The sequence below is a fragment of the Gallinula chloropus genome (assembly GCF_964237585.1).
Source record: "Gallinula chloropus genome assembly, chromosome: 1".
NCBI lineage: Eukaryota > Metazoa > Chordata > Aves > Gruiformes > Rallidae > Gallinula > Gallinula chloropus.
In genome coordinates this window covers 101,312,619-101,384,707 of record NC_140085.1, presented here as the reverse complement: position 1 = coordinate 101,384,707, position 72,089 = coordinate 101,312,619, and the positions used below count along the sequence as shown (strand labels likewise).

Genomic DNA, 72,089 nt, shown 5'->3' with positions numbered 1-72,089 from the left:
GCTAACAAACCCTAGCTTAATAAAATAGATATTTATTAATGGGTTCTGATTTTGCAGTCCTTCCATGCACATAACCCAACCTGACTAAAGCTTAAGTGCTTCATGAAATCTGACTGGTTTTGAGCATGTGCTTAAATGACATGTTGACATGGGTCTTGGGGATGTCTAAATAGGACTTATTGTCCAATGACACATTTATTTAGCATCTGCTGAAGAAGAATTTCTGTCATGGAACATGCTGTATTATACAGGAGAGGCTTTGGATGGTGCACGGCTTGTTTTCCTCCCATTCACATCACTGCTGGATTTCCATTTTATTAAGTTTTCACATTAAAACAATTCCCTAATCCAGTTTAAAGTGATGTAGTGCCAACGGACGGCAAGCCAGTAACTGAAGTATCAAGTGAGGTGGGTAAGGAAAGCTGAGCATCTGTGCAGGATTTAACTGCACCACAACAGACTCATTTTTAGCTAGTCTTTATATTCTATAATTATTCCTTACACCATCATTCTAATTACCCAGATAGATGTCCTCTGTTGACAAGCACCTATAATTATACAGCTTAATTAAAACATAACTTAAATACCCGCAGTGATAAAAATACCTCTAGGAGAAAAAAGAAAAAAAAAAAGAAAATACAAGGCTTGAGTAGAAAGGAAACTCACTTCACATTTGCTACTAGACCCTGTGTCTTCCTTCTCACACCCCTGTAGCAGACTTTGCCTTGGTGCTCTGCAAGATAAGCACATATTTGTGCCCAGCCACCATAAGGAATCTGGAATAATATGGCCATTGTTTGATTAGCAAATAAAACCTTTCTTCAGATGTTACCAACATTTTATTTACACATATACATGTGTGCAAAAATCAGCCAACAACTGGTAAGACCAAGCAATTCAGAGTGTGATACTTCAGAGGTGCTTTGCAAAAGGTACATACCGATAATCCAAGGAGGACACTGTGGAGAAACTGGCCTAGGGCTGCCCAGAGTACTCAAGCTGATAAACAACTTTATGCCAGGGCTGCCCTTTCAGAAAACAGGCTATGTTCTAAGAGCAGTTAACACCTGTCAGGACAAAATAATAAATAGTAAAACTCAAAAGCAACCTTTCTATCTTCCTGAAGTGACATCCCAGGTAGTTTGGACTACCATGAAAGAACACAGGGAGGTGATGCTTCCCCTCAGCCCTGGTGAAAGAACATCTGGAGTACTGTGTCCAGCTCTGTGCTCCCCAGTACGTGACAGGGGCATACTGGAGCAAGTCCAGCAAAGGGCCAAAAAGATGACTAAGCGACTTGGAGCATCTCTCGTACAAAGAGATGCTGAGAGACCTGGGATTATTTAGCCTGGAGAAAGCTCTAGGAAGATTTTACCAATATCCATAAATAGGAGGGCATTTAAAATGATGGAGGCAGACACTTCTTGGTGGTGCCTGGTGAAAGGACAAAAGACAACTGGCACACACTGAATTACAGAAAATCCCATTCAGACATAAGAAAAATATCCTTTTCTTTATTGTGAGGGTGGTAGCACACAGTGTAGCCTCAAGCAGTCTCTCTCAGAGTAGTTAATCAAAGCTAGATGTCTACGCTGCACAGCATTCATCCCTTCAAAAACAGTTAGTAATTCCTTTAAACTCTACATTGCCCTCTCTTTACTTGTGACTTTATCTTTCTTTTCTCTATGTCCAGGCAGGTCTTATTTCCAACACCTTCTCAGTAATGTCTCATTCTGAAAGTCTCATTAGTGATTCAGATATAGAAGCTATTTGCTTCTATATTATTTGAATTTAAGGCATCATTTTTATCAGTTGATGGTGTTTTCTACTGATCTTGAAGAGTCACCTTAAAGTTACAAAACTATCAAAGCTTGCTATAAAGTTGAGAAAAGAGAAAGGCAATTTCCCAAAGTTAGCACAGTGTAGTTTTCATCCAATTTAGCCTGTTCCATCAATTTTCAAACTGCTTTTTAGCTCTTCACGACTGTATGCATCTGTTAAACTGAGATGATCACATGCAGCACCTTTTCTACTTAAATTATTCAAATTCAGTCTTGAATTATAAACCCTTTGAAAATCAAGAGTCATTTAATACACTAGCAGGCACATTACAGGTTAAATTTATGAATATGTATCCTCATAATTTGTTTCATTGCACACGTAGGCGTGCACAGGTTTTAAATACTGTTATAAGGCATTAGGAGTTTAAATGAAATATTCATTAGAAAGACATGACTAGATTTAGCAGCGGAGAGACCCGGACAGCAGTTTGCTTGCGAGTCGCTGCTCAGGCAGAAGAGAAAAGGAGACCGATAGTGCCATCTGTTGGTCAATTTACAATGGCCAGCATTCCACGGGGGTTTGTCGCCTGCGGTGCTGTCATCTATGACGTTGAATGTAACATCAGCCGGGTATTATTTGACTTGTATGGTCACCCGTATAGCCTTAATAGCGAGCCATGCTGTGCTCAGCACACAGTGGTGTGTGTGGAGCGTGGTGGGGCCGCAACACCCCATCACAGCGACGGGGAATCAAAGTTCTGCTCAAACGGGCACAGCTGACCTCAAGAAACTTTTAAAAGTGTTTTTTTTTGGATTGACACACCACATACAGCAGGCATCAGAAGGCAAGCTTTTCAAAGCAGAGCTTCTTTACTGTTTTAGGCCACCTGAAGGAAATCCCCTGACCCTCCCCGCTAGCCACACACAGGTTCAGCTGGCTGAACAGAGCACGGATAGCTGTGGGCCAGGTCAGTGCACCAGATCTGGGAGCTAACAGGGTGAAAAGCGTATGAACTAATGAGCAGGCCATACAACCACAAAGGCCTCCAGCATGTTCTCAGCTTGCAGGGTGCAACAGACTGCTCTCAAACTGCTGAGAGCTCATACCACTTCCCAAAGTACTTATTATGCCATGTAAAAAAGTCAGGTGGCACCTAGGTCATCACATCATGGCCTCTGATGTGCCATAGCAGCGCATTTCAAACACAGAAAGGGGTTCCTAAAATGGCAACTGACCGTGCTCCAGCTCTGGTGCCAGCTCACAGGAGACAGCATTTACTGTGCCCCCATGCCTTAAATTACTGCATGCACTCCTGTTTTCCTCACATCACAAGGATTATGTGGTCCTCCAGTACCAAACGCATTGCCCAGGCCCACAACTTCCTTCAACGTGACGACAGATGAAGCTTTGGACAAGGATTTCCAGACTGTTATTGACCACTGGACAACAGAACATCTAGGACGGAGAGAATAATTTGGGAGGGGAGAGGGTGGTATGCATTTCAGAATAGCTGTCAAAGCCTCAGAAGGAAGAAGCATTTTGCCAGGCAACACTTCTGTTTGCCCAGTGACAAGACTCAGCATCAGAAGGGACCTGAGTAGTAGGTGCCATGGTGCCACTTTTCAGGATGCAGGGACAGAAGCATGGCAAGATCACAAGCAGGAACAGAACTAAAACTTGGTTTATATGGGCACACAACTCACAAGCACATATATGCTTACAGACAGACATTATTTCTCTATGAATCCTCACACAGGAATTAAAAGATTAAATAGCTAATGAATATGCTGGCAGCAAGTAGAAGCAGTAATAAGCTTAGACAGGATGCTGAGCAACAGCATGATACGAAGACACAGCGAAAGTCTTTCACAGATTTAATGTCAAGGACATCACTTTTGAAATACATTTACATATTTAGATTTACCTTTGGTTCTGGCCCTTTTTTCCACTGACAGCTAATTTTTGCTGCTAAGCCACTGACCAAGGGGGTGGGGGGTAGCTGGGGAATGGAAATCCATAGTCTGTTAATGGCTGTTTATGTCCACTCACAAAAAAGCAAATTTATGCTAAAGAACAATGACTGTGACTATCAGCAAGCCTGTCCATATATAATTAAATCATTCTGGGGAGAGGGGGAGGAAAACACTCTATAAAACTTTCTTGACCGCATGTACTTTGGGTTGAGAATTAAAACCACTGTCCTACCTCAGAATTGTTTACTCCATAGTACTGATGACCTCTTGCACATGAAATTGTCATGTAGCCTATTGTGACTAAGTATTTATTCCAGCAGCACATTACACTCCCTAACAGCTTTTGGTCAGATCAAAGGATATAAATTACTGTAAAAACTGTTTGCACAGTTTCATTGAATTCAGTTCACTTTTAATAAGAATCTGACCTTTTATGTTTGTCGTAGCAAAGACGTGATCTCTTACTAAATATTTATTTCACTTTTTAATGTATTTAAATAAGGAGTAGCATAATGAGGGGGGGAGGTAGGGGCAGGTGCTTTGGGCAATTGGCTTTTCCAAACTGTTTGCAGATATAATTGCAAAATGTATTGAAAATTCTGCCAATCACCTTAATAGATGCAAAGATTTTATATACTTCTAGGGAGATGGAGATGCTCCTGAGGGACAGCAGGAGAGAGCTACACTGTATTAGATAAGAAGTTTCCACTGGAAAGGAATTTCAGAGTACACCACATTTTCATTAATACTCCATGTCTTCTCCCAACCTACTGTATCTGCTAATTATTATAGAAGAAACTTTTCAGGAAAACATTAAACACAAGCCCCCTCTAAATTAAAGCTATAAGAATTTTGCAGTGTGAAAACTTCCCAGAGTTAGAGACAAACAAGCAAAAAAAAAGTAAATAGTGAATAGACATACCTGTTTTATTTCACTACTTTACAAATTTTCTCTCAGCTTTGCAGTGTAAGGCTGTTTCAAGTCTTTGACAATCACTTCTCCAGTGCCTACAAGACACTGTCACCAACTACAGAAGCACCCCTACCTTTTCTTGCATCTCTGCATATACTTACGAGAGTCAAATGATGGTACAGAAATTATTGCAGCACTTTGTATCGACTAAGAATCCTGGTGGTTTTTTCCTTTTAAACTTTACTAAGAAAAAAACCCCACAAAGCTTGTATTTAAAAAAACCTGTTACGTACCTACAAGAAAGGATCGAGCAATCAATCTTTGGCAGATTCACTGCTTTTTCCACACAGTTTGCCTCCACTTGCCATTTGGAATTCACCAGCTGATATCTCTGGATTCGTCTTTTCTGGCTAAGTACCAAAGAGAAGAAATAAACACCACAAAGCAACAGACCTTCCACCACCATTATGGGTTTTCTGAAAAAAATACTACTACAGAAAACAGGGAAGGAAATTAATAATTTGTTGATTGCATCCAGCTCAAACAGTAGGAGTTGAATTCAGTAAAATGGCAATGTAGAACCCTGCATAGAATAACTGCTAATTTTCAGAAGGGCAACCAGCTCACCAGGTATATAGATTAGTCCCGACTTAAGAGAGTTCTCTCTAAGCCCTGCTGACAGTCCGAGCTGCATTCATCAGTAAAAGCAAGCTGTGGCACATACTGCTCTTTATTCAGCTTCTGTAATCCTGCCTCAAGCCTTTGGTGACCATCAAGAAGAGGGGCGCATTTGTATGCCAGACTGACATATCGTACAGTAAAACACAGCCACGAGCTGCCATTCTTCATACCAAAAAAAAAAAAGAAGAAACACAAGATTTACTACTGACATCCTCAGTGAACTAGAGCAGCAATCACAGCAGCGGGTGGTTAACTGTCTTGACTTAGCTAATAAACTCACAGAAAAAATCATTTTGCATATCTAAGTCTTCATTACAATGGCACTGAGTATAACTGCAGACCAAAACAGGGGTCAAGCCCTTGAGAGCTGAAAAAACCTGGCCAGAGACATTACCAAGATCATGCAAACCTGAAGCAAGTAACAGGCTGAGAATGTGATTTCTGACAACAGCAGACAGACATATTTTTGAGCTCAGACAGAAGCTGCACAGCTACAAACGAACAAAAAGGCAAATACACATATATAGAGAGAGACCCGTAGAATGTAATCTTCCCTCTCCAAAGGCAGTTTGAACACCATCAGCTGAGTTTAAATTTTAATTAGATTTTACTGTAACAAATGCCATGGCTTGTGCTACAGCATGCATACATGAGTACTGCTGCCAAGACTGCTAATAAAATATTATGTCTCTTGACAATTTAGATAATCACAAATCTGCCCTTTTCTTTCAGCCAAAAACCATTCTTAAAATTCAGAATGATAGGTTGGTTTAGGTTGATGAAATAGTTAAGATTATTGCAGAAACAGCTCATTTCTCTCACAGATGAAAAAGAAAAAAGATACAACCACCACCCCTCAACCACAAAATCCAATCTATTGTCTCTTTGAACATTTGCACAACTTCTGGAATGCAGCTTTATGACGCTATATTTTTTTTTGACTGTGCCATTATATCCTCTTTCACACAGTGTTTTGAAACACGTGCATGTTAGATAATTTTGTGCTCCACATAGAATATTTATGGAAGATTTTAAACCACAAGTCATAAATTAATTAATAATGGTAGACTGTAATACCAAGAGCCAAAAAAACAGCCCCCACAAAATACTACCTTCTCAAATAAGTTAATGTGGTGGTTTTACCCTTGCTGGAGGCCGGATGCTCACCAAAGCCGCTCTATCACTCCTCAGCTGGACAAGGGAAAAATATATATTGAGAGGTTTAGGAGTCAAAATAAGGACAGGAAGAGATCATTCTGCAATTTGCATCACTGACACAACAGACTTAACATGGAATTTAAAAAAAAAAAAAATCTTATTTATTGCACTACACACAATGAGAACAGAATAGGATGAGGAGAAGTAAAATCAGATCTTAAAATCCCCACCCCTCTCTTCTTTGCAGGCTCAACTTTATCCATTGTTTCTCTCCCTCCCTCCACTTTGGGTGGCATGGGATGGGGGTTTCAGTCAGTTCATCATGAGTTGTTTTCCTTCTTAGCAGGGTTGGTGGCTTTCCTCACACCCTTCGCTTGATGCAGGGTGCAGTCCCACCCATGGGAGACAGTCCTCCAGAAACTTTCCCAACACAAGTCCTATCCCGTGGGGCTTCAGCCCTTCACCAACTGCCTCAGCATGGGTCACTTCTCTGGGGTGCAGTCATAGAATGTCTCTCAGTTCCAGACTGCTCCAGCCTGGTCCCCCATACAGTCACAAGTCCTCCAGTAAACCTGCTCTGATGTAGGCCCACAGGCTGCAGGTCCTGCCAGAGGCTTACTCCAAGGCAGGTCACAGCGTCTTCCATATCTCTCCACCTGCTCCAGCATGGGGCCTCTCCACTGGCTGCAGATGGGGTCTCTGCTCCCCGTCATCATCCATGGCCTGCAGGGGAATCTTTCTCTCTGGCACGTGAAGCACCTTCTCCTCACCCTTCTTCACTGACCTTGGGGTCTGCACAGTTTCCTACATCTTCTCACTCCTGTCTCTGGTGGCAAAAAGCGATGGCTTGTGGGTTTTTTCTCCTAAATGTGATTCCCAGAGGTGCTGTGACCGTCACTGATGGGCTTGGCTTTGGTCAGTGGCGGGTCTGGCCTTGAGCCGGCTGGTGTTTGCTCTCTGGGGCCTGCAGAGAGCTTCTGGCTGCTTCTTGCAGAAGCCACCCCTGCAGCTCCCCCCTTCTCCACCAGAACCCAGCCAAACAAAACTACAAGTAGCATCACTAATGGTTGCTAAATGGTATAGTATTTCAGGAAAACTCTGGAAAACTCTTCTTCCTCTCTCACCTTCTAGAAGAAAGTTGTATCTTTTCCACTTATTCATGGAAGTTTTCATTAATAAGAAGAAATAACAATAAGAAATAACCTTCTTGGATTTCATAACCAGAACAGTTAATGACATCACTTTATAGAGGACACCAGCCTATTAGTGATTATATTGTATTTTGAATATGTTATCCAAAATATTGTTGAGAATATCTATGGGGGTTTTTTATACATTCAGCCTTCTCAATGCAATGATACACTCTGTACAGGATAGTTGAGTTTTAAAAAAAAAAAGCAATTAAATTGGAGATGTTACCCATAAATCTGGACCTCATGTCTTTGTTTATGGCAAGGAGAAACTTTTTCAATGCAGACATATGAATACAAACCATAGCATTATTTTGCAGATTTTCTGAAGTTCGCATTCTTCAAATGCCATGAAGATCCTTCATATAAGGTCAATGCTTTACAGAGAATATTGGCTATTTTTATGTCTCTACTTCAAAGTAAACATTATTGTTGTCCACTAAATGTTACAGAGATTTAATCTTCTTTCAGATAATTATTTAAGAAAATTTCCATCTAGGTGCATGGTGTCATCTAGTAAACTGCTTGATGCAACTTACCAAAATGTCAAGGATATTTTGTACACTAATGAGATGGGTTGTAAAGGGGTGACGACATCACAATACAAACCACTAACTGGTTACATTTCAAATTATTTAAATTTAATTACTAGTATTTGTTCATATATAAAAGCCTGATTTAGTTAATTGAACAAATATAGCAAAAGATTTGGCTTGTTTGGGGTTTTTTTCATCATACCAAAAATTTCCTGGAGCTGAGTTAATATTTCAAAAGTGAGGTAAAACTTAAAAGTTATTCTTAGATTTTCCTGACCAAAAGACAAAACAAAAGGAAGTTGAAAGTTGAAGACTTATTACCTTCCTACAAGTTGTTGAGCAGGAGCCACCAGTAAAACCATCCTATGACACCTGTGAGCTAAACACAAGATGACAGTAGTACCTGAACTGAAGCAGTATTGAAAGAAATGGCCTTTCACGTCCCAAAAGGCCTTGAATCAGAAGAATACATATATATTGACCTGAACAGACACTTCTGCAATTAATAATTCAGGGCCAATCATAAAATGAAGTTTCTAGAAGCATAAGAGAATTATTTATTTTAAGCAAGTTGAAGCTCTATTAAGACTTAAAATACTAACACATTGTCCCAGCACAGACCATTCAGTCCATTTCACGGAAGAGATAGGTGAATTGACCTTGTTAGAGACCAATAAATAGTGGAATTGATTTTAAATGCAAGCATGTTAATACCAGTTGGTTGGGAGGTTCAGGATGAGACCCCGAGGAGCTGTTTTTAAGCAACAAAATTTAAATACTTTCGTTGGGTTTTCAGGGTGTAATTAAGACTGTTACCTTTTCCCACTGGTGTATTTTATTACTGATAAAAGTGGATTCACTAACTTTTGAATAGAAACTCCTTTGCCAACTCCTAAGGTGATTTAGTTACCCTTCATCTACTTCTACAGATAAGAGTACAGTTTAGCCTTATTTTACCTTAGTGAGAGTATTCTCTCAAATACACACTTTTTGCACTGATAGGAACAGGAACACTTTAGCATTTGTCATCTACGCTTTGCTGAAATGATTAATAACTTTCAGAACCACGCTTGGGGCTGACAGATTGCTACACAGATCCGCTTTTCTTTAGTGGGACAGAAAAAACCCTAATAATTACCCACTAAAAAGCTTAGGAGCATTGACTAGATAAAACCAGAAGACTGCGAGCAAGTAAGAATAATCAGACAAGAACATAAAACTCAAATGTCATAAAAATACCTTCTTGTGACCATATTTAACTAAAGCTCAACATGAGCCAGCAGCGTGTGCTAGCAAGCTCAAAAGGCTGACCATGTCCTCCTGGGCTGCATCAAAACCAGCATGGCCAGCAGGCTGAGGGAGGTGATTGTGCCCCTCTATTCTGCTCTCCTGAGACCCCACCTGGAGTACTGTGTCCAGTTCTGGGGTGCCCCATACAGGAAAGACGTAGAGCTGTTGGAGTGAGTCCAGAGGAGGGTCTGAAGATGATTGGGGGCACTGAAGCACCTCTCCTCTGAAGACAGCCTGCAAGAGTTGGGCTTGTTCAGCCTGGAGAAGGCTCCAGGGTTAACCTAATTGCACCCTAGTGATACTTAAAGGGGTCATACAGGAAACAGGAAAAGGGACTGTTCACCAGGGAGTGTAGTGATAGGACAAGGGGCAACGGCTTCAAGCGGAAAGAAGACAGGTTTAGGTTAGACATTAGGAAGAAATTCTTTACTATGGGGGTGGTGTGGCCCTGGCACAGGTTGCCCAGAGATGTTGTTGAAGCTCCCTTGGAAGCATTTAAGGCCAGGTTAGATGGGGCTTTGGGCAACCAGGTCTAGAGAAGGTGTCTCTGCCAATGGCAGGGGGGCTGGAACTAGATGACCTTTGAGGTCCCTTTCAACCAAAAGCATTCTATGAAAAGAGTACCAAGAATCCTCCATTTTTTTCCTGTAAGAGTTCCCATTAATCCTGTCCCCATGTTAATGCTCCTTTAGGAGTAGCAATAACTTATCTCAAAGCCTAAATCCAAAAAGACAAGTTTTAAAAAGTGATATTCAGTTTTTCAATTGCCTATAGAACTTCAAGACAAATGAAATTTAGGATTTTTTTTCATTTACAGAAGTGGTTGGGTTTTTTTAATAAAACATTCACAAAAGAAGCTTTCACCATTTTCCAGATCTACTCATTATAGAGGATTCACAAAGTAACCAGAGGACAAAATTATCTTCCAACTTCCACCAATCTAAATCAGGACAGCTGACATTAACCTGAATGACAGCACTGCAACAATGGTGTAAAATGACAAAAGGGTGTTAATTTTATCGCCTACAGCTTTAAAAAAAAAAACTGTAGAGGGTACAAGAAAAATAAATGTGTGAAAAGCCTTACATAATCCTTCATTTTCCCCACCAGCCAAGGATGCAACCTCAGCAGTGCTCTGAAGGGTGTGAGCTGTCCATCATCTATTACTCTTTTACACTTTAGAAAACACTGCAGGTTTCAAGATCTATGTGTCTCTGATGCTAGTGATTAAAACACAGGATTCTTCTCTCCACATTTCAGCAGGCATTAAAATGTGCATTTGTCCAGGGCGGATAAGTCTAGGCAAATAACTCTCTCTCAAGCTGGGTGAAGGTAGCACAAGGGTTAAGAAAAAGTTTAACTGCCATGTTATATTGGAGCAATCATTGTAATGCCAGTGCTCTGGGCAATGACAATCTGTTAGCTCTTTTCTAAACCCGGTACAAGCATTTGTAATGCAAATGTTAGCGCACTGAATATATGGCACTGTTTCTACCCTCATTCATACAGGGAGGGAAAGGATCATGTGATATGGCCCCATCCTCCCATGCAGCAGATTGCTCCCTTTACCTCTTGTTTACTTCCCTGTGTTTTCTCTAATCTAGTTTTAAAAGTCATTAAGCACAGGGATTGTTGTTCAGGACTAGTTATAGTATTTCTTAACCTTGTCTCTCCTTCCTAGCATGTAACAGATTGATGTACACTGTGAACAGGTTCGGTCCCCCTTTCATATGATTTTTTAATGCGGTTTTGTTGAGGAGCACTAGTGGCACCCTGAGTTTAGGGCTCTGTAAACCATCTACCTTTTTAGAAAATGGCAACAGGAATAGTGGCCAAGTGTTTTGAGAAATCTATAGCTTGATTTCCTTGAAATCTGTATCCTTGGTAAAGTCCTCTGAAAAACTGGGAAACTAAGTCCCCAACTGAGAAAGGTTTAAGTTTAAAGAACAATGTTAGGAGTGAAAATTATCCCTGTCTGATACTGCCATTCATTTAGCTGCAGAAATTATACAGATAAACAATATGCATACAGCTTTTTGTGTGCAACACCACCATATAGCACTGGTATGCAACTGGCTTTTGTTCAGAAGCCACAATAAGAATTTTACTATGGAAGTGTGAATACCTGCAAAAAAACAACTGAGGCCCACTGCAGAGTTTTGGGGGTTTTTTTGACTGGCTTGTCACAGACCTGTTAGAAAAAGGCCTTAAATTTGCTGAGGGCCCAGTAGAATAAGTTGCAAACTGTTAATTAAGCCTATTCTCAGTTTTGCTTACAAAAATCACTCCACTGACAGCTCACCACACAGGTGAGCAAAAGGATTTTTCTTCCACTTTCCTATTGCCCTTGATTAAAATAAAACAAAGAAACCTGCCAGGAATAAAAGAAGCAAAGCTGGCTACTTATCTTGGAAGAAATTAGCAGAGAGAAATATTTGACAGGCTGAGAGCACCTTGGCTGCATTCAACAGTTTAAACAAGATCTGACAGCCAAACACACAAATGAAAACCTGCATTTTCAATTTATTTTTCACTCCATTCAAATGCATACATGAAAACTAGAAACTCACTAAATGCTCAAGGAGACAGCTATGTTCTGTCAAGGTAGACACTTCCATCAGAGCAGTAGGTGCAAACCAGAATTTGGAAGTGTTGAGATGCAGTGGAGTTCGTGGCTTCTCACCTCTAGATCTCCAGAGGAAAGCAGATAGTGATAACTGATGTGACTTAAAAATTACACTAGAACACCTGCCATGACACAGAGGGTCACTGAAGGACACATGTGAAAAAGGTGCTAAACAGTCTGCACAGAGCTTGAACTTTCCTACAGTTGAGATACCTACATGCAGGGAGGTGTAGGCAATACAATATAGGCAAGTAAGGGGTAAACTGCTTATGCCCAATCCCAACATTAAGTAGCAGAAGAAATTCCCACGTGTATTTCTTTATGCATAAAGCAGTAGGAACTCACAGTCTCACCGAATAAGTATGCTTAAAAAGCAAAACAGCAATACTACTACTACATACCTGATACACTAACTTACTCTGCTACAGAATTTCATTCTGTTTTATTTCTATTCGCATTTATTTACTTGTTCGATAAATCACTGCTTCTAAACGTGAAGACAAAGTATGAAGACACACCATAGAAACACGTTTAACAGAATCTAGCACTAGAGCTACTGACAAAATCCAAAGTATTTAACAGTTAAACTGATAGAATCTTCTAACACTGGCGTAATTAAGACAACAAAAAAGTGTCCATTTTCTCTTCAAAACAGGAATTAGCAAGTAACTAAAAATCACATCATAGGACTAAGCAGCTGTGTTGACACAGTAAAGGAACAACTTGAATGCAGAGACATCTTGTGTGACTGAGTATCACCTGTCCCAATAGACTTACGCCCCTATATCAAAAGGATAACTTTGAAAATCCAACATTTCACATAAAGGCACTCAACAATTAAACAAAGTACTATTTCTCAAGTCCTCTCATTTACCCACAGAACTGGTTTGTCCAAACTCAGCATGCTAGTAATGAAGAATTGGTACCCTTCACCCACGTGGCTATAGGAGAGAGATCCTGAAAACAAGATCAAAATAGTGAACTGCCATTCTAGAACACAGGCAGAAGGTGATATTTAACTTCGTACTTTATAAAGTAGCTGAACTGTCAAAAATTACTTCAGAGGAAAAGCCATTATAGAATTGATGTCACACAGCAACTTCCCTTATTGCACTCCTAAATGTATAAAACAATTCTATTTGGAATGCAATGTTATTAATATTTAAACCCAACAAAGTTCGTATTTTTTCCCCACAGTTAGAGACTTCATCGTGTTGTATTCGGGGGGGGGGAGAAGAAGATACAATTGTATTTTGCATATCAATGAAATCAGAAGGGAAGTCCTATTGAAGGACTAACTCTCCTTAATGCCCTTATTCTCCCTTCATTATGCCATTGGTGTCCCATGACAACAACATTAATTTGACATGGATGAGTTATGACCCACTGTTTCTTGCACAACTCTCAAGAAGCCTAAGGCAGGGTTTTCTGCTTTGAGTATTGGGGCCAAAAAGACCACGCATAAAACCACTGCAGTAGAAGGAGCAATTAAGCCACAGGTTGTTTTGCTGTAAGCGGTTAACCAGCTGTGCCTAATAAATTATTTGATTATACAACATCCTATAGTTTTGACGTTGATTGTAACCATGCATAAAACTGACATTCAGTGATTCTGTGTATTTGCTTGTGCGATTATAACATTAATTCCTCCTGGCACTCACTAGGTCACCTGGCAAACCGGCACTATTGGGTTTTCCCTACGAACAGCCAGCATGCTCACAGCACCTCAAAGCCACAGACTAATAGAAACACAACAATCCTGAGAAGGAAGCATGAAACATTTGCTATTCCTGCTTGCTGATGAGACACAGACCTGTGCAGGGCCACTCACACAGAGCAGAAATGAATAAGAGGGAAGCTGAGGCACGGATGTATTATGTGTGTGTATATACACACACAGCAGACATACACGCAGGGCTACAAGGGTGATTGGGGACTAGAACATCTCTCTTATGAAGAGAGGCTGAGGGACTCAGGACTTTTTAGCCTATAGAAGACCTAGGGGGGAACTTACCAATGCTTTTAAATACTTCAGGGGGTGAGTGTCAGGAGGACAGGGTCAGTCTTTATTCAGTGGTGCCCAGCGACAGGACAAGAGGTAACAGGTACAAACTTGAATATAGGCAGTTCCACCTAAGCACGAGGAGGAACTTTACTGTGAGGGTGACAGAGCACTGGCACAGGCTGCCTAGAGAGGCTGTGGAGTCTCCACCTCTGGAGACATTCAGATCCTACCTGGACACTGTCCTATGCAGCCTGCTCTAGGTGATCCTGCTTCAGCAGGGAGGGTTGGACTAGATGATCTCCAGAGGTCCCTTCAAACCCCTACCATTCTGTGATTCTGCATGTAGTACAGAAACACACACAAGACATAATTCAGTAGAGATATCCAATAAATTCCTAAACTAGAAAGCTAATATATATGAGTAGAATACCATGCTAATATGCACACCATTTCAGGCACCTGTACTACACTTGGCTCAGCAGCTCTCCATCACCTCTACGTACACTGTTTCACTCTTGGGAGCTATAGCTGTGATCATCGTATTTCTCAGTCCCACACTGACTCTGTATTACCCCCACTTTCTCACAAAAGAAATGAGAATTTTCTCTGACAAGAAAGCCAAATTACATCATCTTGCACAAATCTGAACTCAAAACCCACTTTTAAACAGATTTTACAACCACTGCTAGTCTCCCTTGACCATGTCCATTTCCGAAAAGCAGCTGGCATGCAAGTCCTCTTTGTAGACGACTATAGCCATCTTCTCAGGTTGACCACAAAGAATCACAGATGTCTGTAACTATCCAGTAAAGGCCCAGAAACCATGAAGATGGCTCAGAGGACCATCATATACAACATGTAATGAAACAGCGCAGTAAGCGCGTCTCCAAAATATTCAGAGAGCAGTTCATAAACTATTAAGTGGAAGATTATGAATAACAAATAGATGAATGTAAATTCAGTGCTCCATGGATAATACATGTAAAAAATGCAAATTCTTCAGGCTAAATTATTCACACTGAACGAGTCAATCAGCCCTATTCCCTCACAGACCACTATTTCCGGGAGCTATTTATAAGTGAGAAAGAAATGGCATGCTTATATCATCTATTTCTGTACAAGAGGAGAGCTCACTGTAATCCTCTATTTCCTTTATTGAGGCATTTCGTGAATATCAATGGCAACAACTATCACAAGAATCAGCTGCAATTGATACTGCAGTGAGAGTTAAATTGCCACTTGGTGGATTAGACTAACATCACAAATTTCAGTAGTTCTGATCAGGTACTTAATAAATGAGATCCCTTTTTTATGAAGGGATGGAGCCAGCAGAGCACTGAACAAAACAGCCTGCTTCAGGATTCTGTCACCATCACATGACATATCCTGTGTGCAGGGGCTATTCCTAAACTTAAAATGTCTGTAATTTCCAGAAGCAGCTACAATCAGAAACCACTACTGCAAAAAAAAGAAAGGCACATCACACAGAGCTGCTCTTCCACGACTCCCCAGCCAGCTGTATCTCCCCCATCCACAGGACCCCCTCCTACTTGGCAGGGGGGGGGACAACTTAGCTCTCCTAGGCATCAGAAAAATGGAGTTGAGTTTCTTTTCCCTCTGCTACTCAGAGCATGATTTCTTCCTGCTGCAGTTTGCTATGCATTATACAAAACACCAAAAACCTGAGGGAGTCACCAGTACTTTGTTCTCAGCAGAATAGCTGTGTCTAATTCCTTTCCCAAACTGGAGCAGGTCCTGATAAAAGGCCTTTTCCTGCTGCGAGCAGGATCACACACTTGCATACAGGCAAGCTGTTCAGAAGAAAGTGGCTGAACTGGGACATCAAAACCACCTGTGGTTCATGCTCTCCCTCTTAACATTGGACAGAGACCTCTAATTGTCACATACAGATTTTTGGCAACCACAGATATCTCAGAATCAAGGAGTAAGTTAACTATTTTACAAGCAAAGAGTTGCTAAATTAATAACTTCAAGAACTTGATACAAGCTGAGGAAAAGAAAGAGCCACAGTAGAGACACATTTTCTCAGATTCAACTTAAAGGTTAAGCCAGAGGAGTCTCTCGAATAGGGATCTAATTAGATCCAAAGGCTCAGCCTTTGTTGTAGGAGCAAAGGAACTGCTCAACATTGTTTCCATCAGTGACAGCCAAGCCTCCCAAAAGGCTACAGACACTTGCACGTGGATCCTGGCTAACTCATTTACCAGTGAGACATCCCAATTAACTTCTAAAGGGATTATCCATACAAATTCTCACTGAAATTAATGTGGACAAATGTTTTTCCTGCCTTTGTAGAACTGAATCCTCATCTACATGTGGCTGAGGTCTCCCTCCTTGCCCCATCCCTGGAAAAGGCACGTTTTAACCTAGAGGTATGAAGTGATGATGGCATTAAAGGGTTAAGAAAGAAATTGTTAAGCATGAGGTAAAAACAGAGTTTGGACTAATCTAAGATAAACTGAATGCCTTTTTAAACAGTGAGAAAGACGTTGGTCTAATTTTTTCAACACTGACTCACAGAGAGACAACAAAGAGAACACAGATTCAACTACAAATCAAATGAGATTCAAAATGGTTTCCAGAGTTGGTGCTGAAAATAAAGCATGCACATGGGTCTACTACACTGCACTCCTGCAAGGTATAAACAGGGTCTGCAATAAACTGCTTGATGCTGTCTTGCTGGTCATAAAGCTGTGGAAAAGAGAGGGATGTGCCATTTTTTATAACACTTTAGGGCCCAATGCAATATAAAATATATCTGGCTTTCTGGCAGTATATGCTTTGGCAGCAGGTTCTAGTGACTTTGAGTTTTATATACACCTTTGCAACACAGGAACTGAACATATTTTTTGTTGTATTGGACCTTAGGTAGCTATAGCTATTCTCAAAGGATAGAGCAAGTGACAAGCATTCTGAACCCCAGTGAAAACATAAATCATTAAAAAAAGATCAAGATGTCAAATGAAGGATTTCTCATTTCCAATGTTAAGAATATTTTTTTTTATTCCTTTTAAATATAAAAGAAACATTAACTTTTCTAAAAATATAAAGATTACTTCATCTTCATGTGGAAGCAAGAATATTATCACAACTCCACTAAATAAACATTTGCTTCTTCTCACAGCTATCAAAAGACTGAATAATGCATTTTAATATATTGCAAAATCGGAATTAAAAAAATATCTTGCATTCATGTATGGAGAATATAGAATTTATTTAGAATAAAATTTAATATTATGTACTTCCACTTCAGCAACCTTCTAGAAAATATCCCCTGCATAATCACAAAAGTGCTAAACAAACCCCAAACACACACATATATTAAGACCACATCCTTTCATTTTTCTGAGGCCCTGTCCTTGGTTTCCTTTCTCTCTACTGTGTTTCCTGAAGAATCTCATGGATTAGTACAAAACCTCCACTATCCCAATTATTCTGATTACTCAGAGCTCCCTCCTCCAGACTTCTTTCTATATGAATTGAAATACCAGTTTCTTTGTCCATTGTTAGCTTGTAGATATTCAGCTCCATAGCGTGCCGTTTCCAAACATTCAGGCACCCAGTGCTTCCAACCTTCTCCCTTCCCTCATCCATACACTCACCAGCACCTCCATTACTGAGGCAGGTCAGCTGAGCATCATCTGCAGATGCTCATGGGTTTGCTGTATAAAAGACACTTCCTCTTGCAGGGCAGTTCTGCTAGACCAGCCTTTCCTATTGAGTCAGAAAGCTGACGCTTTAGACCACATACTCCTTACTGTAGCGCAAGATGAGTGTGACAAATTTCCTCATGCCCCTGGTGAATCCAACACAGAGATACTTCTGCTTTGCAGGAGCCCATCCCCTTAGCAACTTTACTTGGAAGGAGGCAATGAAAACAGCAGTGTGATCCAAGTGGTTCCTCCAGTTATTCTCCCCTAAGCCTCTACTCAAGACCTTCCCTGTCCTGTCTCAATCTCTGCGCCACCTCACCTTCACAGTCCACACCGACTCCTTCATTCAGCTCTCATTAACATTAGCTTATAGCAACCAGCTATTAATTTTGCTTCTGGCAACCGTCTTTTGTCTTCTCCTTACCTACTCATTGCTGCTGGAAGGACTTCTTTACAAACTGACATAAAAGTCCTTTTTCAAATGCTTAACATCTTTTTACCTCGATGCCTATGCTTAAACAGCAGGTGAGGAAACCTCTGGTTTCTCTGCACTGTCCAGTCATTTGATGTCCACATAGTATTTCTTATTACGCCAGGACAATATATTATCTGGGGGATGGAAAGGTTTTATTTCACCTTTACAGCAGTCCTAGACAAAAGCAGTCATGTTCTGGAAAAATATCTTAATGCATTACAAACCTAGGAAATTCAGTTTATTTCAGAACAGCTACTAGTAGTGTGTTTTGCTTGGGAAAACAAACAAACAAAGTTACACATTATCAAATCCAAACCTATTTAAACACAGGTCTTGATGTGTTAAATCTTGATGTATAGTGAATTCCAGGCTAAGTGAAATATAAAAACTTTACAGTGTTTTGCCTGCACAACATACACTAAGTTTTATCCAAGACACACAAACAAGAACATCATTACCAAAAAGACTGTCTTCTTAGGATCAACAGATTTGGGTTAAAGGCAAATTATTTGAAAACAAGTTACAGAGGCAATATTCAATCAAAATGACTACTATCAGACACAAACATACGGGACTAACTACCCAGGGTAATAAGTCTTGTATATTATTGCTGGGAATTCTTTCAAAGCCCAAATCATTTTTAGTTTGCAGAGCTCTCTAATTTATTTTCCATGGTTGGGAGGAATCTGCTGCTAAACTAAAAATACAGTTTTACCCCCCATTATCTCTGCACATAAAGAGTCACAGAGCTTCGGGCTAGAATTAACATGAGATAGGCTATTATGACTGTAAGAACATTTAGCAGTCCCTGTTGACTTTGCGGTTTGTAATAATAAATATCCTCCCCATAATCTCTCCCTCTTTTTTTCTAAACTTGATGCCTTGAGGAGTTCTTGAAGCTTGTGATAAAATGCTAACAGTATTTACCTATTTTGTTGCTAGCCTGGTTTTCCTTTTCTCCTTGGGCAAAGTCATTTAAAGATACGGTATTTGCAAGCAAATGCTTTTAAAAATATAAACCCTGATTTCATGAATGCCCTACAGAAATATGATGTCCTACTGTACTTGATTACTGAAGCAAAACTAAATCTGCTTGTACCAAGTAATGGCACTATTTTATAATGAAGTGTTCGCTCTTTCACCAAGGAAGAACCTTGCAATCAGATGTGAAGGTTATAAAAGATGCAGTCTGCAACTCAAAAGTACCTTATTATCACCAATCAAAGTAATAATTAAAACCAGGTTTCCATAAGTAGGGGTTGAACATTCCAAGGGGTTTTACAAAGTACTAAACTTCACACATATACTAAATGGTTCAAAGTACTTGCAAGAAAATACTGAAAGTGACTGAAACTAAGTTGTAATCTTGCATATCAAAGTAAGATGTTTATGTATGTAACTTCCACACAACAAAAAAAATCCTAAACTTACATAATTACACATATTAAGGATGGTTGGGTCTGTGCCACAGTTTTTGTTGTGTTTCCCTCACCCCTACCCCGAATTGTTCACAAGTATATCCAGCAATAAAAAATAAAGATGAAAACAGCATACTTTTACTGTTCAGAATTCCAGTTCACTAAAAATTCTTCAGAAAACATTTTACATTTATGATACTTCATTTTTTCTTCAACTCATTCTTACTGGGTTGGTTTGGGTTTGTTTGTTTTGTTTTTACTTACTCAGAAGTCTGACAAGTGAATTGAGTGGATTATCAGGCAAAACACGTGCATCACAAAGCCCTTTTCACATAAAAAGACAATTTCAGTTTTCATAGATGTCTCTCAGTCCTCAGAAGAATTAAATCAAACCACGCTTCCACACCTAAAAGTGTATTTCCCTCTATCTTGTAAACCTTGTATGCTGTAAAGCACAGATGAGTAGCTGTCTATTGGCAATTGACCTTTTTTAGACACAGAAGGCAAGAAACAATTAAGTTATAAGGCCAACAATACACTCTCTGCTTCACATAAATGCCCCATTCAACTTAAATTGTAAACAGATGGAAAGCAAGACATTCACTCCTATTTCATGTTTACCTCATTCCTCAATATTTCCTAATTTGGTGAAAAATATCTTTTTTAAAAATTAAGATCTTTAGCCTTACAAACTATTTCCAAATAGATGGTCCACTGACTGATCTTAGCTTATGGACTTCATTCCCATTGCAAGCTCATTTATTTTGGCATTATTCTTACTCGAGACCAATTCACTACTGCTATATTTGTAGGCAGTTAAGTTTTCCCTTATGAAATCCATCTCATAATTTTGCTTGCAGTATCTCTAAGGGTTATTTCATACCTGTGTATTTGCTAGATGTGACTCTCCCTTCCTCCTGTCAATGAGGTATTTTTCAGTTCTCACCTGCTTTCCACAAAAGCTGCTGGAAAGGTCTCTAACCTGCAAGGTGTGGAGGAAATACGCTGTATAAACCACTTTTTTATACTCGCAGACACAAATAAGTGATTTTATTTTGAACAAAGCAGAGAAAATGAACCACAGTACTGAAGGGAACATCCAGCATCTCACAACTACACAGCTTCCACTGCTCTCCTTCATCCTCTTTATCCTCACCTCTAGGGTCTTCACTTATTTCTATTGTTTCTACCTCTTCATTCTTCTTCACAATTCCACACCTTTTCTCTGTCCCTTTCTGCTTCCCCTTCTCCCAGCACCTCAAATCCTGTGCCCACAGAGTGCATTTGTCGTCACGTCTCCACCCTGCAGCGCGCACTCTCATTTCCAACTACCATTACTAAAGAATGCAATTAGAGAGAACATCATGGCACACACGCAGACTTCAGCAGAGCCATATGTTTAAACACAGCCATAACCATCAGCTTGTGCCACAGCAGACTCTTACTCAGGAATGAATTTCAGGCATTGCAACGAACTGCACCCCAAGCTTCTACAGAGTCTGTGACAGTCCCTGCCCCTGCCCAACTCAGCCTATTGTCATAGGACAAGGTGTAAGGTCACATAGCTCATACTGCACAGTCTCACAACCCTTACACACGTAAGTGCTGTGTCATCTGGTTTGAGTGGGGCTCCTCTGGGATAAAGTGTTAGTGAGTCCTTAGAGAAGACGAGCAGTTGCTGAGGCCCCAGAAGCACATCTCCTCATAACCTTATTTCACGCATCAAGTGGATGCGTATTTCATGTAACAGTAAATTTATACCAGTCTTTGATCCTTTATCTCACACAAACTCCTCTAACTTTCAACTTACCCACTTCGTTCTTCACTGCACGTGGCCTCATTTCATTTCCTTGTATCTACAGATGAGAAATTAGACAGGCCCAGAAAAGATCACTGTACTGAATTTAGGTCACTAGCCACAAAGCATCCCAAGACGGCCTGCTTAGCTTGTCAGCTAAAGCTCACTTATGTTTCCCTCACCCTAGAAAGGGAGATGAGGAAGACTGATAACTTTCCTTAGATCAGCTGATGTCATCAGAAAGCTTAAAGAAACTTAAAGCATAACCTTGAGACTTTCTTCAAGACTCATCCCTGAAAACTCACCTCTCTTTCTCCTGGGAACACATCAAAAAAGTATTTTTGCAAGTCAACCACCATCCCAATCAGTAGCCAAAAGAACTGATTTGCAATAGCCTCTTTACAGCAGCCATTTCATCTGCACACCTGAACACATTTAACTTAAAGCAGACCAAACCTGGCCACCTGGTTTAAATTAACAGCATGCTTAAATGCGCCAATGGCCCAACCCACGAGTAGGTTATACATGTCTCTCAAAACAAGCACCACTGTTTTCTAAGTACAGCTCTGGAACACAGACCAGCTTTCCTATAGCTAATCTGCCTTTCTTATCCAAATTCATTTTTCATGCTTTGATTTGAAGGTGCTGATACAGGATATCATACCATTCTTCTGAGCCAGCTTTTGTGTCCTGCTTTACTCAGTATCTAGCAGAGTCCTTGCTTTTGTTTGCTACTAATATTTACCCATAGTCATTATGGAAAGGTTATTTATTCTGCCTCGTTGATTTTTAAAGTTTGGCTATAGCATAAAGGATCAAGATATTATTTATACATTTTGATTTGCAAATTAATCCTGAAACAGGACACAGAGGATCTAAAAGAAGCACTGAAGTTTAATCATTATTCTTGTGGAAGATAAATTCAAGGGCTTCTCTTACCCTGTCACTGCTGCCAAAAAGATGCAAATGAAGCGTATGAGCATCCCAGCATTTAGGCTTATAGCACAAGGAAGTAAGTCTTGTCAAGCAATAGCTCAGGCATAGTTTATTGCAATCACGAAGCCCATTACAGACATCTTTGCTTACCTCAGCACAAGTAAACAGTCACGAAGAAATAATTGTGGAAAAAATGCTATTCTGCTCTTGTAGCTAATTAGTGCAATTTAAGAGTACCCCACAGTTAAGCTAACCCACCCCTCTTTCAAATGAAGTGGAGAACTGAATCTAAATTACAGGCACTCTCCTCCCCTTCATCTGTGCATTTTCAAAGCCAGGATTTCAGTTTTGCTTACCAACTCATCTCTGACTGATCTGACCTAACAGACATACAGGAATAAACTTGTAAAGGGCATTTTATTTAACTTATCTCACAGTGAATCACTAAACCCTCACAGAATCTGTGCCATTGCATATGAACTGGATTTCAGGCTAGCACAGTGGGTGAAAAATAAATAAAGAGGCCACAATGCAAACTCGCTGTTTGCAGCAAAATTAGTATTTTCAGAAAATCGAAATACTGACATCAAATGCATAGATTGCACCTTCCTATGTCCCTGTAGGACATCTTTACGCTGCTATTATAATATTCTAAATAGATTGTTTTTCCATGCAAGGTTATAAAAGTGTGGTTTATTAGGGGACTGCCACCATAAACTTACAGTTCTTCCTCAGGTTAAATTTATATCTAGCTGTCAAAATGCACTACTACCTCCCAATCACTTGGGGTTTTTTCCTTACAAATTAACATAACCCCCCGCCCGATACTTGAAAGGGAGCGAAGGTATATCTAGCTAGAACTGAAACCAACAGCTCTGCGTTTTCTCCCATAGCTCCTTTTTTATTTTCGAAGGTCACGATCCGTACGTGGGTAATTGCCGGTGATGAAACCACGGCTACATTATAACTACCTTATTAAAAATTGAGGATTGTAATTAGGCGCTGAACCCAAGGCGACGATGACTCCTTCCGCCATACCCTTACATCTTGCGGACCGCGGCAGCTGCGATCCTCGGACAAAGGTTTATCTGAGCCCGTGTTTTCGGTCCCCTCGGCACCGCAACGCCTCAGGGCGACGGCTCAAAGCGGGGGCAGCTCCTTAACGACCCCTCTTCCCTCCTTTCCCCTTCCCTCCCCTCCCGGCGATGTACCCGCCGGAGCGCTGCGCCCGACCCGCCCCGCTCTGAGGCGGACGCGCGTGCTGCCCGCCCCTCGGGCAGGAGCCGGCCCCGCGCGCGATCCCTCGCGCCGCCTCAGCCAGCCCGGCTGGCTAATTTAATAATTAATTTAATAATTAACTAAATAATTTAATTATTTAATAATTAAATATACAAGAAGGAGAACTACGCCGGTCTTCTTCCACCACCGCCACCGGGCGGGCCCCACTCCCTCCCCCGGGCCAACTCCCAGGCTCGCCCCACACACACACACACACTGCACCGTCCCGGGACGGTCCCGGGGCGCCTTTCCCACGTCTCGGCGTGACCAAGCTGCTACTACTGCCCGGGCAGAGACGTGTCCCCGACAGCCAGCGCTGTCCCAGCCCCTCAGGGCTAGGGGGGTAGGCGGGGGCAGCGCTGTGGCCCGGCCCGGCCCAGCCCCGTTCCGCCCCTCGCCGACAGGGAGGCGGAGCTCGACGGGTCTGTGCGGCCCGGCCGCTTCCTGGTCACCTGAGGAGGAGGCAGGAGCCCGCAGAGGCAGCCGTGGGGGGCTCTGGCAGCTTCGGGTCTGGCTGTAGCCATGGCCTCGCTCTTCAAGAAGAAGACGGTGGACGGTGAGTGGAGCGTGAGGCTATCGGCGCCCGTGGCAGGGCCCCGCCACCCCTCTCGTAGCCCGGGGACGGTTGTCCCCAGCCTTGGTGCGGTCCCGGGCGCAGAGCTGGCCCCGGCCTAGGCTCATGGGGAGCGGGAGCCCGGGGGTGATGTGGCGATGCCTGCGGGGCGGCCCCGGGCCCTGTGTCCCGGCGGAGCAGGAACTCGTAGAGAACGGAGGAGGCCACAGCCCTCGCGGAGTGACTCACCGGCCGCGCTCGGGCCAGATGAGGCGGTGGGGAGAGTCCCCGGGCCGGTCCGGGCCGGCCGCCTGGGCCAGCGAGGCGGGGGGGTTTTCCTCGGGCCCCGTGGGGCGCCCGGGCCGGGGTGCAGTGAGAGCCGGGCCCTGGAGGCGCTGGGCTGTGGGTGAGGGAGAAGGAACGCCTCTCGTTGGCAGCGAGGGAACAAAACAGGCCCGCGAAGAGTTGCTGGAGCCGAGAACCAACAGGGACGCGGGGGGTGCTGGTGTGCGGGAGCCAGCTTTCTGCGGCGGGGAGAAGGCGGCCGAGCATGGCAGCAGGCTCCGGGAGCCGCTGCCCGGCTACGCAGAGAGCAGCTGGTGCGCCTCCATCGCTGGCACCCCTTGGCTTTCAACGCGGGTCTTAAGACGAGCCGCCCTTGATGATTTTGTAGTCAGTCTGTTGCCGCAGCGCTTACATGCAACACAGTAATAGCGTTCTCCTGAGTTAAGCCAAAGAAAAGCTCGCTTACCTGACAGCAGTCCTGTGGGTGACAGTCAGCCCTCCAGATCAGCATGCCCCACCCGTGGCTGTGGGGCAGAGCCTAGCCAGGGGTTGGCAGGAGCCCCAGAGCTGTCTGTCTGGCATGTTGGGTGCCCTGTGTCAAGTTGGGTGGGTCCTTGTTCGAAAACGGCACACCAAAAGTGACGCAGTGTATCAACCAATTGTGTGTCACCAAGGGAGAATACGTATGGTTCCCACTTGGCTCTTCCCATTTTTGGTGCAGCAGTGAAGAGGGGAGGAAGGGGGAGATGTCACTAAGCTTCCATGACCAAGGCGGACTGTAGGAGCCAGGTCAAACCCTGTTGGGTGTCTCCTGTCCAACCTGTTTTAAGGAACAGAGGTACTTCCTCCTTACCCTGGCATGCAAGGCGACGGCATGACACACGGGAATGGCTGTTGGGAATAGCCTGTCTATGGAATACCCCGTCATCCTCTGCCTGCTGGAGTAACACTAAGAACACGTGTCAGTTATCACAGAGAAACAGGAACCAGTTCCTGTCTTGGCCTTCACTTGCAAAAACAAATGAAAGACCCTGTAACTCTGGATAGTCATATTTTTCAGATTATTGCTATCCTTGTTTATGACCTCATGTAGGAGCTCTGACTAACAGAAATGATCGCTGTGCTCATACGTATTGTCTCCTGCCTTAAATACAGTTCTTGTTTCTTATAATCTTGAAGTTCCTACTTCTCAAGCTCTCTGTGCTAAGGGATTTTTTTTTAATAGTTATTGTAGTTAGAGAAGACAGTCTTGTATGTGGCTATTAAGCTTTTTCTTCTCACAAGCACAGCTGTGCAAGTAATAAATGTTTGTCTACCTTCAAAATTACTTGCCTGTAGCATTGTTTTCAGAGGACTTTTCCCTGCTGCTTTGCCAGTGTGAAGAACGACAGTGTTTTATTCTGTGTTGTCTTTCAGCTCTTCGTTATTGTCCAGTGAAAAGTCCACATCTCCTGACGGTGCTCTTTGTGTAGTTCTCACAACAGCAGCAGCACTGTAAAAAAGGTCTCTCTTTCACAGGGTTTGTTTGGAATATGGCTGTATTTGGCCAAAAACAATTGGTGGGAGGGGATACTGTATATGCCCTCTTGGAAATGCTACTGAAGGTTTAGGGCTTTTCTGATTCAGACCTATCAAGGCTGAAATAAATCCAGCAGTGAATGTTTCACAGTATTTATGATCATGGGGATGAAGTATGTGAATGCTTCTCTCTGTTTGTAAAAAGACTTTTTGGAAGCCTTAAAAATGAAAAGGGTGGCTGCAAGAATGTACACTTGATGCCTTTATTTCTGCTAGTAACTTTCTGTTTGTATTGATTTTCATGTGCTGCTGTAACTATAATATTGGTGCCCTGCCATGATGTCACTTATGTGGGAAGAGCCCTAAACAAAACTGATGTGGCAGTCTGCTCCTTTTAAACACCCACACAAAGCTTATCTAATGTCATGTAGACACATAGGTTAGGAGCAGATGAATCTCTTCCTAAAAATACTAACTTCTTTCATCTATGAAGGTCAGGGGATGCTGAGTCAGATGCAGACCTCTTTACCTTTGCCCAGGTGAATCACACCTAAGCACATACTGTAAACTCTAAGCAAAGTTAATTGTAGCTGGCATGTCTGATGGCTATATCATAAGTGATACTTGCTTTAATAAGAGGATATGACCAGTAAATAACTTTTAAATAGTACAGGGGACAGAACTCCTATGAAGGATGATAAGTTTCACCTGATAGGCAGGGTTTGCCAGTTGTCAGGAAACTTAAATTTGCTATGAAGGCCTGCACTTTCAATCTTAATGTTCTTAAGCACCTGCTAATTGAAAAAGTTTGATTGCTGTTGCTTTGTAGTGTGACTTGAAGTTGTGCTATACAAACCTGGTATGTTTGTGCGGGAGAGGAATCTCCTTTGAACCAGAATAAGGACAGAGAGCAACAGGATGTGCATTTAGGAGTATCCTCAAGGTTTTAATGGGCTCAGGAACTCCCTGACTTCTCTGAGGTGCCATATATGAGGCTTCTGCAACTGATCTATCTGTTGCAGTTAGGCCTGACTTGTTGAAAAGACATCACAGTGAGTGGGCTATTGCTGAGTTAGGGTTGAACTTGCAGGAAGGCACGTGTTCCTAAGTCTCACTGAGCAGTTAAGGCTCTTGCTACGGTTACGGTGAATATACTAGCTAAACCAGCCTTTTCTGTTACGGGTTGAGGCCTGTGGTGCTGAAATGCAATCATGTTGTATACATAAAATTGTATAATTGTGTAAAACTGATTCTGAACAAAGGCACTCTGTCAAACATGCTGCATGTCTGCAAAGTGCTTAGCAGACAAGATGTTTATGAGAACTGAGAACTTTTCCCAGCTGTAAATATTTTCTTTACAGATATAATAAAGGAGCAAAACCGAGAGTTAAGAGGAACACAGAGGGCTATAACCAGAGATAGAGCAGCACTCGAAAAACAGGAAAAACAACTGGTAAGTAGAGCAGGGAATTTTGTTTTACTCTCTAATAACAAACACGCACATACCCCCAGTGTAACAAAAAACTTGCAAAATGCTGAAGATATGACTCGTGCTCTCATAAATGAAGACTAAAAAAAGTGGTCTTCCCCTTTTGACTTCTCAGTTATTAAAACCATGTTGTAAAAAATGTACTATCTAAAGGTGATTCTCAGTCTTTAACATAGGAAAAGCATGAAACTGTCTTTAGATTGACTAACCACATTCATTTGTTCCCTTCCATCATTAGCATTCAGAAGTTTTGGGTTTTTTTCTAACAGGCTTGTAAATCAGTGATCTTGTGGTAGAAAATCTTAATGTCAGGGCTATTTTATGTTACCATGATTCTCCATTGGCAGAGAGTACTTGAAAAACCATAGGGTATCATGAATACCCCATAAGGTTGTTATTTTCATTCATATAGAACTTCCCTAAAACCATCTGCCTAAATTAAGATCGATTTAAAACTTAGAGTGCTTGAGCTACCAAGTATTCAGTGAATGGATGCTGCACCTGTGTGGCAGTATAATTGGATAAATGGATGTGACAGATGGTGGGGTTTGATGCATGAAGACATGCTCAGACTGTGGGAAAAGCTGTGCAAATCCAGCCACTGTTTCAGTAGCTGATGAGGTGGTATTTCATGACAGCAGGTCGTGTGAATACCCGAGATCTGGGAATAAGAAGCTAGAAGAGGTCAGACAAATTGTTTCTGGAAGCCTTGAAGGCCTAAGATATAATAGGTTACACAGATAAGACATTTTTAGTAGGACTCCGGAAATAACCTTAATTTTCCTGACTATTGAAGTTTTGGTTACTTTCTACAGTAAATTGTTTCAGAAATGATGGATCTGTAAGGAAAAGAAAGAAATGAAAAATGTTCTTAAAAAACTTAAAATTTGCTGTTAGGATGAGAGAGTCAATGAAAAATAAATACTAATTTTCAGAGTCAGATCAGGTGAAAAAGGACCAAGGCCTGTCAGTCAATCTCTGAACATTTTGTTAGGTACGTTCTTCAGAAAGACCCCCTTTTTTTTAATCCTCCTTTAGCTATGAGGTGTACTCTGAGGAAACCTTGTTACATTAATTCTGTGCATAAAAACACCTTCAAGTATGCAAACAGTTCTGTTTCAGTTCAGTAACCCTGTATGACTATATGAATTTTGATTATTTTTTACTAGAAGAATATAACTGACTTCAGTAACTTTGCCCCAAACTTCTTAAAAGTGAATGATATATTGCATCTCTCTACCCAAATTCTTCTTAATTAAAGAACTAAATAATCTATATGTAGGGTTTGATATCTGCAGTTATTTAGCAGTGGTTGGTGTAGGTTTGTATTTTGCTGTGAAAATTGCCCTATTTTCAAATGATTGCTGTTAAAACTAGGGTGCAAGCTAGAGCTTGCTAGAGCGCAAGCTAATCCCTCCTACCCTTCACAGTACTTGAAGTATGGAAAAAGGACATAATGTTCTGGGCATGCTCCATATAATTTGTTCTTGTGGTCTCAGAAAGCCACTAGCAAAGAGGACAGCTTGATGTAAAGTCCAGGCTTATAATGTTTGAACAGTCTCATGCTCCTTATTTGCTGATCTGTGCCTTCTTGGATTAAAAATTTCAGAAATTAGGGATTTACAGAGATGAGCTTGTGCCTGTGCCTTCTCTATGGTAAACTTAACCATAACCTTTCCTAATGGTGAAGCTAGTGCAGCAGGTCAGTTTACACTTGCCTTTAAACATGACTGTTTGCATGTCCTGGTGATCAGCATTTACCTTTTCAGAGGAACATATCTTCTTAAAAGTGTGGTTTCTGGACTACCAGTACACACAAAGTGAAGCAACTGTGCTCCTGTCGCAGTTAAGTTCTCCTGAAGGGCCACAGCAGACAGCTGGTCTTTAAAAGCTGATTTTGCTTAATGGTAAATCAAAACGTACAATTGGATGTATACAAAGAGCCAATGTACTGTAGGAAACCCTCCTTATACAGGTTGAAAAGTTTACATTACAAAGTCACAAATCAAAAGGCATACTTTGAAAAAATCACATCTGACAAGATTATTTGTGCCAAAATTTTCCTGGTACCTCTGGGCTAAATAGTTTGTGGTTTCTCCTTGAATTCATAGATTGGGGTTTGGGGTGTCTTCATTTGTCTTAAGGTTTAAGCACATGTTTTTGTAGGCAAATTACACGACTTTTATTAGGTGCTAATTCCCGCTAAATTATGCAGGAAAATGGCCTATAATTATTGCTCATATAAATCTATCTCATTCTTTCCGAAAAAGATTATGAGAAGCTGTCTCAGCTGAAAAAGTGTTAAAAAGAACATCTGAGCTCCCCATTTATTCTGTGGGCAGTGGGGTTGGATGGCCTGTGAATGCAAGACATCAAGGACGTTTTGAGTCATGACACTAAGAGTTGGCTGGCCATAATTTCTTCACTTTTGGGTCTGGTTTGGGTTGGGTTTTTGTAAGTGTTCCTCCTCCCTTTCCAGATACTGTGCACATATACGTGAACATGACATGAGGAAGTTGAAGCTTTTCAGGGAAACGTGCACTGCCATGCTAGTAATTCAGTACTGTGGCGTGTTATTTTCTTCTGGTCGAATCATAACAGCATTGCATTCGTTCTACTAAATAGCCTTGGAAGAAAAGCAAGGAAGACTCTTTCTATAAGTTTAAATGCCTTAAAAAAAAGAAATCAAGAGGATGGTTAACTTTTGGAATTTAGTAAGACTTAACTATAGTCTGTTGGGTTGAAAATTCAGTAGAACTAATCTTCTACCTTTTTTAACAGGAACTAGAAATAAAGAAAATGGCCAAGACCGGTAACAAAGAAGCCTGTAAAGTGCTGGCAAAACAGCTTGTCCAGCTGCGGAAGCAGAAGAACCGAACGTATGCTGTCAGCTCTAAAGTCACTTCTATGTCAACTCAAACAAAGGTCATGAACTCACAGATGAAAATGGCAGGAGCGATGTCAACTACAGCAAAAGTAAGGTGTTACAAGACATTCTTTTATGTTAAAGCACAGTATCTGGTTGCAAAAGTTAAGGTGTGTTATTTCATATAAGGTAATTGAAGGGGTAAAACTTACTACTTAATGTCCCAAATGATGTTGAGGATACAGTAGGGAAATGTAATTTGATTTGTATTGTGAAATTTTTATCTACATGGTCCAGCCAGGTAGCACCTAACTAAGCGGATTTTCTTGGGCTAGGTATCTGTCAAATGTTTGCGTGATAAAAATAAACTCTCATGGCAGGGGAAGAATTTTTTGACTACATCAAAAAACCCAACCGTTCTGTTAGAGGGTCTTGCCTGTATATCCTGTCACAAGCAGTTTTTATTCGGAAAAAGTAGGGCACGCTTTGTCTAGAAATCAAGGCAGTGTGTCACAGTAGCTTTATGGCTCGTGCAAAAAGTAGGTTATTGCTTCAGTCCTTAAGTTCCTAAGGAAATGTAATCTGGAGTTCCCTGTCATTTTCACTCTTCGTGCTCTGAGGAAACAGTACTGCATTAAGTTTTCTCTCAAATCTCATAGAGAGTCTGAAAAACCTCAGCTCTGAGTGACTTGTGAACTTGCCCTATTTCCCTGAACTGACAAGTACAGGGTTTGCTTTTGGCAGGGAGGATTGCTCACCTTGAGGTGTATGACATCACTGTAGACAAGTTCTGCTTTTATCACAGTCCAAGTTAAATCCAGTTACTTGCCAGTTAAACACGGTGATGCAATGCAACGTAGTGCAGAAAGTCATTAGTGCTAAGGCTTTGCTATCAGGTATCATTTATCAGCAGTGCCCTGGCAGATACCAGCCGTTCAGTGATACAAAGTTGTGGCTCTGTAGCAAACTTTCCATCCTCCACCACTAACCCACAAAGGAGAGGGTTTGTCTGACTCTACAGTCAATGAAATGAAACAGTCTGCTCAATATTCCTGCAACAGTATTGCATGTGAACAGGTTGGTTTTGCTTTTAATTATTATGTGGTTGACTTGTTCTAACCTGTAACACAACTTGGATTAAATTTCTCAAAAAGTGTCACTAAACTTATTTTGAAGGTAAAATCAGTGCAAAAAAAACCCAAAACTATTCAAAAATAAACTAACAAGCATCCAAAAACATGATGTTTCATGAAATGCAGCAGGTACTTCTGTGGACTAGTTTGTGTAACATTATTGGAGAGAAAAGCATTTAATTCTTTTGGTCACTTTTAAAGGGAGTATTTTGCCTTATTGACACAGAAAGCTTAAAGGAAGCTATCCAGTTTTTCATTTTGAAGCTTATAAACTATTCTTATCTCACACAGCCATCAGTGGAAATGTATAGAATCAGTTACCTCAGCAAGTCAAATACATAAACGCGAAGCTTTCAAAGTATTTTCTGCATGCTTTTTATAGCATGCATGGCGTTAATTTTGGCCACAGTAAAGTCCAGTTAATGGCTACCTGTTTCTTTTAATCATGCACCTGACCCTTATTTTCAGTCTGTATCATTTTAGTGCGGATTTTTTTAATGTATAACTCCCGTAAAAGAATTTTGAAGAACCAACACCCTGTAAGTCCAGAAGAACTTTTCAGATTCACATAAGGCGGCTGTGAATGCAGCCTTTGAAACTCAACTAACGTTAGAAGCATAAACCATTATCATTTTAAACAAACGCTGACATGAAGGCAGAAGAGCTTTCATGAAGCTGGTAGCATCCCTTTTAATTAAGCGACTCTTTTATCTTCTTGAAAGTGATTAGACTTTACGTGCAAATTTCTCATGTCTATATTTAGGTTTTGCCATCCCATGGGAGATCCAGCCATGTGCTGCTTAGGAAAGAAGAAAGTGTTCAATACCGATGTCTGCAAAGCCGGTGCTGGATACTTGTAGTAAAACAGATGAAGTTTATTACCGTGCCACAGAAAGATCTCTACCCATTACAAAGCTTCACCCTAAGCTAATATGTGCTTCCTGCACACTTCAGCATTTTTTTTTTCAAAGAAAATAAATTTTTCCATTAAATTATAACATAAAGAAACAACTACCATTTAGTGCCTGGTCTCTAGTGGTGATTCAAATAAATGTTCCTTGCAGAATACAAAACCTGCAGCCATTTACCTCTTCAAAGCCTATAGCCCGCAAGCTAAGAAATATTGTCCCATTCCTCTCATTTAGATCAGGCAGATTTTTCCTAATACAAGGCCAGGAGAAGGGTCAAGGCGCCAGAAAGATGGGTACATTTCAAAGCACACCTATTAGAGTGGTAGATAACAAGGTTTCTTATGAGGTGCTGACTGTGCTATTGATCTGTTGTGTATCTACAGTTCTTACAGGATATAGCGAGGCAAGGGAAGGGGAATTTGGACTGAAGGTGTTTTTCATTAACAGTCTATTTCATTCTTACTGTGTTTGCTGACATTTACTGATGTCTCATCACTAAGGGTTTTTTCAATATTAATAGACAATGCAAGCAGTTAATAAGAAAATGGATCCACAAAAGACGCTACAAACTATGCAGAATTTCCAGAAGGAGAACATGAAGATGGAAATGACTGAAGAAATGAGTAAGTTCCACACTGCAGGGAACAACTAGCTGCAGCCCTAAGTGCTCTTGGTGGGGCAGAACCAGTCTAGAAATACTGATGAATGAGATATTATTTCTGCACTTAATGAAATCAACAGCAGAATTGAAGAGCAGGCAGGGAGGCCAAGCTTTAGGCTTTCTAGTAGCTCTAGATACTAAATTTAGAATCCATTCCTTCACATCTTCATGCAAAACACCTGTTGTACTTCTAGAAAGAACATACTAAAAGTGGAAGCAGGTTGGGGACCAGTTCAGAACCTCCTTGGCATAACTGGTAGGGGAAATTGAAAAAATGCCCTTTCTGTAGGTGATAGTTCTGCACCTGGCTTTTTATTCTAGGACTGGACATCGATAATTTGGGTATCATCATCGATAATTTCAGCTTTGCATACGTGGTGGTGTGGGATGGCTTTGTCTCTTTTAAGCCACAGACTTCTTTTGGGGATGGCAAGTTTCTTGTTCCCCCTTGCATCTGTCCATGGTCAACTAAATAATACCAGGCTTCCTGGTGTTGCTGGCACAGTCTCCTTCCTGTCCTAATCCCTCCCACTGTGTTGGCCATAGTAAGTAGCACACACTCAAAACTGTATCGTTGAGCAAGATACGAACACCTTAACAGTGCAGAACTGTGCTGTTGCGGTTGAGAAGTTAGCAGAGTAGTTAACAGTTTCACAGTTTACTTGAAGGAGGAGGAGAAAAAGGGACTTTTATGGAACTGCGGGAGATATTTTTAAGAAATGTTAAAATCTAGTTTGGGGAGGGGTGTGTGGAGCAACTGAACTATTTTAGTGAAACTAAAGAGTTTTAGGAAAGTAATGATGCCATACCTTGTCATTGCTTTAGCTGTGCTCACAGGCTTTGCAAGGCAGAAGTAAGAAAGCCTCTCCGACATGCAGGTGCTTTCTTACACAGTGGTATTACTAACGTGTTCTGGGAGAGTAGAAAAATAGTACTAGATTATTTTAATAACCTTTTTGCTTAATGCAGTGTGGATTTCCTTTCTTTTTTTTCTTTCTTCTAAGTTAATGATACCCTGGATGATATTTTTGATGCTTCCGATGAAGAGGAAGAGAGCCAAGATATTGTTAACCAAGTGCTTGATGAGATAGGGATTGAAATATCTGGAAAGGTATGGCTATTTTTACTGTGTTCATAAGCTTCTTCCCCTTCATTCCCTTCTTCAGTTTACTTTAGCAGCCTTTATTTTACAATCTTACTCTAGAAGTCAGCTTGTCATAACGTGTATTATTTTGACTGAAGAAAACTTCTGTCTTCTTCTAGATGGCCAAAGCTCCATCAGCAGCCAGAGGCTTACCATCTGCGTCAACATCACAAGCCGCTACTATATCAGATGAAGAGATTGAACGACAGCTCAAAGCTCTGGGAGTTGATTAGCTCGGTAGCAGTATACAGTCTGCCTTCTAATTACTCAGCTGCAGACAGATGTAAAAAGTGCAAATAACTCTTTCAGTGCAACTGATGCCTAGGAAAACTCTGAAGCTCCAGAAATGACAACTTGAAGTTGGTACAGGGGGAAGGAGAAGAGGAGAATATTTGGAATCAGTTTACAAGGAGGAGTACGCTTGGTGTGTCCATTGCAGGGAGTCTTTTTGAGCACTGGACTAACCAGGGATGTAGTTCTAATGATAAATTAATTTATACCTGATCTGAATCTGTCCTCAAAATTCAAAGTGTTCTTCTATCTCGGTTCCTGAGCTGTCTTCAGAACTGGCTATTCTGTGGCTGGTGGTGATGCCTCCTTGGACGGCACCTATATAATATATATAATTTTTATAAAACTATTGCTATAGAAAAATTCTCAGTCTGTCATTTTAGCACAAATGAAACTTTACCTTTGCTTAGTTGGAAACTGTTTTCTTTTGAGAAGTAGCCTTGAAAACGTAGCAAATGTAGGCAGAAAGACAAAGCACTTCATGTATTTCTTCAAAGTTCCTGTAGTAACTTTAAGTTGGTTAAATAATAGCTGGTTATTATCTCTACAGAAAGGGGAGGATATGGTCTTTGTGCAGTTAATTTTACTGGAAGAGGATTTAAATTTGTTAGTGAACTTCGTTGCATGAAAGGCACTGATCGGACTCTATTGTACTGTAACATAGCTGGTTTCAAAAGAATTGCTGTGCCTTTATGTATATAAATCTTGTACCTTTGTGATTATTCTTTTTCAGAATGAGTCTTTGAAAGGTAAGTAAATGTGTAATTAAGATGGTTACACAAAACACTATGGAGAGACCTCTGTGTGCACTTGATGGGACTCAGTGCCAAAGTCCAGCAGTGCAGCTTGAGTGCTTGCAAAAAGGACATTTGCCTGAAACAACATCTGTATATATTTTACCCTATTTCTTATGAGAAGATAACTGTGCATAATTGTATTGTTTACTAAGATGCGATTGATCACATTGATAAGCTAAATCTAAACTTTAGTTTAAGAACCATTTTGGATGATAACCTGATAATTACTGGGCTAAACACTGTAATAAAAGTGTTCTGGTTCTGTGAAAGTTTTTCTATGGTCTGTGAACTGCATTGGCACGATTCTAGCTTTTAACAGAATGCATTGGGGTAACTAAATATGAGCTGTTGATATATTAAATAGACAACAAAGTCTGAGAATGCAGTTCTAGTTATGACTTCCCAGTTGGTGTGAACTTCCTCAGCCCTTACTCTGCTGGAGATTATTTGCTCCTTGGTTGTGGTTATTTAGTGGGGCTGTTAATAGAATCAGCAAAATCATCTTGGCTTTGAAAAGAGAAAAGCAAAATACCTCCCAAGAGTGGAAACCAGGACAACTTGGTGGGGGAACAGACTTCACAAAGAGACTTTGCTGCTAGAGAAAGTGTAGCAGGAAACCATAACCTCTGTGTATGTACTCTTGTCACATCATCTGCTCTTTAGGACTGAAGTCAGCAGAGAAAGGAAATGCAGTTTTTCGGCATAGAAACACGGGTTTCTTTCTCTTTGAAGGAAGCAATGGACACACTATGTGAGGTAGTTATATATTGCATATATCTGATATGAAGTGAATTTTTTTTTTTAACAAGTTATTTTGTAAAAAATGTAATAAAAGGCTTTTTATTCCACAATGACTTTGTCCTCTGTGGAGTTGGGCTTACCTATCTGCCTCACTGGGCTTCTTTTGGATCGCCATTAGCACCAAAAAATTTTCCTTTGACCCAAGCTATAAAGCAGCCCAGAGTTTGTTGTAGTTGCCTGTGGGATTTTGACATGACTAAACTCAACATTCAGTAAAGACTTGATCAGGGTGGTGTTTCCTTCTGGCACTGGGTGCCCAGGTACTGCTTTGAGACACTGAATGTGAAAATATGGTGTGAAACTAGTTCGGTGTACAGTTACTGACTCGTTGTATTTCAGCTGAACAGGGAGGAAACGTCCTTCCTGAATGAAGCCTGCGCTTTATCCTCTTAGTGGGTATCAGGATTCCACCCAAGTCTGATACGTCTTCTCTCCTCTGGGGTTTTTGCTGGACGGCAATAAAGGCATTGCTTTTTGGTGTCAGTAAGCCTTGGGAAGTAGGGCTACTGCCACCCTCCAGTGTGTGTTTCTGTTAGCAGTTACCTTTTCAGTCCTGCAGCTTTGATCCGTATAAAAATCTTGGTAGCCAAATTAAAAGTTTGCAGGCTTGTATTTATTTCAGTTACAGTGAGTATGCTGTAGTGCCTATATGAAAATTGCATCCCTTAGTTAGATTCCTTTTAAATCACTCTTAGTGGTAAAAGAAAGACCAAACCCACTCAGTCCTAAACTTCTTTATCCTTCCTGACACCTTACTAGCAGCTGACTCGAAGTCCTCCAGCCAGGAAGAACAAAGCAGTTCTCAAAGTGCACCTAAGAATCCCTCTGTTGGGGCAGACTGAGGACTGTCTTGCCGAGAGTCCTACGCCACAGATGCCCACAAGCAATGCCCAGGAAAAGACAAGGAAAATGTAGATGACACTTCCTCCCTTAATACTTCCCAACCTAATGTTCAGTTCCTGTATGTACAATAGCTTTGAAAAGCTTTCTCATCTGTGAACTTGTCCGTATATGTGTGTGTGTGTATATGTATATATAAAAAAACTGGTTCCAACATCTTTTAGCAAAGTCCCACATATTTCTTCCCCACTGCATGAAGAACCACCACTTCTCTTTTTTCTGAAGCTTCTTTCCCTGTTGCTGTGTTTACTCCTAGTTCTTCCTAGAGGCAGGTTGGTGAGCAGCCTGCCCCCATCCAGCCTTTCAGTACAGCTCATCATACTGCAGGCTCCCAGCGCACTCTGTCCCAGTAGAGGACAGTAGCTTAATCTTACCTGTGATCATCAGCTTGGCTGGGGTAGGAGCCTTTTCTAGGTCTGTTGTGCCCTTCAGGTGAGTGGGACAGAACGCTACGCAGAGACAGGTTCACCGCAGGTTTAGATGTTGTTACCATGTCTATGTCTATTCTAGTTTTAACACACTGCCTAAAGTTACCCATGAGAAAAAAAAGCAAGAAAAACAACCCCAAAACACAACCCCCAAATATCTCAAAGCAAAAATAGTGCAGCTCAAAAGGCCATCTGACCTCTTCCATGCAGGTTTGTAAAGCTGCCCCCAGAAGTCTTATCTAGGAGGTTTCCCCAATCAAGACTGACTGTTGGCAATTGACCAGTAAGTTGTTCCTACAGAAAAACAAATACAAAATTTTCTACCTTTTTTTTAAGTTTAATGGCTGCAACTGTAGCACATGAAAATTATTTAATCCAACTTTTTTTTTAAAACAACCAAATTTTTGGTTTAATTTGTTTGCATTTCTGGGGCAACAGCTAGCCATGCTTAAACAGTGGCTGCTTCCTCCACTTAGTCTCTTGTCATTCTTTTATAAGACCATGGCATTATGTGTTACCTTACATTTTATTTTGCCCTGCTCCTGATACTCTACTTGTGAGACAACTTCTGAGTTTGGAAATCACAAGGTCAGCTCTTGAATTAACTATTACAGCACGCTAAGATGAGTAAGCGCATCGACATGATACACAACTAAGAATTAAAGTACCACCACTACAGACCATTACCTGTAATACCAAATAGTATAAGAATGTTTTATTGGGAGAGGGACAGTCCAGGCTTACAGTGCTTCTAGGAAGCCTTTTATATTTAAGAAAATAATTTAGAATAAAAATTATTTTTATATGTGTGTGTATATATATATATCTCAGATAGTTTCAACATATGTAACATTAGATCCCATAACGTATAAACACGCATGCCACCACCTTTACTGAGTGCTAATTTTCTCATCTGTATTTATCTTTCCTCCTTTTGGAAAGTTCACAATCTGCTGATAATGCACATGTTGGACAGAGGCTACAGCTTGGTCTTTCTCTGCTGTAGTGGGTGAGCTGTGCTGGTGGTGAGAGCAACCTGAAGAGAGTACACAGCACGATTTCTTCCCTTTGAGCTATTAAAATTGAGTAAGGGGTTAAAACAATGCATTCATCCAGAAAAATTTATTTTTTTAATCCAGGAGCCTAATTCCATAACTGAATGTGCTTATGGGCACCGTAATAGGTATCAGGGATAATTTAATATACACTAGAGAGGGAGCACTTAACTTGTATGCACAGCTTCTAAGTGGTCTTGAACATTAAACTCCTTTTGCTTTCTGTGGGCCTATTATCTAGGCATTTTCTAAATCATCGGGTCTGTTTTATGGAAAAATAAAACGTATCTGGCCATTACTACTTGTGGGCACTCAATTTCAGTCCTAGGAAAACAGGGAAAAACACATACATGGTAATGGGCTATTTTAATAAAAACGAGCAGGGCTGATGAGATGGCTGGTTAATCTATCCCTGGTGAGTACTACAGTCATTAATTCAGTTTCTCAGTGCCTGGCCTTCTGATAGGTGAAGCTCTGATTCCCCTCCCCAGTTATCTCTCTAGGCTAGAAAATGATAAATAAAGGATTACTTTCAATTAGTATAGTGTAAGAGAGTGGGAACGTATAGTGCAGTAAATGCTTTGTGTGTATACTGATTTCAGAGCACAAGGGTCTTCTTTTTAGTTCAACACTATATCTCTGGTGTAAGCGTGTCCACACATGGAATCAATCAGGAAAAATGAAATAGAATGCAGAGAGAAAACTCAAAGCAATAAACCCACTGATAATTCTCTAGTCTTTTTCCCCTCAGGTCACAAAGTCTTAAGGTAAAGTAAATTGCATCCCAGCTTTTATAGCTAAGCCTATCCAAACCAAGCTTTAAGGCATATACTAAAATCAGCAAAAAACACCTCTGATAAGCATTAAAAAAGTCACTTCTACTTGGCACTAATTTAAGGCACTCAAATGGTACACTGAGGCAGAGCATACAGTTGGAACAGTATTGCCACCACTCTACTGGTAAATTGACTCTACTGTAAATAATGACAGCAATTATGGCATATTTCTAATGGTTTTGTCCTGAATTTATGCAAAGTATTTACCAGAAACGACTCACTCAGAGGCATATGGCTGTTGTGAGCAGGTAGCCAAGCATGAGCTGTCCTTTGGAGAGGCAGGTCTTCAGCTAGCCTGGCTCTCAGATCTAGTGGTGGTTCCACAAGATCCCAGGAGCGTACCCCCTCCTCGACCCCAAGTAGACATTCAGCAGTGTCACCACTGCTTGTTTAAGGTCACTGATTCACCTCCTCTGAAGTTCTCCTGTCCCGCAGATGCTCAGTGTTCTGGAGGCTGGAGGTGGAGCTGATAATCTCACACAGGTTGGCAAAGCTTGCTACGTAGCAAGGGGGAATGGGGGGCTGAAGCACAGGCAAAACACTTTCAATACTATAGCTGATGGTGTCAAGCTTTGTAACCTTTCTTCCCATACAAGGCAGAGGGTTCATTTCCTGAGGGTTAGGGTAGCTACATGGGGCTCTTAGTTAATCACTAAATGTGTCGCAGACGCAAGAAAGGCACAACACAGGGAAATGACAAGTACTTGTGCCACTTGGGAAGCATTTCCAGTTGAACAACACATAACAAATTCCTTGCAGCTGAGCGCAGACATCCAACTCTTTAAATATATACAGTAGCATTTAATTTGTTACCAAACCTTTACGTTAAAATCAGGTCTTCCACAGCACTGCACCTGAAGCTGGCTAACTCGTAAGGGAAACGGGGGGTGCAGTGGGGGAGGACAACACAAGTTTTTCTTTTCTTTTTAAAACAATGTAGTATTTACAGTATTTACAAAAAGCAAACCAGAAATCCACATCTGTACATGGAAAAGCTTTACCGGCATTCGTGATGCTCCTTGATGATAGAACTAAAAGCGTTCTGATGTAAACTCGTCTTCACTCTTTTTTCCCTTTGTCTTCTGTTGCAAAACCAAACTCTCACAACTTCTTTCTCGAGATTGAGCCCCTCTGCCATCCTCATAATCTCCTGAGAAGAAGGCTTACTTTGTTCTCCAAAGTGCCTCTCTAGGGCTTCCTTAGCAGCAATACTGGAGAGGGGGATAAAATGTCACCTTTAAAAACTTGTCTGACACATTCAGGCTTTCACCGCTAGTTCAGAAGAAGGGTCAAGTAAGAGCACTGAAGACAGTGACTTGGTTTATTTTCTCCTTTTCTACGTGAAGGAAACCCACAGAGCTGAAACTACCCTGTACTACTTTGCTGAGATGCAGAATTTCAGCAAAGAGCAATTTAATGGAAAAAACAGTGTTGAGTTTGGGGTGGTTCCAGTGGTAATCACAAAATATTCATGCTTCTTGATGTTCTCTAGAAGATAGAGCTACTAGCTAGGCACAAATGGGATCACAGGAATCACAACAAGCCTGGCCACCCACCCTATCACAGTGTCTTAGGGGTTCAGCAAAAACACACTGCTGGGGTTACCTAGTCAGATCATTTGGGTTTACATCACTTAGAATTTGGGAAGTGTTTGCTGTATTGAGGTCATCTTATTACAGAGGATACTGGAGAATTTCTAGAAATAACAGAGATTATGGCAGTGTTTTAACAACTACCACGTTTTCCAAAAGTCTGTTTTACTCCATTCCTCGTAATCAGCAGTGACCAGCGTTGAGTAGTTCAACAGACAGAGATGAGGCCACCAAGTTTTCTTACTGCCAGAATAGAATTTGCTTCCTGCTCACCCTACATGTTCTCAGAAAACAAGGAGTGTTTGCAGCACGCTTGTGTGCATTTAAGGCTGGCTTCGGCCGCAGCTGTAATGTCTTTGGACACAAGAGGGCAGTTCATGCATTATTCTGGGAATGAGGTGCAGGAATTTGTGCTATACACAACGTGGTCTGCTGGGGTTCTGGTGATTTCACTGCTCCATCTGTAATACGTTGTGGTTCTTGCACCTACTTTACCATGTTCAGTAATGTCACCAAAACTACCCCATTATCAGCACAGCGCTGTGCGTGCACAGAAGTACAGAAACACCCCTGGCTTTGGCCCAACAGTTTCTTAGCCTTTCTAATCAATGTACAAAAGAAAAGAGCTTCCACAAACTCAAATTAAACAGGTTTTGCTCATGGTATGACCAACCTAATTTAGTTAGCGGGACTTCTGTTTTACATCTAGTTTACCTTCAAACATGCATTAAGAATTAATTGCTCAGAGCAAGGTGGCAGTTCAGTCAAAGCCGATCTCTCTGGTTAGTTTGAGGTCTTCAGGCTAAGGTCCTATATGACTGAAGAGGAACAATATTTTCCTACTACATGGGATTTAGTCCTGAATTTCCATTCAATTATCTGTGCCCTTGTCAACCTGACATATTTGATATTCCCAGTAAAATGGAGTTTGATGTAAAAGAAACAGGACTAATTAAAAAATGTTTAATATGAGGACTGATTTCCCCAACAGCTATTAAAAAAAACCCAGCAAACCCCACATTAGATGAGCAGTCTTCAATGGGCTCTTCTGGCCAGGGGAAAACACCTAGGACAGAGAAGGTCTTAACTCACAGTGCTCATGCAGCCCATTGTTAGTAAATGGGCAAGGTCTTGGTACTTCTGCTCAAGTCCTTACAGGCTTGGAGACGAGCTTAGAGGAGACACTACAAGGTCATGTAGTGATAAGACAAGGGTCAGTGACCTTAAACTTGAAGAGGGTAGATTTGGATCAGATATTAGGAACAAATTCTTCCCTGTGAGGTTGCTGAGACACTGCCACAGGCTTCCCAGAGCAGCTGTGGCTGCCCCCTCCCTGGCAGTGTTCAAGGCCAGGTTGGATGGGGCTTTGGGCACCCTGGTCTAGGGGAGAGTGTCCCTGCCCATGTCAGTGGGGCTGGAACTAGATGGTCTCTGAGGTCCCTTTAACTCAAGCCATTCTGTGATTCTATCATACTTTTCATATGTTGAAATAAAGTCTTTAATTGGGAAATGTGGTATATTTGGAGCAAATAGGGGTTTTGGAGGGTTATACTGTTATTTTTCACTGGAATGTTTGAGAATATTGAAACATTTTGAAACACTAGCCATAGAGATTGATTCATTAATAAAAAATTACACTTTGATTTCAAGCCCAAGAAAAAGCAGCATCATAGCCATAGGGGTAACATGTAATGCCTTAAATATTTATTACCTTATGGTGGTTCTGCGCTTCCTCTTCCGCTCATTCACTCCGACTTTTTCATTGTATAAAGCTGCATTAAAAACAGAACAAAAACAACCCAGCAGTTACAGGGGATGGAAAAGCACAACTGTCTCCAGAAAAAAAGTCCCCGTCTTTGAAGACAGAAGTAAGCTATCAGATAATGCTGCTGAACAGAAGAAGCACCGCACACAGGAGCACATTTTTTTCTTTAAGATGGTTAGTCATTGCTTCACCTCCATCTGTAAATGGTTATAAGCAAAAATGGCGTGCCACCAGTGAAGCTGCAAACAGTGCAGGCTCTGCGTCTACATACCCGTGGAGCTGGGCGTCAGCCTCTTCCTTTTACAGACCTCCTTCCTCCCACCCTGTGGGGTACAATCTGGGGAGATGGAGTCCATTTACATACCCCTTGGCTCGCCCTCTTTGTTCAGAAATACAGCCTTGGCTTCCAACCCCAGTTATTCATCTGCCTTTTCCACTCCACTTCCTGACAGACAAGTCCCCCCTTGATCCTCAGAGGCCACTGCCCACACGCATGATCCTGCCCTGCGGCTCAAGCCTGTGATGCTGCTCACGCAGTCAGCAGCTGCTACCTACCCCAAACCCCCTACAAATGATTCTTGAAATGTGCCTGTTGCATCAGGAGAGTCTCTGGTTGCAGCTGCAAGGGAAGGAAGCTTTCTGCGTTTGGTTCAGAGGGAACTGAAGCGTGTGGCAGAGGCAGCTGTTTAACGATGGATGCTTCCCCCCGTCAAGTACAATGGCAAGTCCAGAAAGTAGCATTAAGATCACGGTCTCTTTCTTCCCGCGCTGGGCGAGCAGCGCACAGTGGCAGCCATGGCTTTCGCTGCTGCCTCTGGGCACACTGCTCCCCAGCATCGCTATTCACCCAGCCAGAAAGGCTGTTCTTTTAAAACAACCCGTTTCCTTTGAATCAACCAACCTCTTCTAACACACGGTCTGCCTGGCGAGCCCCCATGACTCTTCTGTGACTGCAGATCAACTGGGCAAGAGGAAGGGAATTCCCTAGCAGCAAAGAGGTCCCATCAAAAACCCCTCCGCCATGCTATTCTTCTCCAGGCTTTAAAGACCACTATCTCAGCTGAATTCCCCACAGACACATCTCGTATGCCAGAGGCTGGAAAGGAAGAGTCCTTTGCTAATGAAGAATCCCGATACGATGCTACATGGGGGATCCGTCCTGCAGATCCTAGAAACAGCTCTGACCTATGCTGCAGGAGTGGAGCCAGTTTGCTGAGATGGGACAGAAAGAAATTACTTCCAGCAGGACAAAGGCTGTTTCTGCTGCTCTGCACCCTCCTCCAAGCATTTCAGTTTGCCCCTCTTTGCTTACCGAAAAAAGAGAGCACCAAAATTTAATATAGGCACACCTCAGTATTTAAACCTGGTAAAACAAAACCTTTTCTTTTTAATCTGTGGAAGAAGCATATTGTCCTTCAACACATATATAGGATTCCAGTTTAAATGCAAGTCAGTATTTAGAGGATTGCAATTCTCTACCTCCTACTTGCTCTGCTTCCTCCAGCCACTTTGACAGTATCGATTTCAGTTTACACGCATTCTTGAAACTCAGCTGCAAGTTTTCAAACCGGCAAATAGTGGTTTGGCTGAATTCGGAGCCATGCACAGCAGCCAGCGCTTCTCCAACGTTGGTTTGTGTATAACCTACCAAAAACAAAGAGGAGAGTGTGACTTTGGAGCTGAAACCCAGAAAGGGTTTCATTCCTTGAGATGCTTAACCTCTTGGTGCTGACTCTTACAAAGATTGTGTGCCCACAGTGTCTTCAGGATGGGCTTTCTGCAGAGGCCTCTGCGCTGACTCCGAGCTCACCTCAGAGGTGTGTTCAGTCTCCTGTTAGTTCCAGGAGAGTTTTACACTGATTTAGTGGAGTTTTACCCTCTGAGATTAGGGACCTGAGAGGGACCCAGACCCCATCTCTTCCTTTCTAAGGACAATAAGCTGATCCCTGGGTGGCACCTCCGGTCTCCTTTTATTTGTTGTGACAACTAAGTTGAAGTGATCACAGAAACGCGTTGGTTTCCATGCAGACACCGACCTTGTAGCAGCAGCTCTGAATGCATAACTGCCACGTTCAGAGGTCTGGCTCATCGCCCTCCATTTCTACCTCTGTGCCAGAACAGGCACAGTCTCTTTGGATGCTGAGCATCTCACGGGGCGGCTTTTTACCTCCATTTTGATCGCAGTAACTCTGTCTGTCTCAGTCGCAGACCCACAGCCCGTATTAACCCTGTCTTCCCTCGTACAGCTCAACCTCAGGTTAAATTTCCTGTGCAAATTGCATTTCTCCCATCAGGACATTAAGCCTGGTCTAACAAGCTCTAGCAGAGGAAGTTCTGCCCCCTCACAAATTAAGGATGAAGGTGTGGTAATTACAGTGATTAATAGCTTGGGGCTTAGAATGCCTTTCTGTGGCTGTAGCTGACATTAAATACATGATATACAGCAAAACTGACCAAGAGGCAAATATAATTTTAATCCCTACATTTTGTCTTAGTCCTTATTTTATACTGCAGATGGAACAAACTAGCCTTTTAGCTGCTGAGATAAAACACAGATATCTGTAATGACCTTGGCTTTCTTTTTTTTTTTTTTACATTTATAAAGGTGGATTTCTGTAGGATGTCCTATTTTGTAACGATACAAACTATGTTAATAGCGACAATGCAAAAATTGCAACTCTTCATTCAGAGTACCCAACGTTTGTAAGCAGGACTAATCTGCAGCACCAGATGTTTTGTCCGGGTTTTCTTTCAGTACAGCTCAAACAAGATGGAGATGGGATTTTCTTTTGCAATATAACTCAATCCTCCTATAGAAAGAAGAAATTCCCTACCAATGAGAAAGACGGGTCTCAGTCCACCTTTGCCCTCAGCTAAGATTTGCCCAGCGAAGGCAAAACAGCTCGTCAGAGACCCTCTATTACAATCCACCTTGCATCAGTCCCAACAGTTATTAGGTAGCAACAGAGATACCAGTTGCTGCTCTACCTTGGCACAAGAAAAAAACCAGGAAGAGAAGCTTCCCACTGGTATGACAGATTTGCCATGGATGTCACCCATGTTGTCTACTGAACTGACACGTCACCACCCTGTGAGATGGAGGACTTGGTGGGGAAGATGATGGGCGTAAAAGGCGAGAGCAAGTGCTGCCCTAAGTTGCAGGAAATCTGGGGCTGTGCAAAATAATGCACCTGCTGCTAAATGTAATTTAATGAACAGCAATAATTTTCTCTGCACTTAAATCAAATAATTTAAGGGCAGGAAAGGCTAGAGTAATTTTCTGCATACTAAGTTGGAAAAAGCTGAAGGTCATTAATTCTGTGCGAGTCTTCTAGGAACAGAGAAAGGTTTGGCACTGCAAGGCAGGATTAGAGTTATGATTAGACCACTGCAGAGGCTAGACCATAAAATATTTGGAAATAATTGGACCTCCACTGGAATTTTTCAGCCTTTTGTTTGCTGATATTAAGCGCATACCCAGCTTAATTCTCCGCAGCTTGAATTCATTAGCAAATTTCTCCAGTTCCCTGATTTCAGGGGAGTCCATGTCGACGGGCTCCTCAACAGACTTGCTTTTTCTGCGGAACTCCTGCTTGAAGTCAGCAGCGGTGGGATCGTCTGCCAAGAGGGACTGGTGCATGGGGGTGAAGCTGTGGCCCAGGGCACAGGAGCTGGCACTCAGGGCATGCTCCGGGAATTTGTAAAGGCAAGGGGTCAGGCTACCTGAGCAACACCAAGACAAAAACACCAAACAACCCTCAGTACAATTATTCTCTACTGTTATACAATAAAACTTGTCTTCAGCATCTTATAAATAATAAATACTCCAGACCAATCAACACATGCAGAAGTACCCAAGAGTGAGGATCTCCTCAGATATGGTCTCTCTCTTGTCCTTGTATGTGAAAACAGACAGACACCGTCACAGGCCACAGCCATCCTTTTTCATAGCACACTCTGATTCACTTAAATAAGACCATAAATGGTCCAAACTTAAACAAACAGCAATCCAGGACCCCAGCTGGAATTAAGTGGCACAATGAGATTGAGGAATCTATGTCCTGCCACTCTCTATTTTCTGGTACAAAGAATATTTCCATGTATATACCATTTGATGACTAGACAAGAAACTACCTTGGTTTAGCTTTGGCATAAAATTTGAGGGAAAAATAGTGCACAGAAAGAACTCAAATCAAAAATAAAAGGGAAAACACACCAAAAAAAAAACCCAAACCAACCCCCAAACCAAAACATTCAAAATAACCATTCTGGCTTAAATAAATTGCTCAAGCCCAAACCAAAACTATTTCATGCAAACTTTTGTTCTCAAAGATCAGACATAAGAAGGAGATTCAGTTAAGAATGAAGGCTAGATATTGTTCATTAGATGTTGTACATAGAGCTAAAGAGTCTCTGACTTAATGGAGGGGGGAAAAAAAATAATTGGAGAAACAGTATCTGGTGGAGCCAGGAAAACCCAAATTCTCAGGACATCATTCCCAGTTTTCTAAATTACACAAGCTCTGTAGCAGAACTCAGAGCTTCGTTAACCTCCCACCCCCTCCTCCATTTACTTTTTCTGTCTTCAGTGCCCTACTTGTTCTCACCAGCACTGGAGGTTCTAATTCCACAGGAATATTTTATACATCTCATACAGGATAACCACAAAAGTAAAATAAAAATTCTCCAGGAACAACAGAAAAGATTCAAAAGGAGGAGGACTTGCTTTGCAACGTGCTGACGCCATTTACCACATTGGGATGTGGCATGCTGCATGTCTGTAAGATGCGGCTCTGGGAGAGACTTGCTGAGAGCATCTCTGGGGTTGCAGGCTTGATGCCTGAAAAAAAGTAAGGGTGAAAAAAAAGAGGAGAAAAATGAAGACATATTTATTTTGGAATGAAACAAATTGAACTTCTGAGCAATACCTCTGTTTAATACCTATCAATTTTTCCTAGGATCTGAACAACGCCAGGAATGTCTGCAGCAGACACATATGTGCATAAGGGAAGAAGAGCATTTGGGCATTTCTACACCATGAAGGAAGTCTACTGTCATCCATAAAAAGTCCCTATGCAAATATAATCGCATGTGCTGACTTACTCTAATATTTCCTTCATTCTTAAGTGAAATAAAATGCTGAGTTTGATTTTGGATTAGCTCTGACACAATTATTTCCTGGGAGTTGTGTTGGTTCATGGCAGTATCTTACTGGCTGCCACCTGAACTTCCATGGAAACTATTCCTCCTTCTTACTCAGCCTGGGCCATGGAAAACTGACGTGAATTCTTGCATGTAAAAATCCTTGGCCATTTGTATGATGTGCCTGCTGAACTTAGCTATCCTTCTATTATGCCACCATTTTATTTTATATCTCTTCAGGTCTCTGTCACCCCAGGTACCAGTAGTACACATTGGTACATTGAGTACATTACTCCTGGTCCTCAAAAAGTGATGGTTACCAGAGGAAGCGATCATAGGAGAGCAAAAGAGCAGCATTATCCCAATATTGTAGAGGGAAATAAGATATAAATTTCCCGAGAGATGCAGAGGCTTGGAGAAACTCAGCACCAATGCCTGATTTCCCACCTGCCCCCCCCTCCCTCCCTCGCTTAGTACCTTAACCCCAGCCCTGTCCTCTTTAAGCCACTGTCTTGCATCTGTCCCTCTAAAGGAAAACTGGCCAAACCCACCATGTGAATATCTCACCCGGGTGAGGGCATGTCTCTTACCTGCCATAACGCCGTAGGTAGATGGTTGGTTTCCATAATGACAGGAAGGCACAGAGTAATGGAGGCCTACCGAAGTGGTTCCCAAAGTCATCACAGCAGAGCGGGTAGGGGAGCACGTAGGAGTTTGGATCAAAGACAAAACAGATGGGACTAGTAAGAAAACATGTGAGGACTCAAGACACGACCCTGAAGCTCAGAGGCAGCACCTTGTACACGGTCTGCGTGCGCTTTCAGTAAGCGTTTAGCTCTGGGCCGCAGCCGTCAGGTTAACGCTGCTGGAAGCCTAAACACTCGGGCAGGTCACACTAGATGCCAGTATAAGGAGCAAGACACTCTCTGAGCCAAGACCAGAAATTGTCACACTGTGGGCTCAATGCACTAAGTATAACCTGTGGGCACAACCAGGCTGCACATGCTGCTGAGCAAGGGAAGCGGTGAATTCTTCAGGAGGAGTCCGGTTCCTCTCCCCACCCTACTTCCATACATCATTTCATTTAACCTTGCATAAAACCTTGCTATATTGCTTTCCCTGTCATGCAAACCCCACAGCAAACACAGGCATCAATGAAAGCAATATTCTATGCATGCCTAAGTCCTGGGTTTCCAAAAGCAGCCACCGTTTGGGGTGTTTGCTTTGAGGCATCCAGAAGTCACATTTTCTGAAGTGCTAAGCCTCCAAAAAAACATTTCAGAGCCCTTTGGCAGGGTGATGGGGAACCAGGGTGATACATTCTGGGCTCTTCTAAAAAGTTAGGCCCAAATCAACATTGTCCATCATCAGCACCAACACACACACGATTAATTTATCTTTAGTGTTCTCACAGGTCCATGCTCAGTGCCTGAAGAGTCAGACAATTCTTCACTGAATGCAAAATGAGAGACATGTCTGTTTCTCATGCATAACTAGGCACAGAAACACATACACCGTCCCCTCTAACAACTACTATAAAGTATAGTATTAAAAATTCATGTTTGTGAACATTCAGATATGTAAAACTCCACTTCAGAGCACACATTTCAGTTGTTAAAGACAATATAATTAATCAGGAGTTAGATTTTTTACATCAGTAACCACAACAGTAAAACATCCTGTTTAGATACACTTATACAGACTTAAAATCTACTAAAACAGTTATGCTTATACTAGAATAAAGGCACGCAAAATAAATATTGCAAAAATAATAATACAATAATAATAAAATGTTTAGAGAAATGCCATTTTTCTGTTGAGAAAAGATTGAAGAGTTTACTAGTGGATTTTTACCCCTCATTTCATAATACATAAACTATAAGTTTTAATGCATAAAAATAGCATTTTCAAGTTGCTAATAAGAATTTAAGATTAAATAGTGAGGATGATACTATTCAATAACAAAATGCTGGGGATACTGCAGAACATCAGCTACATCACATATATTATTTGAAGAGAAGTATATTCACCTCTATTTTGTGATGCAGAACTGTTACATGCATTTTTTTAAATTCTTGACATTTAACTCTAAACTCTTTCACATCTACATTGTGCATGAATTCTCCTTAGATGCTTTCACCAGAATGGCATTATTACATTTTCTGAATTCACGTATGAAAGCTGTAAACCTTTACTCATTACAGTGAGCATCCCTCTGTCACCACTTCTTTTCTCAGAGGGTCACCTGCTAGATGTGATCTCGCAAACAAATTCCCACTGACTACACTGGTATTCATCCCTCCAGTGATAACTACAAGACATTGAAACCCAAATCCGAAGGAGACCAGCAAAAGCTTTTGGCTGGCTGTCACCATATACTCTTTATTATGAATCAGGTGAATCTAGAAAGTACTGCTATGATACAGATACATAAATTTGGTCTCATACAAAATTTAAAGTCTCCTATTCCCTACTATCACTACTAACCAACAGCCATATTAGAGAATTTTGAGCCTCTTGCTTAACAACATGCAAGATCCTGGTACGTTAAGCCAATGATCCATTTTCATTACTTACATGCTCTTTCTTATTAAAATGTTTTATTACCAACACATTTCAGGAGAGACTAGTTTCTTGTTAAGATTCCAAATAAAATTCGTACCTTAATACAATTTCAAATCAAAGCTATTTATTTTCCTGTTCCTGAAAGCTTTCCATCAACAATTCCTCAATTCCAGAATCTCACATCTGGAGGTTTAAGGCTGCAAGAAAACTCTTTCTCTGTTTCTTTCTTGCTTTCTTTCTCTCTTTTAGATAGTTCAATGGGTACATAGTCCTAGTATTTAAATGCAATTAACTGGATTATATACAGAAATACATAAAATTTTAAAATATTTATGAGACTCGTGCCATTAATTTTGAACATCACAAAAGTTAGTCTTGATTCCATATGTAATATGCTTTGTAAAGCAGTGTTTTCCCCTCTTTGAAAGCTTTCTCAAATCATATTCAGACCCACCCTGTTTTAAATACCTTTTCCATTTAAAATAGCTAATAGGTGGTTACCTAATAGAAAAACTTTCAAGTAACTGAGATGACTCTTGCCACTGAAGACTGCACAGTCATAACAACAGCGAGAGCCTTTGAACCTGGTCTAAGTTAGCGCCCGGGTCGGGTACTTGAGTCTACTCTTGTAACAAACAAACAGAAAGCTACAGATTGAGCTTAAACACAAACACTTGGGGTTCCCCGGATGGACCCGTCACGCCGTGCCTTGCGAGAATGTTTCTACTTTACCATAGCCCCAGTCGCACGTGGCATCGACACAAAAGCGCTTTAAACACCGCAGGACTCGGTGAAGGCGTCTCCTCCAAAGGACATTAAAAAATGAGAGCTACTGAGAGCAAGATTATCTTTAAAAATAAGTACCTGTAGACACAACATTGGTGGCATGGTTAGATACCGGCAGGCACTCTGCGGCGCTGTGATGCATTATCAGAGGCAGAGAAGGAGAAGAGTCAGAATTCAGGGGTACAAAGGTGTCAGATGCAGCAAAGGCTTGGCAAGTCATGCCCTCCTCCAGCAGGCAAGAGAGACACTCGCCCCTCTGCGAACGGAGCGGATCCTGCGGGAACAGCGGCAGCTCAAGCTCTGTTCCGCGCGTTTTACCTGCATATACATAGACAGGAGGGCTCCAGAGCATGGGGAGGTCATGTGCAGGTATTTATACCGCTAGGAAATCCCTTTATCCATGTTAATGTGGTTTGTGTGGGTTGTTTTTTTTTTTTTCTTTAACTCAGCAATATAGCTATACAGCTACAGAGCCTCCGTCCTTCCCACACAAACACAATACGTGTCCAATTAGTGGGTGGAGGGGTGGGGGTGGGGGAGCACAGGGAAACCAGAGACATGTTTTGACAGATATTTTTCAATTAGGTCTTTTGTGAAGAACAATAACCGGGGGAAAAAAATATAAAAGTATCGTCTCCGAAGTCGGTAGCAATGAGACAGGTACGTTTAATACTAAATAGGTTTCCACAGTCAACACCTGCCCCCAAAATCTCATCTGGGCAATTGTCTGGAAGACAACTCAGCTGAGAGCTCAATCAAAAGTCCGCAAATGGCAAGAACTTACAGCAAAATAATCTAAATTAACCTAAATCCCAGCAGTTGCACGGCGATCATTTGTCTTAACACACACTAGTAAAATCAGAGGTGTGTACCACGGAGCAGCTGTAGCCAGGAGGAAGTTTCTGAACAGATAGCTTTACATAAGCATGAGGTGCTAAATGTCCATCTAATACAATCTCTTAAAAGTGCCCATAGTGTCACATAAAACTCATTCACAGTTCCTATTATTAATTTATACTACTGCACCATCTACAGTCTCACCCAGCTCTTGGTCTCTATTGTGCTGCACATTAAGTAAGAGCAGGGTCTTCTCTCGAAGAATTTACCAAGTGATTTGATGGCATGAGACAGGAATAACTCCGAAGCAGTCAGAAACATACAGGTTACCCTTAAAATTATTAAAATTATTGCAATACACCACAGTCATGTATTCTATGTATATGGCATAAACTTTAAAGGAGAAAAGGACACAGATAGTCTATTTATTTTCTGTTTTAGGAGATAAAATTTGTTGATTTTTTATTTCGGGAAGTTTTGAGGTGGAAGATCTTTTGGTGTTTTGTGACCAAAAATGGTTGGGTTGGTCCATTTATTTATTTTATTTAAAGATGACAATAATTTCTGTGTGCTTGGTATTCCAAACTGGTTCAAATATCTGAATCGTTCTGTAGAACTCTTGAATTAATCTTTAAATATGTTTTGAGGGTGGCTGTGTCTGAGGTTGTTGAGACATTTCAGAAGTACCTCATATGGCAAACTGCACATGTGGCCAAAGAGTGGTGAGCCCCTATGCTTGTAATTGCTACCCATATATGTACTCATTATTGCAAAATATACAAAAACTTTAAAATAATGCTTGAAATATTATGGAATATTTTGTTATCAAATGAACTCCCACCTATATCACTTTGGTCTTGGTCTGATATATATCAGTCTGTGGACTCCTAAGTACACTAACCCAAGAAATGAGAACTGAGTCTTAAACTCCAGTGTTTCATTAAGCTGAGGGTGTATCTGGAACCTACACAATTCTCAGATCAGAGCATAGCACTGAAGGAAAGCAGGACAGAAGTCAACAGGGTCTTCTAACATCTTACAGACTATAAACAGTTCCCAAATGGTACATCCTTCTTATGATAGGAAACCAGCATTGGCTCCAACAGCAGATGTGTAGCACACTAGGCCAGAGTGTTATACCTAATAGAAAGATCATAAACTGTTACTTGGGAGAAAATTCAACAACTACTTTAAGCATTACCTCTGGTGACCCTTTCTCCCTCAGCAAGGAGCACAATGCATCCATGAAGAGCTTCAAGCCACCTACTTACTGGGGCCTTGAAGCCATGGGAGAAATAAAAACACTGAAAATAACTTGTGCTTGACAATTCTTTTTCCTCAGACTACAAAAAGTAATATTTCTATTGCAAACTCATAGCTAAATGCAAAGAGATTGTAGCCTGTCACCAAGTGGAAGATGGAGCTCGTGTCCAGATTTCCTTATCTTCCTGAGGTCAGTGGACTTACCTAAATTTTACCAGGTGCTCAAGTTTTCCAGACCTATACAGTTCATTAGAGGAGAGTGCAGTAGGTTCATTAGGAGTGCTCACCTGCAGAAGCTGGGACTGAGAGAAGGAAAATACATTTTCTGCAGTGTACAGTAAAAAGCTATTCTGTGACACCACCCCAGACACAACCTCGAAGGAGTTTTTCCTACCACTGCTATTTAGTGTTGCTTCATGCTGCTGAATGACTTGTATTTTTACTTATGTACCACATTGCCTACTTCTCACTGTAGGTAACCAATTAATTATTTTCTTTTGGGTTTTGTTTTTTGTTTTGAGATGATGATGATTATTATTATTACTAAGTTTTTAATTGCATTTAGTTTAAAATAGTTATTTGGCTGCATTTTTGAGGATCCTGGACAGCTGGACTATATATTTGACAGATTTCACATTCATCAGAGAATAATGGAGCTCACTCCTAAAGAGAATAGTACCTCTCCAAAAGCTTTGTTACAACCCCCTGAGGATACTATGCTAATCTGTTGCTACTTCTGTTCTGCGAGAACCCTTGGGTGGCAAATCCCTGACAAGCCAGCCACACTCAGCTATTTGGCTGGGCTTCGGACGGTGTCTTATCCAAAGTTTCCCTATGACCCTGTAGATAATTTCATGGTCAATTTTAAACTGCCTCACAAGGCTTCTGCCAGCATTTGCTCTTCTTATCCAAGCTCCTATCTAGATATGCAGTATTAGACACTCTTCTGCTTGTTTAGGGAGGTTCTGTGGCCACATGGACCTGAGAAGCACCTCCCTCCATGCTGACACCTCAGGAACCTGTGCCAGGTCTTTATCCAAGGACACTCCATTCTGGTCACAAGAAGGTGCTAAATAAGAATCAAAAAATATGATACAGTGCTCCTCTTCTGTGTCAAAAAACAATCAGACTTTGGGAATGGAGAAGTGAGGTTGAACTAACAGCAGTTTCTACTCACAGAAGCACCAAGTTGTTCCACTAATGAGATACCCGGGTGATGGGTGTTTTTGGGGGTGGGTAGCTGGGTCAGTTGCTTGTGGATGTTTTTCGGTAGGTTTGTTTTGCTTGCTTTTTTTTTGTTTGGTTGTTTTCTAAAAAAACCTCAATCTTACCAGACTGTAAAGGCTACCCAGGGTCCGTTTTTCCTCCTCAGAAATTAAGATCACATGCCAGCTTATCTACAGCCCCAGAGGAGAAATATTTCCCCCTTCATTATATGACCTATATCTGTCCTCCCTCCAAACTGCAGCCCGTGGCCAGATCTTAAAAAGAAAGGCAGGACTGTATTAATAAATGCCAATCACCATCTGCATCTCAACACTCAGCATCCCAAGTTAGGAAGTCAAATGTATGTGTCCTTTTCTGGTGAGAGTGCACTTTATGAATGAGAAAGACTCCATTGGATATACTGAAGTGGACAAAGAAATATAAGTGGAAGTAATTGTCACCCAGAGAGTGCCCTCTTCCTTTATTTCTGAATTGTCTTCCAACAGTTAAAAATGAAATAGTAACAGGACAGCTGTGGTTTTCTGCCAGCAACTTCAGACTTGCAGCCACTAACTGAAAGAGACAGACCCTTCCCTACACTTACAAGTGCTCTCAAAAATTCAGTGGGGGTTTTCTGCCCTGACACAGTGACCCCATTCTCCTGACCCCTTTTTTACACTGGCCATTATGGGATAATGCTGAGCTCACTTTAACTTCTTCCCCTTAGCTACCTTAGTTAATTTTTTGCTTTCTGTCAGAAGATCAATTATTTTTCCCCTAGAACTACTACCATTGAATCTCAAAAAAAATTTGAATTTTTGTTTAGACAGAATTAAGCTATTTGTTTTCATGGCAGAAAGATCCCTTCACAAAGTTGTCTCAGGCCAGAGACAGACTCTCATTCTACTGTCTCAGGACTGGCTGTGAGGCAGCTAGAGAAAGCACCATCTCACTCACAGAAGCACAGCATCTCTGTTCCAAGGAAATGATCCCATGCCAATCGACAGCATGGGTTTTCACCCTCACCTTTGATAAGCACTATGTAGTTACAAAGGGAACACAAGACACAATGCAGATCTTGGCAGCATCATTCACTCATTCTTTTTCTGGGGCCTCCAAGACCTTCTTCTAGACAAGTTGCAAATTCAAGGCTTGTTCAAACAAAGAGCTTGCAGAGATGGAAGTCCCTACAAGCATTATCACTAGGAAACTCCTAAGGCTGAAACATAACCCAAGTGATTGCCCACATGTGCACTTGCACTTTGGAGGGAGGGGTTGTGTGTATGTATGTTCACATTCCTCTCTCCCAGTACTGCATCTCAGAGAACCTCTGGTTCCTTGGGAAGTAAGCTTCATTTTAACCTTTACTGCACAAGGTATGGGGGATCTTAAACTCTTTTGGTTTCTGTTACTACTACAACTTGCATCCTGTCACACCTGTACATTTTTGCACAATGAACTTTTACATAAAATTTCTGTGTCTCGTGTTTCATTTTTATGCAGAATACCTCATTTCCCAGGTTTCACTTCCTTGCTCAGTCTTTACTGAGTTGGGTAAAAAACTTGAGATAAATAGAAAGGAAGCAGAAAACTATCTTCTGACATTTTTTCCTATTGTGCCAGTAACAGGCTTTTGCAGATACACCATGAAACAGTGATTTGTGCGTGGTGTTTTATTTCTCCTATATGTGATTCCCAGAGGTGCTGTGACCATTGCCGATGGGCTCAGTGCTGGTCAGCAGCAACTCCAGCCTTGTGTCCAGCTGGTGTTTCCTCTCTGGGGCCTGCAGAGACCTTCTGGCTGCTTCTTGCAGGCACCATCTCTGCAGCCCCCCGCTTCTCTACCAGCACATTGCTACGCAAAACCGCAACAGCATGTTCCAACTGCATTCCATATTTCAAAGGGTCTCAGCTCTACCAGGCCTCTCAGGTGCATCACTTCTCTGTGTAAGGCACCTCCTTTATTCACTGTATTCCTGGCACACTCTGCACCACTAAGCAGCCACACAAAACTGGGAAGTCTGTTGTGACTGTTCCGCACGAAGCATCCAAGCTCTGCCTGCTCCATGCTGTGTCGCGAGAGCATCCGCAAAGCTTGGCAGAGGACATCCATTCCACAGACTCTGAAGGGATCCTTACTGGAATAGCAAGTGCAGAGCTCTTCCACCCCTCACGCCAACGCAGTAGCACACTGGCGTGTGAAGCCCACGGTAATGGCAAGGAGAGCCCCTTAAAGACAGGTGCTCGGGTCGCTCTTTGGTATCACAGGCACACTTTAATTTTCAAGGACTTCCCTTCACAAAGTGAGTGGTCCCAACACTTTGGTGGTATCAGCAGGAGCTGGAACTACTGAGCATGACAAAAAGGCAAGGCTGAGAGAGATTTCAGCACATCTTGGAATGTGAGCATTAAATATGCCAGTATTATCACTCAAAATCAGTGGCCTGGATGGAAATAAGCACTAGTGATATAATCATAGGTGCTGTGCCAATTTTGCAACATTTTAATTTATTTTTTTTTTTTTACTATCCAGAAAGGTCTTGAACTGAAATTACTGTGCTCATGCTACTGTCATTCTAAAAAGACAGAGTCATATCATAGATTTTTTGGTTTACTTTCCACGGTGTAAATGAAAAATAAATCTCTAAGCATATTACACTGTGCACAGGAATAAAAAATAGTAAGATCTTCTATCTTAGGTAAGACATAGATTGAGTAACTCTCAATGTATGCCGTGGTTAGTTTCATCCACAAATGATGGAGAGGGTGGGGGGATTAAATATTTTCAAGGAAAACACTTTCCCAGGGACAAGCACAATGCAGCTTCACTTTTAAAAACATACAGAAGGCTTATCTGGTCTTGCTGCCAAAGTCTGGTTTGCTGGAGTCTAGGTAAAAAACACATGTAATTGCATTAGAGCAAACAATAGCCTTAAAGCCTGATTTAGACCAAGTGGTTCTACCTGATAAAGACCAAAAAGAACGTAAGATTATTTGTTTCTCCAAACCACCTGTCCTTAACGTCAGATCATCCCCACAGAAAGGAGCCCCTGAACGTACAGCACAGACATGATCTGCTATCTGCAGGGAAAGGTGGTGTTCCCACGGCTCTCAAAGAACAACCTCAGCCTTGTCAGCAGCTCCCTATATAAGGAACATCGTAAAATAGGTTTAAACTTATAGATAAGATCTAAAAACTTGAATAGCATAGATATGCAAGTTCCCCTGGTTTGTTTCACTCTCTGGGTCAGACCGGTGCTTCTCAAAATATTACACGTTGCACACACACTGCTGGAGACCCTGACACTTCATGGCAGCAGTCCAAGCTCGTTCCTGTGTAACTCCAGTCAGAAGCCGTGTAGGATCAGGCTGCAAACACCTATGACTCAGCCCAGCCAATGGATATATGCTGGGCATGAATTTAGCCAACTATGTGGGGAAAAAAATAAAAGCTATAGTTAATATCTTTAAAGCATTTACAAAATATGACAACTAATAAATATTTCACAATTGTTAAATGCCAGGTTTAAAACTCAGATGTGTTATAGCTGAGTCATTTCTGTTAATTTGGGACTATGTAGCAACCTTTTCAGTGGCAAAACTATTTTTTATCCATGTAACTTTTCATTTGGAAACTTTTTCACACAGAAAGAGATTTTCACACACCTGGCTAGGAATGTCGATCCACACAGGCTATTTTTAACAGCCTAACTTTTCAGCAAGCACTCTTACTCCTGTCCAAGTGATGACTTTTCATTTTTCCTATGTAATTTCAGAAAGGATGCCTGTAACATCAGGCAGATTTTAGCATGCAGATACGATCTTTTGCTACAGTAGCCAGGCCATTAATTCATTCCTAGCTCTCCCTTTCATATTACAAGGCGAATGTTGATTTCACAAAGCTTTTGTAAATATTGTATTGTGAATCTTGTATATTCAACATTGTATTGCAGCTTCAAAGTACTCGACTTCATTATTTAGCTGCATCTGAGTTTCAATTATCAATCAAACTTCTGCAGTCACAAATCATATTTGTTGTTACTTTCAGATTCAGTTGTGTGCCCAACTACAAAAAAATACTTTCAAAAGATCAGCTCATTCATGCATAGCATATAGTATATGTTTAATAATAGTTTAAACAAACAACAAAGATGAGTTTTGTAAAGATCAAACACTGTAAAATGGTGTTGCCTGCGAAGATTTGATTTCACAGTACTTTCTTAAAAAGAGAAAAGCTCTCAACGTGGTATCTGGGCAAACATATAATGGTTAGATATGGGGGGTTCTGCCTGCTGGATAGTAATGTGAAATTTTTGGAAAAACTACCATTTAAAAGTTACTATAGCATAGAAATGAGTTACGTTCACTTCAAAGGTCCCTTTACATTCTCCCAAATGGTGCAAACATCAACATTCTGCTTCTCACTTTATACTTTCATTATAAAAACAGTTTCTGCCCAAATGCAGTTAATCAAAAAGTCATGTTTATTAAAATATTAAAAAAAAACCCAACCCAAAACAGCAACCACCAAGCATAGAAAGGAGGAGAATTGACCAGCTCCAGGTCCAAAACCTTACAGAAACCTTTATAATCTGAAACAACACAAAGATGGAAGGAAGAAAAACTAAAGGAATGAGAATAAGCACAGTAGGGCAAGGGAAGGGAGACAACTTGCCAGGGTAAAGCTGCTCACCCAGATTCTCGAGGTCATAAAGCACTCCCCAGAAAATGCCTCAGAACCACCCAGATCAGCCATCCGAATCCCTACCGATCTAATACTGAAATCCATCAACATTACATATAGCCTAAGACCACATCATCTAATCTCTGTGACTTTGCTGTGAATGAGTCCATTCACTATTAAAGATGACAACCTCTGTCAGAAAAGCCAGAGCTTAAGTGGCAGTACAAGCTTTCCTCTGTCCAAACTGCAAAACCCTACCAAGCATTAACTTTCTTCTCAAGAAACTAGGCTGGTACAATTAAGCTATTTTATTAACCAATGACAATGAACAAACCCCAGAATATTTTTCTAGAAAGTATCATTCACTTTACATATCTCCAAAAGCAAAATTTCTTTTCCATTCCTGGAGAGGGTATGGAATAATACTAGCCTTACTACCTTCTGAAAGGATCTCAGAAATTTCCTTCTAAAGGTGAGAAATCCTGAAAGAATTGGAATACATTTGAAGGTTCAAAATGTTCTTCCATGGCTGTTTATCACAGCGGGATGCTTTTGGCATCACAGCCTGTGCCGCCTTTGGACAACACACCCCACCTGTGTTTGGCTGGGAAGATGAGTTTCACGATCTGGGTTGGGGCCCATCTCCAGCTCTTGGCGGATCACAGCAAAGTTTCTGCTACAGCACGACAAACCTCACGAGCCTCTCCCCCGCCTTCACGCCACAGAGTGAAGTAATGTGTTTTACCACGTATTCTCTGTGTGACCTCATCTACGGCCCTTTACAATTAACCAAGTTAGAATGACTACTGAAGCAACTTCGGTGGCCTAGACACTTGCTGTGAGCTGCCAGCACTTCCACACGATTCGCAGCCAGAGGCAAACACACGCTTCGTATGCCCGAGCCTCCCTAGGGAACCGAGAGGCGTGTAATAGGTAACAACTGAAATCACATTCTGGGAGACTGATTAATACTTTTTTTGCCCATAATTCAAGTTTACTGGAAACCTGGGACAAGGATAAGTTAAAACTCGTGGGAAATGTACTGAATAATGATGATTGTCTTCTTTTTTTCTCCCCTCCTCCTCCCTCTGGCATAACGCTCACCCCTCTGATGTGCTCATCTGCTTCCATCCTCTGCTCTGTGCCACCTGTCCCCACTCCCCACACTCCCTCATTACCTGTCACAGGAGAGAGGAACAGACTGATATATTCCCAATTATATTTGGGTATCTGACCCGCAAAACTGATGAACACTTCCCAGCTATAAAGTTCTTCCAAAACTAGAAGCAAAATCTTCAGTTTCAACAATTTTGGCATAAAACAAATGAAATCAGCTTATTTAAATGGAAAATTTCAGCCTTAATGAAAGGTCACGAAGAATTTCAGAAACTATATCAAAGGCCCCACCTAATGCTCTGGGCATCCTCGATGACCTTTCATAAATTAAATAAAATATTTTTTCTTTTTTTTTCATTATTATCTGAGATAATTTTAGATAAAGTATTCAAAAAGTTTTGATCTATAATATTACCAGTGCTGTTTAATGCAGATAGTACAGATAGCTTATAGAGAATAATTTGTGGGAGGAAATCTTTCCAGACAAGCTACAACTTTAGACATCCACTCTTTTGGGAGTAATCCAAATTTGTGATAATTTATGGGATTACAATATTACTTAACAGATTTACAGTAGCAAAGGCACAAGATAAAAGAGTAATCTGTGGATTTTTCTGAATTTAATTTGAATCTTCTGACGTTACTGCCATGTACGTTTTAAAAGAACTCAAATAATTCAGATCACAGTTTATACAAATATATTTTGCTCTTTCTTATCAAGATAAGAGTAATGTTCATACTTCACCCTGAAAAATTACTCGTATTCATCTAGGTTCAGTCTAATTAAAATGACAGCAACAATCATGCTTAAAAAAACCCAAGCAAAACCAAACTGTGAAATACATTCAAAATGTTCAGGTTGGTCTTCAATTTGGCAAGATGTGAGCTAAATGGGACTTTCTAATTTGCTAAAATGATTAGTGATGTGAACTCAACTATTTCTGTATTCATGGAGCTAAGTGATAAAATAATGCTGCTTTCTCACATTATCAGTGCAAAATAAAGGTCATCAGCTGGCTACAAAGATCAAGACCTAACAGAGACGATTGTATGAGCTCCCAGAAAATCCTGGTCATCTATATTCAAATCTGAACTTTGCCTGCACAAACTGCATCGATGAATATTACTGCAGTAGACAGACAAACATCATCAGCTCAACACGGTCAGTAGTTTTGAGTTTCATTACCAAGCAAAACATCTTGCAAGCAAAGTGATTTCATTAGCATATTCAAGACACTGGCTGGCTCAGACTGAAGGTCATTTAAAATTCTTTGAAACACGAGATAAAATTTTAATTCCGAAATCTCACATGACATTTAAAATGCATTGTTCTTTAGGAAAGTATTTCATAACTCTGACTAAAAATTTAATCCACACAACTCGATTAATCATTACCAGTGTTAAACCTGAAAGGTGTGCCTTCTCAGTAAAAGAATAATCATCATAGTATAGCACCGCTTTGCCCTTCAATATGTCCTTTCATCTAAAGGATGAAAGGATGATACCTTGTCCCCAAAGGTATCACCTCCATTTTATGGGTGAAGAAACTGATGTGTTTAGTAGCTGGCCCAGGAGAATAAAAAATCAGTGGCCAACCTAGGGATAGCAGCCAGATTACCAATGACATTTTGATCAGTGCTTTGCTTATAAAGCTTTTTTATATGTATTCCTGTGCCAAGGGGGAAAGCCTGAAATGTCTTTCTACGTGGAAATAAAGTCTCAAAAATTCCACTTTAATTTTCTAGGGTTCATCCAATGGCCAAGGACCATACTCATCCACTGTCCAAATTTAGAAGCCATCATCCAAGATCTGAGCTGATTCAGCTTCAATACAAGCCGACAACTGAGACATCCTTCTCTCGTTTCAAATATAAGCAATAATGGCAGCTAGGCAGAAGGGGCTTCCTCATTTTTTTAAATGTGAGGAGTAAACCAATCTTGTTCATATACACACCCATTTAATATATTGCCCAGGTAAAAGTCAGAAGGTTGGAACCATCTCAAAACAAAACACAACCCGAACTCAAACAATAACAACAGAGCGACTGACATAGACAATTTGCATGGGGCTGTAAGAATTACTTATTGTTTGAAAGCATCTGTACGTGTTCCTTTCTCCCTTAGGCAAGGATTTTAATGCTTCTCGTTGGAACTGTGTCTACAGCCCTTTCACAACACCGCTGCTCTGTGTCTACAGCCCTTTCACAATACCACTGCTCTGCTAGCTGGGGCCTTGCTCGCCTTTTAAAACACTCTGCCATGCAGGTAACTCTGCTCACAGAAATCACGCTGGAAGGCACACACAATAGGGCTTTGAAATTTCCTTTTAAATCTCAGCACTGCATTTTAATCTGACAGCATATACATGTAACACATGGTGAGAAGATTCCCACCGTACCAGCAGGTGTGCTGGCCTGAAGGAGCCAGCATTTCAATAAAATACCGTGTCATTTTCCAGGTGTTCAAGCAAACAAGCAAATCTCAAACATGCATGTGAGAGAAGGGACACAGAAGAGGGGAGCCCCCCTGCTTCTTGACAGAGAATCACTCCTGGCAAACGAAATCCCAAGTTTAGCTGGACAGCATTCGAGCCTTTGAAATGTCCCATGCAAGGGAAGCCCTGTGGGGAGAGCAGCAGGAGGCTGTGGGTAAGGAATGGGATTCTTAGCATGGGTCTATTATGGGTGATCTCCTCCAATTCGTTAACATACCTGAAGCTGTCAAGGTGGTGGCCTTCCTCCTCTATGGGGCCAGCAGGATGGTGGGAAGCATTACCGTGAGATGCAGCCACCGAGGAACACTTACATGTCACGTGCGAGGTGCTGTGGTTAGGCAACATTGTAGGAATTCCCTTTTGGAGGGGAATTTCTTCTCCTTGAGAGCAGTAAAACACTCCCCAGAATACAGTATCATGCAAAGATCCTCCCAGGTGCTGCACTTCTTCACCTGATAGGCCATCCCCATCTTGGGACTGCACAGCATCTCAGGAGCTGGGCTTTTAAGGAATTCTCCGTTAAGATACTCTCGCAAAAGATACATGAAGTCAGGGGACTCCAATAGTATGGAGCTTTCCCGGTTCTGGCCACAACCTAGGGACTTTAAACACAATTTTTACCAGCTCACTCCTTGCTATGGAGGGAAGGGATTTCCCACAGTTGAATTCCACCATCTACCACTGCAGCCTCCCCTGCTTAGCAAGGATGGGGTAGAGAATGGACAGGGTGACCAAGCTTACCACCATTCTCTATACCATTTACCACAACACTGCAGTGAATGACAAGAAATAAGGAACTTATTGCAAGGAAGGTGTAAGCCAGACCTTGCAGAAACTTACACCCAAGAAACACACAATAGCATTCTTACGCATCTGCCCAACTGTTGTTGGGTTTCTTTTACAAGAATAATTATCCATGTCTGATCCATGTCAGTAATACAGAGGATTCTATGCAGACTTCCAAAAGGGCTACACACAAGGACACACTAACCTATCCTACATGAGCCGCCTGGATAATGGGTGTGAATATACAGAAGGAATTCCTTATCCACATAACGCAGGCTAGGAAGAGCACTAACGTAATTCCCCTCCCCGTTCATCCTCACCATTTAAGATGTCTCAAACATGAAACAGCTCCTTGTGCTTCCTTCCCCTTTGCTCAAATGAGTAATTTCAGAAGCAAAGGAAGTTAATTTGCAATCAGAGTTTAGCATGGTCTTGAGGTCTATACTGAAAATGGTGCCATATCGCCACCACTGCACTATGAAATATATCTACAGTGGTGGACTTCAACAACTTCAACTTCAGAATAAAATAAAAAAATAGGAAAGGAAAAGGCTATTTTACTAACCTTTCCATAACATAATCCATTATAAACCACAAGAAAAAACTGAAGCCAAACATCTATGTGAAACATGCTACCCTGCAAAATATAAACTAGTTTTGTGTCCTGCCAAAGCTCTTTGGCTGACCAGATAATGGCATTTTTCCCTTCTTCATCACCTTATTTTTTTCTCTTTGTTGTTTCCTCTTTTCACAACCTGTTCCCCCCACACCCTTGGCTATGAACTGGCTATAAATCCCTTTTCTAAGCTCCCTCCAAGTACTTGGTTCACTCAATCACAGGATGCAAAATCATTTGTATAGAGGATGCCACCTCTTACTTGTAGTCCAGTAAAACTAAAACTACAAATTGAACAAAATTATACAATATATTTTTTTTTAAAAAAAGAGCTGGCAAGCCTGAAAGACGCTTCTAACATACCTGTTCAGCAATTAGAGTTTAATCTTTCATGTTCTGCTGTAATGGGGGAGGTATATCACTGTTTCCTCAAGGAAAACAAGACAGCAATAAAAAGACCTAGCACATCCCCTGTCACAAAACTATAGCAAAGGTGAAAACCATCACCATTTTCTCTGCCAGTTGGCATTTACTAGAAGCAGACCATAGTAATACCACCATATTCCATTTTTTTTTATTTAGTTCTATAAACAGTAAGTTGATTTCTTCCAGAACTTCTCTTTGGATTGTCTCCAGCTGACTAAACATCTATGTTCCCTAGAGTAGGGAGGCTTCATTAGATCTGAATAAACACCAGCTTTTGATTTTCAGTCATCCTGAAGCTGTTTAAAAGAAGCTGTTGAACTACCTGACTGCTCCTTGCCAGAGAGCACGCAGGCATTTGCCCCTGTTTACACCATGCACCACAGCACAGAGCAAAAGGAACACAAATTCAGACCACTCATCGCTATTCCAGCACGCTGAGAACAGGATGACTGTTCCAAATGCCCAGGAAAAAAGCAACATTTGATTTTTTGGTTAACATTCCCGCGCTGAGGTGATTCACAGCCATTGTTACTTATCCTGCTACACAGCCTTCACGCAGGTCGTCAGCCAAGCAATCTGAATGATGAATTAAGTCCTTAAAATGAAATTCTACCACTCTCAGTGACTGTTTTATACTAGCCTGAAACAAATTACCTTTGTGTTCACAAAAGCTTTAACAGAGAAAGCTAACTAAGAAATACAGCATTATAGAAAAAACATATGTTGCTAGTAATGCCTATGATAACATATCGGCTCCACACAGCAAACGCGGTACCTGAGCGGAAGATTTCCACAAAGCCAGCTCTTAATCTTTTTCTTAATCCAACACTCAGACTCATCTTCATGTTTGCAAAACATAGCCACTTGTCCCTTTTCCCCCAAACTGCTGAAAGCACGTCCATGTCACCTGGGGAATATTCTTCTGAACGAATAGCGTGATGTATTCCCAAGAGCGAGCCATTTTTCAAGAGGCAACAAACTTTATATAGAGAATAAATAAATTTATAAAATGAATACTTCATATCTACAGAGACAACTAATTGATATTACTAAGTGTCTCCACCTGTCAGAGGATTTTATTAATAGCTTAGCTTTAAATAATCATTTTTGGGTAAAGATTGCTTCTTTAATTTTCGCTGTTTGCACAATGGTTAGGAACGATAGAAACTAGTAAAACATCACAGTAGGTGGTCTGTTTCAAAACTATCACCTTTGTAGCCAAAGATATGAGAGCAATATTAGAAAGGAGGTATACACTGACACAAAGCTATTTGCCAGAGGAGGTAGGCAAGACACCATTTTAGCGTGAGCTTGGATTTAAACACAGAAATAATCCAGGAACATCTTCCATGTTCTTACATTAGACTAATGCATTGAAAATCAGGGTACTATATTCTAGCAGTAGTTTTGGCAGCATGCTTGGCTCTCACTGCGGCCTGTCCACTCTCAGACGGTAATTTCTGCAAGATGAGATTTTTTCCCCATGATCAAGTATCATTTTGCAAGCATAGGGAATCCATGGGCAAAACTTGTACAAGTTTACAACATGCATTTGTTTATACACGTATGTATACACCTAGTTCCCAGTTTTGCTTCAGACAGAGAAACAGAGCTGACTGCGTGCTTACATCACAAATACAGATGAAATGTAGAGGCTGTTTAATATCTATGCAGGCTCTTTCAAAATTAAAATATTTCTTAGCTCTATGAAAGGACGCTCTGAACTAGTAATTTCATAGTTTTCATGAATATTAGCTATTTTGAGAAAAACTGAAGTAGCAAAAATGGCATAGTAGGAGTGATAAAATGTTTTGACATATTTTTGTCACATCATTAAGCACAGGACTGAAAAGCAGCGAGAGCACTGAGATACCAGGGCACATGAAAGCAGTACAATAACTGTTACAGAATATAGATAACCATTTGCACTTCACTGTCACACAAGGGTTTGGTTTTGTTTGGGGTTTTTTTTACTGTTCTTACACTGATACAAATTAAATCTGGAATATTATTTGAAATTGTATTTTTTCACTACTGCTTTCAGAAAAAATGCTGTTGAAAACCTCCATTTGAAAATTTGCCACCCTTGAGCAAGTTAGTTTGGGGACCTCAGAACTTCTGTTCCAAACTTCATGCATTCCCAAACACCACCCTACATACAGGTCAGTTTTGGAAAGTTAGTACTGAATCCTATATATAAACAAGGTAAGAATTAAACTCCCTATCCTTAATCAGAAGCAAGTGAATTAAGTGAAAGCTGGACTAGGGAATTTGTTCAAATTTAGCAGCTAATTTCAACTTTCCTCAGCTGCTAACCTGAACTCCTACAGAGAGGAGAATGTTTAATAAAGACCAATTTTTTTTAAACACCCATCATGCCCATTTTTGAGCATTTGCTTGGCTTTACTGAGAAGGTCGAAATAGAACTATGTTCTTTTAACTGAATTTTGGAAAGTAAATGATGTATGTGCATGAACTTGTATTTAAGCCAATACTTTTGTGTTCTCCAGCTGAGAGAGCTATTTGTGGTGGTCCAACCCCGAATAGTGGCATACTTTAAATAAAACACCTCAAAATATATTTAACAACAACAACAAAATCACCAAGAGTTAGGGTTCGGTATAATCTCTAAGTATAACCTTTGAATGAAATTCACCAAGGAATAAAGGTTATTTGTGTAACATACAGAATTTCTTTAGCAACTGGTTCAATACAGAATGATCACAAATCTCTTAAGTTGGTTTAGTTCACTTTCAGCATTCTAACGTAAGCCACACATACCTTTCAACTCCCTCTTAGCTCCTCAAAAAAACTCTTCCACACCTTCAATCGCTGAAAGATTTATTTTGATGAACTCATTACAAACATGATCTCCGTTAACTATAACAGTCAGCCACAGTGGTCAATAAAATACAGGAAGATGCTCAGATACTGCAGTATCAAAATCACCTCTAGAGAGAGTACAGACATGTGGACCACATAACAGATAAACATTCACACGAAATATTGGGAATTAGGATTAAATTAGTGAACTGAAACATTTAACAATAAGGAATCACTTGGAAACTTCTTCTTCACAGTTGAAAAATAAAAGCAATAAAACTGATTTGAGATTAACCTTTCACAAAAAGAGGTGGCTGGCAGCATTCAGTGTATCTTGAGTGCCAGGTTTTACAACAGGCTGAATCCTTTCTATAGAAAAAATTAGCATAAAAATGAATCGGATGTTACAAAGACACCAATTATGAAGAGCTGTGCGCTCATGCGCACATGCACATACACACACAGAGAGACTAATCTCTACATTATACTCTTTCCCTAGCATTGGCTTGCATTTTTGGCACATCAAAAATCAAAAGTAAGCTTTCTTTGTTTCAGCAGGCATTTTATATCTATATTCAAACTAGAATGCAGTGGATAAATTAACCCCTCGTTGCCAGTCCAATCTTCAAGTCTGCGTAGGCTTCACCGGTCTATTCTAAAGATGGCCAAAAGGATTGCCCCACAGAGATTTTAGGTGTACATTCACACCATTACTTTTTTTCATTTTAGAACAAGGGATAAAATAAATTGGTGATGTTTCAGTGCTCAAACTCCATTACATACCATCAACCTTAATTGCAGGTCAGTCTCATTGTCTTCTCTTTTAATTTTATGTCAGCTTAACATTTCAGGCAGATGCAACAAATTATTTGTGCTGTGCCAGTACCTACCGACCCCACAATCTGAAGAATTGGTACCCAAGAGTCGTTGCAACCTCCTCTGCAGAATTTACATTAGGATTCACAAAATAGTGAATGGTTGTCAGATATGGAAACCCAGACACCCAACTCTTGACCTCTTGCTTTAGCAAGTGTCCCACACCTTTTCTTTCCCAACATCACACATGCTTAAGGTAATCTCTTTCACTACCACTCGTAATATAGGGATCCACTTTTTAGAAAGTAGAGCTACAAACTCCTGGTCTAAGTGGAGAGGCTTGTGGACAAAGCTCAAGTCTGCACTTGCTTCACCAGGGCTAGCTCCTGATTTGGACCTCACTGCCGTGAATAGAACTAAACCATGCATGCCACCGCCACTCTTGTGCAGGGCCCCTCGCCACAGTGGGATTTGCCATCCTAAACAAGTAAATTATGGTCTCTGTTTTCTGATCTCAGGGTGAAAAGCTTTATTAAGAAAGAAAAAGTGTGTGCTTCTTCTCCTACCTGTCAAGTGAGGAGCATATGCAATGCACACACCTGGAGCAGTTGATGTGCTCTGAAAGCTGAAGAGGTGGTAGCTGTTCCAACACGCTCCAAGGGCAGCCCCAGAGGCACGAGCGAGCTGCTGAGAACATCACCTTTCTGGTCTCAACAGTCTCATTCATTGCACTGTAGGCTTTAAAATTGGGCCATTTATATTCAGAGCTTAGAGGCCTGGGACAAAAGTCTGAGGATGACTGTATTACACTGGTGAGACAGACTTTTAGGGGGACACTAAGGTACAAACTCTGAAATCTTTAGGCTGTCAGTGCAGGGTGTGCCTGCATTTTCCTATTTGCACTGCACATCGACATTCAGCGAAGGAGAGATTTGCCTCTCTGTGGACCCTTAATGTGGTACAAATGCATAACATTCTCCTGTGGCCAGCAACACAATCTTCCTCACCCCTTCTTTCAATTCCCACCCCTCTTTTCAATCAACTAGCACATTCAAGCACGTATCCAAAGTCAATGCCACATGCCAGAACCTGAAACATTTTGTAGTTGTAGGTGTTCCTCAGTTGCAAAGCAACAAGGACTTTACTACAGCACGATGCAGTCACGTTAACACGCAGCCACTGACCTCCAGTTCTGCTGGGGCTGTGCCCGGTTCTCTGCACTGCTTCTCATGTGTGCCTGCATTTTCCTCCAGGCAGAACAGCAATCTTTGTGGCACTGATTGTATTGTAAAAGAGTATAAAATATATAAGAAAAAAATGGTAAACCCTATCTCTGGATTAACTTTTCTCACATATTAATAGGTCTGCCTCTATTGTTTACCATGGACCTACTAGTTACAAGCAAATCAAAACAGTTATCTGTTCTAGCCTATGTACTCACCCAATATGCAAAGTCAGGTACTCAAAATGCTGGTATCTCAAACTTAAGGACACTTTAATCTGATCTCTTCAAAAGAAACTTATCCCGGAGAAGGCTTTAGTGGCACAAACATGGATGATCACTGCTGATTCTTTGAATGCTAGACCCCTGTCTCCCCAGTCTTCCCAGGACAAAAGATAGTCTGCACTTATCTCATATTTATCCCCTATATCATGGCTTGTTGTCCCTACTCATCACCCTCTTCAAGAGAGAAGATTCATAAATATTAGTTACTGCATCTTTTTAACCTCCAGAAATATTTTGTTGTTTTGGAGTCCTATTTCACTGAACAAGCAGAGACCAGTTTTCAAAGGGATGTTAAACACAACTCTCCATATTCCTAATTTTAAGCATGTGGAGGAAGACAATGCAATTCAAGAGAGGGTTGTTGTTTGGTGGGTTTTTAAAAACCTGATCAAAGTACTTTCCCTTGTTCTCTCATAAAAAGTAGAATTGGTGAGCCTGTCCATAAAAATTCATGTGAGACTCCCACTAAGCATGAAAAATTTTATCCTGAATTGTCAAAGCCTGACCGCTATAAATAACTGCTAGCAGCACACAAAGAGCTGGGCAGCCCTAAGAACAGACAACCCTAGCTATAACTCACCACATTTTCCATCAGGGAAAGAAACAGGCATTTGCTATAATGCCTTGAAAGGAACAAAGCTGAAGGCCAAGAGTCACCTGTCCCACCACCAGGCCTCACACTCCTCCACAGGAGAGGTGGAGAGAGAAGTGGAAGACAACCCTTGTGCGAACTGCAGGGGGGACCAAAATAAAATAAAAAAGTAGTAAGGCAGAGGTCACCCATGTGAACCCTGCCCCTACACCCATGCAGAGAGGAGAGAAAGGAAAGCAAGTCCCCTTGCAGAACTCCCCCATGAGCCCGTACTCACAGATCCAGCCAAATCCACCTGAAAATTAACTTTGTGTGGATGAGAGGGGCAAATGATATGCATGTGCAATGATATGGAGAAGGACCAAACAGCACAGACCTCATGGCTTTAAATCAAACCACCCTGCTACTGCAAAGCCCCCTTCAAGCATCTGTCTTGCAGGTCCTCCCAGGAGCTGTCCAAAATGTCTCCCTGTCCCTGTGGTGGCCACAGGAGGTATCAGACCTGGCTTACACCCAGCTCCCGCTTCACAAGCCATCAAATCTCTGCTCAAGCAGCAAATGGCACAGGTTCTACAGCGTTTTAAATTATTAATTGCCAGGGTATAACTGATAATTATTGTACTGCGCGAAAGTACATGTTTTGCAGAAGACAATGAGATCAGTTCCTGAAACAGGCAGGTAACATGAAGCTGGAACTCAGGAGTAATGACTTAGATAGCCGTGTGATATTCAAGGCCCCGTCTCCAGTGCGCACCCCCCCTCAGTAGGTAGGAGCGCCTACACCCCCTCCTGTTACCTCAGTCGCGCTCTGGGGGATGTTGCATCGGAAAACTGAAAAATGAACAAGGCAGGCATCTTCCTCGGACGCAATGCAGGCTGTGCGGTGCAGCGTGCCTTCGCCCGCTGAACTCAACTCTAGGCACAGAAAGGCTTTTTTCCTGCCCTGGCCAATGTCGAAATGCGTTTCAGATGGAGCTCCCCAAAGCTGCTCCAGGCAACTTGAAACCCTTCAGTATTTAAGGGGATCAGGGCTAAATTCAGGTCCTCTAGGTCCCTCTGTAAAACGGATTGTTGATTACAGGGGTTTAAAAAAAAAACCCTGCCAGAAACGAGAGCTGGGCCCCGGCTCTTCACACACTGTAACTGTGAGAACTTGGCAGTTTGTGTAAACTGCAAACACCCAGAAAGCCATAAACCCGCACAAATTATATTTGAGACAAATAACAATTACAGCCACGCTTAAAACAAACTTCCGGGGAGGGGAAGGGGGCTGCGGAGAGAAAAAGATCCCTCCTGGATCCTGCAGCTCCCTTGGCCGCGGCCTCGCAGGCAGGCGCAGGGCCCGCCGCGCAGCCCTCCTGCCAGCAGGTGTCAGCCCCGAACAGCCGGCGAAGCGCGCCGGGCCGCACCGGGCCCGCCGCTGGCAAGCGGGCACCGCACCGCGCTGTTCCGCGGGGTTTCGTCACCATCGCCATTGCTTACGCTGACGGCACTGCCGCGTCTGCATTTTTTCCCCCTATTTTCCTCCTGGGGTGGGGGGGAGGAAGGGGGGGGGGGGGGGGGGGGGGGCGGCGCGCAACCTTTGCCCCCCACAAAAAAACCCCAAAACCCCAATAGCAACTACCTCTGTTCTCAGTCAGACGGGGCTCCTGCAGTCGCATCTTCTCTGCAC

The 72,089-nt window shown here is 41.5% G+C and overlaps 2 protein-coding genes across 5 annotated transcripts; one reads left to right on the top strand and one right to left on the bottom strand.

Annotated features, from left to right (window-relative positions):
* The first annotated feature begins 24,224 nt into the window (after positions 1–24,224).
* On the top strand, positions 24,225–36,226 carry CHMP2B (charged multivesicular body protein 2B). Its single transcript, XM_084279148.1, has 6 exons — positions 24,225–24,289; positions 27,451–27,542; positions 30,360–30,554; positions 33,009–33,111; positions 34,154–34,260; positions 34,413–36,226. The coding sequence occupies exons 1-6, from the start codon at positions 24,256–24,258 to the stop codon at positions 34,524–34,526; spliced, it is 645 nt and encodes a 214-aa protein (XP_084135274.1). The 5' UTR covers positions 24,225–24,255; the 3' UTR covers positions 34,527–36,226.
* Positions 36,227–40,398: 4,172 nt separating this feature from the next.
* POU1F1 (POU class 1 homeobox 1) lies at positions 40,399–51,471 on the bottom strand (the record flags this gene model as incomplete). 4 transcript variants are annotated; one of them, XM_084271295.1, is made up of 7 exons in its annotated part: positions 40,399–40,612; positions 42,705–42,765; positions 44,238–44,402; positions 46,236–46,477; positions 47,481–47,598; positions 48,491–48,640; positions 51,330–51,471. In XM_084271295.1, the coding sequence occupies 7 exons, from the start codon at positions 51,469–51,471 to the stop codon at positions 40,399–40,401; spliced, it is 1,092 nt and encodes a 363-aa protein (XP_084127421.1). The 4 variants fall into 4 exon arrangements, with proteins under 4 accessions (XP_084127421.1, XP_084127422.1, XP_084127423.1 ...); XM_084271296.1 differs by having other exon boundaries at positions 48,491–48,556; XM_084271297.1 differs by lacking the exon at positions 47,481–47,598 and having other exon boundaries at positions 46,236–46,481.
* Positions 51,472–72,089: the final 20,618 nt, after the last annotated feature.

Coding starts and splice junctions, on each gene's coding strand:
- CHMP2B (XM_084279148.1), top strand. CDS start 24,256: ATGGCCTCGCTCTTCAAGAAGAAGACGGTGGACG. Junction 27,543..30,359: donor AAAAACAGGAAAAACAACTG/GTAAGTAGAGCA, acceptor CTTTTTTAACAG/GAACTAGAAATAAAGAAAAT. Junction 33,112..34,153: donor GGAAATGACTGAAGAAATGA/GTAAGTTCCACA, acceptor CTTTCTTCTAAG/TTAATGATACCCTGGATGAT.